Source organism: Alexandromys fortis, unplaced genomic scaffold, assembly GCF_014885135.2.
Source record: "Alexandromys fortis isolate MF-2015 unplaced genomic scaffold, M_Fortis_MF-2015_v1.1 scaffold_81, whole genome shotgun sequence".
NCBI classification, from domain to species: Eukaryota; Metazoa; Chordata; class Mammalia; order Rodentia; family Cricetidae; genus Alexandromys; species Alexandromys fortis.
Genome location: NW_026067960.1, coordinates 6,626,254 through 6,698,342, shown reverse-complemented (window position 1 = coordinate 6,698,342; position 72,089 = coordinate 6,626,254).

Genomic DNA, 72,089 nt, shown 5'->3' with positions numbered 1-72,089 from the left:
GTTCCCACCGATAAGCCAGGGTGGTTCTCCTGCCACCAGAGAAAAAGAACAAAAGCCGGGCACCTACTCTCCACTTCCAGTCTGATGAGCAAGACCTGCACTTACATCCAGGTGACAGGGGGCTCAGCATCTACAGATCTGCACAGTTCACTGTCGCCAGTGATTAGCTGGGAAGTTGCCCCATTGTGGGAACACTTCCTGTGCAACTGGACACAGGTCGGCAGCCCCCGACACAGCACACACAACCAGCAGTAATGAAGAAGCATGAGGTCGCCTCCCCACAAATGGCAGCGTTGATGCCTCCCTGCCCATCTGTCTTCCTTGCTCTATCCTCAGAGGTTATTGCTTATTATTATTATTTTTATAAATGCATTCCCAGTGAAGAGAAAATTAAATATGCATGAATTTTAAAATGAAGCGGCGTAGCGGAGCTCTAAACGCACTTCATGGAACCAGTCAGCCAGTCTTCCATTAGTATTTTAATTTGGGAGTAACCTAGGTCAGGAGAGGAATGGGACTTACATGCTGTGCAGGAGGGTGGAGGGGGCAAGTCTGGGTTGGAGATGGAGACTGTGTGTGAACATGTATTCTCTCATAGGACTGTGTGTGTGTGCGTGCACACATGTGGGTGCACACGCACATGTATTCACTCACATGAGTGTGTATGTGTACGCATGTATTCTCTCGCAGGATTACATGTGTGTATGCATGTGTATTCATGATTGTGTGTGTGCGCACATGTACACGTATATCCACTCACATATCTGGAACAGAAGGCTTGGGATCCCATCTGCAGGGCCTTCTCACTGCCTCACATACCCAGAGCTTGCGTGTCAATCAGGATTACAAATGAACTCAGATCATCTATTAGGTTTCTGCCTCATCTCTGGGACCACCGTAAGGGGAAAAGGATTTGCTCTGGCTCACAGTTTGAGAGGATGCAATCCCTCATGGTGGGGAGGGCATGCATTGTAGAGGGGCTGTGTCTGTGGCAGCAGGAACGCAAACCTGCTTGTTCACAGTCCTGCAGATCAGATGCAGAGACAGGAAGTGGAGACAGGCATTAGGTACCAAGCCCCACCCCTCAGTGATCCACCCATTTCCTCTAACTATAGATCCTAAGTGGTCTGTAACCCCCCATAACAGTGCCACCAGCCATGGACCAAGGGTCCGAAGACACAGGCCCTCTGGGGGCATTTTGTACCTAAGCCATAACAGTTCCCTTGGCGTTTGGGGAAGGTTGCCTTCTCTTTTAGGGTACCCCTTGCCTTAGCTTCTATCTCCTGCTGTGATAAAACACCCCAACAATGTCCACCTAAGAGAGAAGATGTTTAATTTAGCTTGCAGGTCATGGTGTATCATCCGTGACAACAGGAAGTCAGGCAGCAGTTGCAGGAACTGGAAGCTGCTGGCCACAAACTGTCCACAGTCAGAAGAGAACAAAGTTCACATACCAGGGCTAAACTCGCTTCCTCCTTTTGATCCAGTGCAGGATCCCTGCCTGGGAAATGGTCCGGCCCACAAATGAGATGGGTCCTCACACTTGGACTAACATAGTCCCCACAGCCCCTCACAGGGACACCCGGAGGCCTGACTCCCCGGCGACTCTAGGTTCTGTCAAGTTCATAACACCCTGAATCACTTCCTCTGGACACCAGCACTGGCCGGTGCTTCTAGGCTCTGGGATGGGTTAGAACCACTGGAGCTTTTAAGTGACACCAGCGCCTGGACCTCACCCTGGGGATTCTGGCTTTGCTGCACCTCGGCACTGAACAGGTACGATTTGGGCTGAGAGAATACCCAGATTAAGGATTCCTGTGGTAACAGAGACCCAGGAGGAAAAGGCAGGGATCCAGAGCCTACATAGGTGACAGTTTCTCTCCACAAAAGGAGACTTGGCAATGTGATTCCTCTGAATCACGTCCCCAGAGAGACAGGCGCCAACTCTTGCTGCGGCTGCATGATTTTTGGTGCTGACAAAGGAGATGTTAACTGTGGTCTCAACGTCATTCACCCAAAGACAAAGGACTTTGCTCCAGGTAGCATCCAGGCAACCAGAGCTCATCATGGGTACACTATCTCAAAGGCCCTCAGCACCCTGAGATTTCTCCTGAGTGGAGCCCAGGACCGCACCACTGCTGTTGAGAGTGGACTGTTACAGCTCGAACAGGAATGGTCCCCTGCAGGCCCCTGTATGTGAATGCCTGCTCTCCAGTTGTTGGCACTGCTTGGGGTTTGGGATCCTTATGAGAAACAGCTGGTTACAGGAGGGGGCTGCTGCTGTGCTTGCTGTTTGTGTGCTGGCTCCATGTCCCGCTCCATGTCTGCTTCCCGGTCACACTGTGAAGAGCAGACTAGAAACGCTTCCTTCCCCATCGTGTGAGAGCAAGCGGAAGCCCCACAGACCTGCAGTTCTCCCCATTGCTCCCCTGACAGAGACATCCCATTGCAGAGCTAGGCCATTGCCCATCTGTTCTCTAAACTCCTTCCATCTTTTCAGGAAGCAGTGTGTGAGCCTGGCTTGGTGTGTGGAATGTGGGGACATGTGGGGCGCCTCACAGCGGTGAGGCGGGTGAGTCTGTGCCCCTGGGCGGGCGTCAGCAGCTTCTTTCTCTGGTCAGCACTCAGAGACTGAAAGATTGGGGAGACTGTAAATAGCCCCAAGGACTTCGCAGAGCGGTGACGAATCCGGCACTTTCCCTCCGGATGTTTTTCCGGTTGCATGAGTTCTTATTTCCAACAAACCACATATCTATAATCGCTGTGAGTAACCGCTGTGAAACGAGACGTGAGCTCTTGACGGTTTGCTACAACTTGGCTTTTGTTCTGTACACATCAGTGAGAGACCGAGTATGAGATTTGGGGATCTCAGAACAAATTAAAATACTTCTCACTGAAATCAACTCACTAGCCCGTCCACTCAGTAATTGTTCTTTCTGCACTGGAGAGAGCTGAGTTAGAGACAGGAGGGTGGGTATATGCTGTTCTGCCCGGTAACAAAACCACCTGAAGACAGGGGACTGGACGGCGACCCATCTTTCCTCTTCACCGTTTCTGTGTTGAGAATTTGCTCGCTTGCCAAAATTGGTCGGAAACCAACATGGATTATTTCCAGTGCTGTTCCCAGGCAAGCAGACATGGGCAAAGACACTGAGGGCTGAATGTTCCTGCAGGGGCCTCACTCGTGGAGCCCTGGCTCCTGGATCTGGGGTGGGAACTTGAGGAGCAGAGCAGCGAGCTGCAAGCCTTGGAGCTAGGGGCACCACAGTCCTAACACAGTCACCAGGCAGCCTTAAGTGAACTATATTTTACAATCTATAAAACAAGTAAGATCCATCAGAATGGGTTATTTTATTTTAGGAATATATATATGGATACATAAATATCTATTACATGTATATTTTATTCAAAACACGTGTGTATTACATACAGATACATTCATGTACATATTGTATATATATTGTATTTATTTATGTACATATTTAAAATCCTATATCATAATATATTCCATCTATATATGGTCCCTTTTCAGTAATTGCTTCATATTCATAAATCCAGTATTCCCAGGGACTTTTGAACAGAAAGCTCTATGAATAATGGGGATCAATTTATATTCTTTTGGCTGTCAGTGTTTCTCAGAGAATAACCTATCACAGTCCTGCCATGAACACATAGCAGTCCCACGGTGCCATGCTCCAGCCAACCGTAAATAAAAACCTTCTTCCTGAAAGTTCCTAACACACAAAGCATGTTAAAGCTTTAAGAAGTTCTACACTCAGTGAATGCTTTACTTTGGTGCTAACTAAATATGTTTAAACATTTTCTGGACTTTTCCCCAGAGGCTAAAAGAGTACAGTCATATGTCTAATGTCTTCCTAAGAGGCGGTGTGTGTGTGTGTCTTGGTTTCAGGCCTCTGTGTTAGTAACCATGTGCACCTTGCCCTTGGGAGTCATGTGCATCCTTCAAGGCTCTTGCAAAGCTTCACTCTGCCCTTCTTCAGACAGATCGGTGGTAAAATTGGAGAGGTGCCCGTATGGAAAAACACAGGTGCCGTGCAATGGCTCCACCCTGGCCGGGTAGGGAAGCCAGGCTACATTTATTTAGGTGTTGTTCTTGGGGTATAGAGACCTGGGCTCTGCTGAGTGTCTTCTTCAGTTGCCAGACACTCAAGCAAGACAGGTCTGGACTGTCAAGGGGAAAATTGCCAACTCTGGATGATGTCTTTCTGAACCACGGATGCTGTGGTCCCCAAAGCCTGAGGATCTGAGCTACTTCTGTTGATGTTATTTACTAGCAAGGAGAACCACTTGAACCTATGGGATGCAGGGGCTTCTGAGGCTCAGTCATGTGTTGCAGTGACCCCAAAGAGGAATGGGTAAAAGGACCGAGAGAAGACTGCTTCCCAGAGTATCTGGGAGCCTCAAGATGCTAACCCAGCCGTGACAGGCTTGGACAGTGGAAGAGAAAGTGTGGTCGTTGTTACAAAATAATGTAGGAAAAAAGTATGTGAATGGGTGCTGTAAGGATGACACAGGACTCAGTAGGAATCAGTAAAGGAATGGAGTACACATCAAATCAAGAGAAGGGCCTGCCAAGATACAATACAGAGACCCCAAGGACTTCATGGGGGTTCCTTCACGCATCGTCCTCCAGGACATAAAATTGCCTTCCCGTGGCAATATTTGGAATATGTTCACATGTCACCTAGGCAATGGATATAAAATAAAGTGAAATTCTGCGAGACTAGGGACAGAGGAATCTGAGCATCTCCAATGCTGGTGACGTGAGGGTAGACCGAGCTCTTTCTGTCTCCACAGAACGTCACAGAATGCCGAGCTTCCGCCACCCATGAGACCTACTCTCACAGGGCAGAAAAGGCATCAGGAAATGGCTATGGAAGACTGCTTGGTCCTTCCGTGTCCACCTCCACCCTGAATCCCAACCCGTGGGCAAATCTGACTTGTGGAACACGCTCTCCTTCACCCAGGCAGGGCATGTTGAGGATAAGGAGTGAATTTCAGCGTTAAGCCCTGAAAACAACAGAGGCCAGATCCAGCCATCTACACCAGGAAATATATTGCAGTCTGGATCTACATGTGTGAGCAAGGGGAGCGAATATTTGAATTAAGACTTGCTGTGGAAAATTCCAAGGTGGCATGGGCATGTGGGCAATAAATATACATTCAGGAGGCTCAGAGAGTTAAAGAGTTTCCCACACAAACCTGAGGGCCGTAGTTTGATCCCCAGAACTGACATGAAGAACCACAAGCTGACTATCCTGGTGTATGCAGCAAGACAAACACAAGACTGCCTCACCAGGGTGGAAGGGGGATTAACTCCCCAGAACTGTCCTGTGAGCCCCACATGGATGCTGTGGCATGTGTATTCCCACACCTACACACACCAAACACATACTAATGATAATAAAATTAATCAATTAAAAAGTAGGGTAAGTGCATCCATTGAGTCACATCTGTGTGAGGTTGTGTTTCTTTTCCTTTGGATTTGCAAACTCCACTTCCTTTTGAGGACAAGAAGATAGAGGGAGAAGTTCTGAGGCTGTAGAAAGTCTGTAATCCCTCAGGTCTCATGTAGAAAAAGAGAGAGCATCTCCAGGTTTGGGGAGCATCCCTCTTGGGTTGAATGCTTTTCTATTCAGCAAAGCAGTCCGTCAACCTGCCTTCCCAGAAGAGCCCCAAAGCCGCCTGAGGTTTGCCTCTCCTTCAGGACGGGCCAAGGAGAGAAATGGAATCAACCCCAGAGGGCCCATGAGCTGTGCAGGAATTGATTTCTCAGGACTTCAATCAGAGGAAAGACTTTCTGTTTCCCCAGCCAGCTGCCTTCATGCAAGCAGGCATGGAGGGTCTCAGAGACAGCAAAGGGAATCTGAGGTCTTCTCCTACCTTACACTCACCCAGCCCATTTCTGCATCTGCAGCCTCTCCAGCTTCCAGTCGGAGTGGAGGGATGTCCTGGAGCTTTTCTTCCAGCCCACAACTTAGCAACTTTAGCTCTTAATCCCTTGAACCCTTACAATTTAGGGATGGATGGCCACTGTGCTTTGGGTCCGGCATCTCCAAGTGTAATGTGTTTTTAAGCAGGACAAAACAATGCCATTGCCAACTGGAAGAGCAGGCATTCAGGGCGTTCCGTGCTTCGTTTTGAGGAACATGATGGAGATCATTGTTGTAGATACAAACGGAAGTGCCCTCCATCATCGCGGGAGCTGAAGCACTGGGCCAGGGGCAAGCTGGGCCGGTGTCGACAGGTGAAACTGCCTGCTGCTTGTCCTCTAATTTGGAGTACTTTGTGTTTCTTTGCAAGGACAGTCATGGTCCTAATTAAATATTACAGGCATTCACAAGGAAGGGAACCCGGAGAGCTAAACCCACTCACTCTCTGTGCTTGCATCTGGGGCAGCCTGTGTGAGTCACATCAACTTTCCTTGGATATCAGGAGGCACAACTTCTCTCGGCTGCATTGTAAACTTGAGAAGGACAGTGATAAAGGATGCTGATACACCTGGCAATGTCCACCCACCCACCAGACACTTGTCTGTATACTGCCAGAGTCCCACATCAATGTGTGCGTCTTCTGCTAGTGAGAAAGAAGCTCTGTTCTTAACCCTTTGCCTGCTCTGGCTTCTCTGATGCACTACTGCACCCAGACCCACAGCCCGGTGTTGTTTGGCTGAATTCCAAAGCTGCTTGGGCTACTGAGATCCTCTCAGCTCTCCTCTGTGTGGAAATGAGAGACACTCCTTGGCTGGACATCTCCAAGCTCTGTTAGCTCTTCTAACAGCTTTTCCTTTGCTCTAGGAGTAGACTTTCCCTGAGGGCCTGGGAGAGAGAAGAGCTGAGCAAGCACTGACTCCAGGACAGTCACAGTAGAGATGCAGAATATGAAGCTTCCTATATGGAATGCGCACCAATGCATGCTGGTCTCGTTCAGTTAGAGTGCCAGGACTCACCTGGCATGCTCTGAGGAGCAAACTTAGACCAGACCTCAGAGGACAGAGGTCATACAGGGTCCATTGTAAAGTTCTGTGGAAAACTTTAACTCCACACTGGGACCAATTTCCCCACAGTCAAATTTGAATAAGGATGCTCAGCATAAGACCATCAGGAGGTCCAAAATGTGAACACAGATGAACAACGGCATGACACACAACACCTGGGCAGAACCCTAAAGGCTGTTTAAACAGAGAGGTTAAGTTCCTCATTTGATGATCCATCCTGCAAACAGGGATGGATGTGCTAGTCATGGTTCTCTGCAGGAGATGAAGCGAAGGAAGGAAAACTGCAAAGGGGATGATAGGTTTGCTTACACGATATGGTCTGCATAGTCCAGCAATGGCTGTCTGCACCCTGGGGAGGCTGAGAGAACCAAGTTGCTGCCCAACCCATGAGGCTGGGTCCCTTTTTAGTCACCATCCAGTACTGAAAGCCTAGAAGGTTATTGGAGAGCTGGTGGTCTTTAGTCTACCACTGTCAGTGGAGGGTGGCAACATTGGAGCGGCAATAGAGTAGATGCACTCACCAGTGGGGCACAAAGACAGGTAGGCAAAAACAGTAGCCCTCTTTGTGTTGGGGCTGTAGCTAACCTCATAGCCCATCCAAAGGTGCATGTTAGTACAGTGGTTCTCGAACTTTCTTATGCTGTGACCCTTTAATAGTTACTAATGTTATAGTGACCCCAACCATAAAGTTATTTTCATTGCTACCTCGTAACTATGATTTTGTGACTGTTATGAATCATTATGTAAATATCTACTGTGCAGATGGTCTTAGGTGACCCCTGTGAAAAGGTCCTTTGACCTCCAAGGCGGGCATGACCCATAGGTTGAGAACCACTGTCTTACTGGAAACCAGAGCCAATCAAGTTGATGACCAAGGTCAGCCACCACTGCAGCTGGACACTTCCTAGCAGTTTTCTGAGGCAGGTTTGGAAGAGGGTGACAGTCAGTTATGGACAGGCCAAGGCGAAGGAAGGCCGCGGTAATCCCAGGCAGTGGGATCTGCAAGAAGCAGCCTAGACAGCTACGGCTTCCTGTCTCCATGAATCCGTTTTTATAGCGGGCCACGTGTTATGGTCATTCATTTGCACACTGTCTGTGACTGACTTTATGTCTCCTCACAGGGTTGACTGGTTATGGCCTCACACTCCATAGCACATACCATTGGCTGGCCTCTGCTGGACACGAAGGGCTGGGGTCCCTGTGAGCTGCTGAGTCAGCCCCAAGCCACTGTAGACATAGTCAATGCGGGTTTATAAAAGTGGAAACCCAGATATCTCTGGCTGTAGCCTGAGCCTTGCTGCTGGACTGTTCCTCGGGTGCACAGGCTCCCGCAGTGCGCTTTAGGGAACTGATTCCAAGCAGTTCTGGAATGTTTTTAAGTATTTCTTGCTGTATCCCACAGCTGAGAAGGGCAGGGGACTGGGGGCATAACTGGGGGCATAACTAATTTTCTCCTTCCACGTGCCTCCCACTTCCCAAAGTGACTGTCACAAACACATACTTGCTTTCCAGTTCTAGGAGCACAGGTGGTGTGTGTGTGTGTGTCAGTGTGGGAAGACTCACCCCAGGGCTGTGCAGTAGGTCATGGAGATTCTATTTCAGGAAGGTTTCTCTACAGAAGTGACACTTGAGAAGAGGCGAAGCCAGCCCTGTGACAGGCAAAGTCTTTGCCATCCCCGAGTAAAAAGATTTGGGTAATGATAGCAAGCTGATTGAGGAAGGGCTGGGCCCACCTGTGCCTGGGTCCAGTGGGTACACGAGGAACAGTGGGTGACTTTGGGGCACTGTCACACCAAGTGATTTTGAACATTGAGTGGAATCCTTACACCTTTCTCGGGCTCTGGATATAAGACAGACACATACCCTGATATAGTTAAATAGACTACATTTATGTGGGATTTCCCTCTGTGTGCTGTGATTACCATTGATCAATAAAGGAACTGCTTTGAGCTATAGCAGAGCTATAAACAGAGCTAAATGGGGAAAACTAAGCTGAATGCTGGGAGAAAGGAGGCAGAGTCAGAGAGAAGCCATGCAGCCCTGCCGGAGACAGACACCAGAACCTTAGCCAGTAAGCCATAGCCACGTGGCAATACACAGATTAATAGAAATGGGTTAAATTAATATGTAAGAGTTAGCCAATAAGAAGCTATAGCTAAAGGGCCAAGCAGGGATTTAATTAATACAGTTTCTGTGTGATTACTTTGGGGCTAAGCGACTGGGAACTAACAAGTGGTCTCCTTCCACACTATATAACATGACCAGCTTTCACTTAGAGCGTGAAAAACTGAGAGGATTGGTCACAAGCCTGACCTAAGGAGAATCCCAGCATTCACAGCTGCCATCAGAGGACTCAGGCTGCAGGCCACAGGGCTCAGAACCCACTGGTCAGAAAGGCAAAGAGGGACAGCACATGCAGGGAGGAGAAAGGGGTCTGCAGCAGGGTACCTGTGGAGAGCCCGAGAACGGGATGGGCACAAGCAGATACAAGCGCTGTTTGCATCCGTCCACTGGAAGCCAAGGGCAGATGCTCTAAAGGTGTGACCAGAAACTTCCAAGGTACCCAGCACCCAGCCCAAAGCGAAACGACTCATTCTGGAAACATCTACAGCAGGCAGACTCCACTGTCAACTAGGCAGGATTTAGAATGACCTAGAAGACATACCTCTGCATGTTTGCAAGGATGGTTCTAGAGAGATCTAGCTGAGCAGGGAAGAGCCACTCTGAATGTAGGCCGTGCTCTCCCCTGGCTGGGGTTGCCTGTTGAATAAAGATGGAAGCACCAGCTCCCATCTCTCTCTGCCTCCTGACAGCTGACACCCCGTGCAGAGTGGCCTCATGCTCATGCAGTCACACCTTCCCATCCCTGATGTGCCAAAACAAAACCCTCGCCCCTAAAATGCTTCTATCGGTTATTTGGTCAAAACCTAATAATTTTCCTCAAGAAATTCACACAAACACTCAGAGAACTGATTATCGCTTCCTTGTAGTAAAAGGGCTTTGCTCAGTTGTTCTGCAGAACACAGGGGCAGGATTCGATACCTGCAGGAAGGAACCTTAGCTCCAAGATGGTCAGACTGTAGGGACACAGGGAGGACATTGATTCTCAGCGTTAGTCTCAAAGAGAACTGTCTGTCAGAAACAAAGATGACGGCAGTACACTGTGGCTCCCACACTGCCCAAGAGCAGCGTAAAGATGAAGGGACGTGTCTGACCCATAGACATCTGCGACTCCTCTCTGACATGTGCATGAAGTGCCATAAATTGTTACTGCTGTCAGGTCAAAGTGCAAGCCCCTGAATTTCAGGGACCACTGATGTCTGTGGTCTTATTCTAGACATTCGTCCGTCTCTTCTGGATTCAGTTTCACTCGTCCCTGCCTTCCGTGGGCAATGAAAATTTGTGTCTGGCTCAGGTCTTCAAAAACTCTGTTCCTTTATCTGGGAAAAGCTTTATTCCTCCTCATATACCTAGCTCCCCGTGATGTCTCCTGACTCAGATACATCTATTCCTCCTGAGGTCCCCCACTGTCCTTTCCCCTGAAGTCCCCCACTGTCCTTTCCCCTGAAGTCCCCCACTATCCTTTCCCCTGAAGTCCCCCACTGTCCTTTCCCCAGAGGACTCCACTGTCCTTTCCCCTGAAGTCTCCCCATCCCGGAGAGTCTGGAGTCACTCTTGCCCTTCCTTGTTTCTCACTCTCTTAGCATCAGCTCCCTGACGTGGTTGTGTATCTGCTTCGTTTCTGTTGCCCACCACTAGCAAGGAAGACCTGACGTGGCCAGAGTTAGCCATGTTCTTTTCACCTCTGTCCTTGGAGCCTAGCATGTGGAGACACCCTGTGTATGCCTGTCGACTTCCCGACTGATGAGCAGACACGGTCCTGGAGATGCTATATGTGAATGGGGACAGCCTTGACCTGGGCGACAGCGGAGATGTGGTGTTATGTCTGCAGGGAGAGAAGGAACCTGAGGATGAGATGTACACACTTAAAAGGTTTGGAAGGCACAAAGGATTGCTGAAATGAAAGATCGATTTCAGGCCAGTGGAGTCCTTAAGTAAACACAGAAACATGGAGTTAAAAGGCATGAGACAGCCTGAATTTCCACATCTGGAACTTGCATTCCATGAGGGAGAAAAGGATGCTTGTGCCATCAGGGAGTGAGCAGTGAGTTGTTTAGAAAGACTGACATTGGCTTTGAGGTGCTGGGAACCATCATGTCCTCTCTGGTGTCTTCTGTGGTGGGATGATGTCAGGAGTAAAGGCTGAGTCTTGCACGCAGCAAGTGCTGAGCAGAGAGCTCCCAGCAGCAATGGGGAAAGACGCTGAGTCAGTGGGTAAAGAGAAGTGGGCGAGGGGCATGGAGAGGCTGAGGTGGCATCCCACTTGTTCAAGCTGACTCACTAGATGCGGGTGGAGAAGAGGAGATGTGTCAAAGATGCTCCTCGAGGTGAGGCATCAGGAGAGAATTATGGGAGCAGAAGGAGGGAGACTCTTCCTATGTGAGGTCAGGTGGAGGGTTTCAGTGGGCAGCCAGAAGGGAGAACCACAGTTATTGAGTGTGGGAGCCTGTAAACATGGCAGCTTCCGAATCCAGCTGAGGGGATGAAGAGAGTCCTGCCCTCCCGTGTTTTTCTCTAAACTGAAAAATAATGGTTTCCCCCTTCTAGCTTGAGATTCTTCCACATGTCTTTCCTTGCTTTTCAAAAAGAAGAGTGCCACAAAGAAAAATGCAAATATGTCCAGATGTGATTAAGTATTTCCCAAAGAAAAATGCAAATATGTCCAGATGTGATTAAGTATTTCCCAAAGAAAGCCAAGTTGTTTCTATCGATAACTCTTGTCTGCAGGTTGCCATAGCTGCCTGTCTTTTAAATATCTCTCACACGGTGTCTAGTGCCTCTTCCTTCCCCTGGTGAGTGCTCGATAAACGCTGGGTGGTAATAATTGTGCACACCGATAGCTCAGCTCTGCCGGAAAACCAGCCGCTATTGAATCCCATAAAGTCAAAGTTGTAGAGTAAAAAAAAACAAAGGAACGTGTTCTTCTTTTGTTTTGTGGTTTATGAGAAGATTGGATCAGAATCACCGTTCCAAGCCAAATAATAAAACCAACTTCCTATGATGAGGGAAAAGGGGAGAATAGCATTTATCGAATACTTGCTGTACGCCTGGCATTGTGCTTGTGTAGATGAAAAGGTATATTAAAACCAGCATGAAGATACAGAAGCCATACTGTAGAATTAAGTGCGGGCATCTCACTGGTGGGATTGCAAGTGTTTATCTCTCTCATTCAAGGGAGAATTGCCATGAGATCAAGGCCAACCTGAGCTACAGAATAAGACCTTGTTTCCAAAAAAAAAAAAAAAAATTACAAGTTTGATTCCCAGCCCCCAGGTCATTAGGTTCAAAACCTCCTGTAATTCCAGCTCCAGGGAAATCTGATGCCTCTGGCCTCTGAGGGTGCTTGCACTTGTGTGAGGACATACACACACAAACACACATACACATTAATCTTTAAGACATATATCTTAAAATTTATCTAGCTTATCTGTTTATCATCTACGATCTAGCTACCTAACACTTATCCACTTATTTATCTACATATCTGTAATCTATCTGTATATTAACCATCTATCCACCCATCCATCCACCCAGCCATCCATCCATCCATCTATTATTCACCCACCTACCTGTCCACCCATCCATCCACCCACCCATCCATCATCTATCTTGTGGCATAAAGGACTTTAACTACTGTCTCTGTTGACACACCATGTCCTAGGAGCCCAGAGTATTGAGCATGCCCTCAGCTCCGCCACCTTGTAGTGTCTCTGATGCTCCTTTGCTCTCTTTCATTTACGGCTTTGTTTGGATGACACTGTTTGCCTGAAAGGGTCAGTATGAAACATAGATGGGAGTTGTTTTCCTCTCCTCTAACGTCTGTAACATTGCTCCTGTTATGGACATGGAAGGAAAAGAATGAAAACCCAGAAGTTTAATCAGAGCCACTGCAGTGATAGGTCCCCAAAGGAGCTCCAGGGACATGCCCCTTCAGAAAATGAAATGGAGCCATCTGCTTCCCATATGTCCTCTCACGTCCCCTATACTCCCCCCTCTCTACCCCAGAGAGCAGTTGGCTCTTGCAGCTTTGGTCATAGAGCCTGTCCTCCTTGGCTCTGTAGGGTCAGTACTTACATATGCAACTGTGCGTGCTGTGTTTTGCTTTTGTAAAGTGTGAGATAATGCCCTGCCTGTTTTGTGTTCTTCACGTCCAGCCTCTTTCTCTGGGTGCTATGTGTGAGAATCACCCCTCCCTTCATCTTTAGTTTGGATGTAAATGATAAGAACTGATGAGGAAGGAAACAGCAAAGGCATAATAGCTTCCTGGGCCGAGTCCTTTCCCCAGGGGGCGATTTTAGTCCGAGTCATGAGCATCAATGTGCTTGGGTCCCTTTTGGTGTGCTGGCTTCTAGCCCGACTACTGAGTACAGGAAGAGGGTGGCCCGTCTCTTGTTCCCTGGAGGCTGGAGGTGTTCCTGAGCCATTTCACTTGTTTCGTTCAAGGGTCTCCTCCAGGTTTCTGCCTGCCCTGCCCATCGGGTGTCTGTTTAATCACTAACTTGAGGGTGCTCCTTATGGCTCCAAGGAGGAGCCCTTCAGAGGTCCAATGAGTTACAAAGGCCTGCTTCTATCCAGTGGCTGTTCTTGGCTATTTGTGTCTTTTGAGGCAATGGAGTACTTAATTTCAGTGTCAGCAAATTTGGACATATTTTCCATCATGATTTGAACTTTGGAATATTCTGGATTTTTGAAAGTGTTTTCCTGGGTCTGCTGAGATCACGAGGGACGCTCTGTACCATGAGCAGTTCTGCCCTTGCTGTCCACATGTGATAGCCAGGGTTAACTGCTGACCTCACTGTGGGAACACACGTGTGCTATGTCAGGGGATTTAACTAAGGAGGGAAGAGCCATTCCGAATGTGCACAGCACCAGCTCATAGACTGCAGTGCTGATCTAAACAAAATGGGAAATGAGATAAGCAGGCAAGTTCATCTCTCCCTGCTTCTTGACTGCAGAAGCAATGCGATCGGCTGTCCCACACTTCTGCCACAACACCTTCTCTGCCACGAGGGAGTGCCCCTCAAACTATGAACTTTTCAGTAGCCTTTGCCTGGTATTTTGTGACAGCAGAGGAAAGCAACCAATGTGGTGCCACATGGAAGCCGTTCTTTCTTCTCTGTCCATATGAACGCACAATCATTCACCCATGGTTAATCTTAAGCCTTCTCTCTCTACTGCTTCCTGTGGTGAACCAGGTAATCAGCTGTGTGAGGGATTCTAAGGGCTCATGGCTATGCCTGCTGGGGTGTTTGTCTGTCTGTGTAGTGCCTAAAAAGCATCCTCTGTCATGACCGTTGCTGTCATCATTCTGCTTCCACTGTTGTGTGATGACAATGGCTTCATCAGCATCCTGATGTAGAAGCCCCATCTCACATGAGAGACTGTTTCCATGGCAGCCCTTTCTCCTGGATTGCCAACTCATTCTCCCCATTAGATGTCTGGTAATGCCTTATGACTGCTCAACACTTTAGATTATTAAAGCATAGGTGAGCTGCGTGGCTTCCTCGAAATCAGCAGAGACAGTGAGCAAGGAGGCCGCTGCCTCACTGGGAGTGAGGATCTGATTATTACCTGTTCCCAGGAGGGTTTCCTCTGCATGGAGGACAGTACCCATCACTCCTGAGTGGAGAGGTGGGGCGTGGGCCTGCACAGTAGATGGACCAGAAAGAGAGAACCAACGGGAGAAAATGCATGCGGGAGGAGAGTCGGAATGGCCCAGGCTCTGCACCGAAAGCATAGAAGGGGCCTGATGATCCTGGTGGATCTGTTGAGCAAAGTCAGGTTCATGGAGCCTTTGAAGGCAGAGCAAAGAAGGGCTCCAGATATCTGCCTAGGGGTGGCTTTGGGGATTTGGTTGAGACGAAAACACATACACACAAAATGAAATGCCGTAAGCGTGACCCAGAGTGTGTCCTCTGGAAAGACACGCTGCTACCATTATTATGGCCATTGCTGTCATTTCTTTCTGTTGTCTTTGAGACTGAATCTAGTGCCTGACACACCAGGTGACCTATCCATCACCGAGGGATGTCTCAGTGCTGGATCTCTCTTTCTGAGAGAATCTCTCTGCCCAGACTGGCCTTGAACTTACTCTTTAGCTCATTGTGGTCATCCTCCTGCTTCGGCGTGTGACTAAAGCCTGTGCCACCATACCTGGCTGAGAGGCATCATTCCAATAGCCCAATAGCTGCCATTATGGTAGTCTACATTGCAGTATGACTAGGTTTGGCCTTGTTGCGCACCGCACCCCCCCCCATCTGCGCTCCAGTTCATGAGCTTAGGGCAAGGGGCTGGAGGTTGAGGAAACACACACAGAGACAGACAGACACACGGACCTCCAATCACTGGTACAAAGCCCCTCTTTAATAGCACCATGGAGGCTTAAATACCCAGCAGTCAATGGCCAACAGGTGAAAATCCCATCCTCTGATCCTCTAGGCAAGGCACAGCTTTTAGCAACTTCAATTAGAAGGCTCTAGCAGGGAGGAGCAGCTGAAGGCCAGGACTCCGATTGGTCCCAACAGGCCTTATCTCTGCTGCCTTCCAGCTTCTCCCATGTTCTCTGTCCTGTGCCTTCACATGCCCCCTCCATCTTTGAGGGGCCTTAGTGTCCTCTCTAGATCTGACTGTGGTAATGGAGTCCCTCGGTCTGTATCTGCCTGAAAACTTCTTTCCTCACATGGCTGGAGACTAGCTGTGATGGACAGAATTCCGCTTTGGAAGCTGTTTCCTTTGCACCCCCTAATGTGTTTTTAATCTCTCTGCCTTCTGGGACGTAGCTCTTCCGCTGAGAAGAGACTTGTCAATTTCAGTTAACATCGCTCCTTTGAAGGCACTGGGACCCTTTCCGCTGGTGAATTTTGAGAATGTTTAATATTCCCTTTGCCTTCAGTTTGGGGAGGACTCGCCTGGCGTACCTGCATGTGTAATTGTTTATACACGGTACTTGGCTTGGTGAAGGTTCTGAGATCTGTGCTTTTGACTTTAGTGGCTTCGGGAAGCCCTCTGCCGATCTGACACCACTTCTGCCCACAGGAGCAACCCTTTCCTGACTGCTCATTGTCACATCCATGGTCATGTCTGCTCCCGTGCTGTCGTCCCAGAAGTTGAATCATTTTTCTCCTTGGCTTTGGATCATTTGCCTTCTGCACTGTTTTAAGGAGATTTGTTTGTAGTTAAATAAACATTCGTTGAGGCCACCTGTGTACCAGACACTATGCCACTTGCTGGAGAGGAAATGGTGAGCCACAGAGGAGAAAGGAAAAACCTTACCCGTATCTCATGGCTTCTCTTTAGTCTGATAGAGAGGGGCGAATCAGAAACAGCCTCGGCCCTGCACACCATGACTGCAGAGCTGCCCACCGGACACGGTGAGGAAGGTCCTTGAAGGATGTGTGGGCATCTGCATGCAGGGTCCTCTTCACATGCATGGGAGGGGTTTCCACAGAGTGTCCATGCATGCTTCTGCTTCCCTCCAACACTGCTGCAGGCGACCACGTTTACAGACCAACAGTGCAGAAGGAGAGAGAGGCAGATGTGGAGAAAGCTTAAGAGCCATTTAAAATTTAAACAGTGCTCATTGTCACAAAGGCTTCATGGCGCGAGCAGTCTGGCTGCCTTGGAAGTCTATTCCCACGTGTTTATGCAGGCGCTTCAAAGGCCTATTAGACCCAGCTCTTTGATGTACGACCAACCACTTCAGTGGTGACTCGCTGTTCAGTCAGACCTGAATCCGATGGGGAAAGGGACAAATTGGCTGTTTTATCTAACACTTTCAATATCAACTCACAATGAAGAGGGACGCTTTCCCCCACTTAAAAGCTACAAGATGAGTTTGCCATCAGAATAAATACCCAGAGCTGGATTAGAAAACAAAATCTGATCTATAGTAGCTGAAGTGAGTGGACCAAAGTCTTGGCAGGCTCGGTCTTCCCCCGAAGGGGCTGCAACCAGTATGCCAGATAAGACACCAACCCCTGAGGATTCGGAGCTCTGGGCAGAGAAATGGTGTCATAGTCCCATGTTGGGGAAGCTGCAGGTATGTGTCCCGGTAGGAGGCAGATGCCCTGCAACCAGAGAAGTGTTCTTTGAAATGCCCGAGTGGAGGTGATCACTGGACTGGGCATGCTTCGTGGTGATGGAGCTGGAGCCAGTGTAGTGAATGCCTCCACCCCATACAGACACACTCTGCGTTTCCTCTTGAAGAGGAGCCATGCTTGCTGCTTGTTGTACAAGCAACTTAGGTACTTGTGATCAGAGCTCCATGGAGGGGGTGCAGAGGCAGAAAGGGAAAAAGTTGCAACATGGAGAGGGTGCAGAGGCACACAGGGAGGAAGCTATATCTTGCCCAGAACTGAGATCATCTGTCCTAGTCTGTCTTTCCCAAATGCAGAACTCCCTGGAAGCAGAGCTCCATGGAGGACAATGGGGCATTCTGATGTTTCAAAGACTCCTTGGGAGGACTTTTCCTGCCTGTCCTTCTGCAGTTGCCTTAAGAAAGTTAGGATTTTAGCAACTGAAACTCCCTCTCAGGGGTCTGGATGTCAAGTTCCCGGAACCACCCATCAGCAGGCCAGGCTTCGGTGTGCCCTTGAGGAAGGACAACTCAGGCTGTTCTTGCTGGCTTGAGGATGGTACCCCCCCCCCCCAGACTCACATCATCCCTGTGCGCATGACTGGGTCCAAGCTTCTTCAAGGACTGCAGGCCTGTTTGACCAGAACCCACCTCAGGTTGACTCAATGACCTCTTCAAAGGTCAAGTCTTAAGACACCCTCCTAATCACCCAGCAGGAGTTAGAGCTGCAATGTAGGAATCTGGAAGCCAAAATTAAGACCAAAACACCTTTTGAAAGGCAATGCAAATCCCCAAAATAGCTGTATAAAAATCCAAACAAAGATGAAATTCAAAAATTCTGTAGGATTAAAATCACAATGAAAATTAAAAAGCAGAATGACAGATTGGGGAGGCAGGAGCTTCCTCTGTCACAACAGGTTACATGCGTCTGCACGTATAGACAGATACATACATATATACACTGACATGCATAATACACAAACACACATGCTTGCACATGCACACACACAATTATAAACCAGAAACTTGTTTTGAAATCACTTCTAAGAGATAGGTGGGCACGAATCACTCAGGGATTTCAGATAATGATGCCGCCTTGGTTCTTAGACAGCAGAACCAACAAGGCTCCACACCCAGTGCCCCTGACAGTGCTTCCGACTCACCAACCACTCTGCAAAGGCTTGCTGGTCCACACTGCCAGCCCCCTAGAATGGATTCATCTTTAAATGTCTACTGAGGGTGTAAATAGATACGAGTTATGTGTTGGACATTTTGTAAAACACAGCAAAATTACAATGTGTCAAACCTTTGACTTGGACATTTCACCCCTATCAGAGTCTGCTAAACAGACCCGCCTGTGTGACAGGCCCGTGGGGAAGGTCGTCTGAGGCATCTTGTGAACTGTAGCAAAATGTTCACACAGTCTGAACTGGAAGCATCCCTGCGGCTCTCGGAAACCTCCTGTTCATGCTGTTGAGAAAATGGGGCAGTTTTATATGCATGGATGAGAAATAATTATTCTGGTCCTCATTATTTGGAAAAAAACAAAGACATAGTGAGAGTTTGTGATGCTATCTGTTATAGTTGGGTCTAAAATGTACCCTAAAGACTTATGAGTTGAAGACTTGGTCCCCCAGGCTGCAATGCTCAGCTTTGGGTCTCCATGGCAGAGGTCAGATCATGAAGCTTCTCCCTCCATCAGTAGATTAAGAGTAGGAAGTGGCGGGGATGGGGTTTGGCTGCAGAAAGTGGGTTCTTATGGGCTGAAGGCAGGGGCTTCCTACTCCCAGCCATCCTGCACAGCCTCACCGGGTCCTAAAGCAACAGAGCCCAGTAACCCTGAACTGACTTCTCTGGAGCTGTGAGCCTGGAGAAATCGTCCTGTGTTTGAAGTTGCTTTCCTCAGGTATTTTGTTACAGCAGCATATTGTGACACTCGTTGTCATTCATTATAAAATGCACAGCCGATGGGCACGATGCTGTATTTCTAAGAATGCATCCCGACATCTGCTAATATGGGGAAGTGCAAGAGAATTAAGTTGGCGCCTGGGAGATGGAATGGCGGGAACACAGTACACCTTCCCACCTTGCACTCCACACCATGCAGATACTCCAGGCCCAGGCCAGCGTGACCCTGCTAACAGCTGCATCAGTTCTGAGCTTTCAATAAAGCTTATTTCAAATGCTTCACGATGAAAATGTTAAAATGAGCATCCACATGTCTTTTTCCCTACTAAATGTTCCAAATAAAAGATTCCCACACATTCATAGCTAAATTTGGTCCCATTTTTTTTTTTTACTGTGACATCAATTTTATTCAGCACTTTCTACATCTGAAAGGAAAAGCAACTCGACTCAAGCTAGCTCAGGAGTTCTCTGACTCCTGTTTCTGGAAGCTTCTGAGGTTGCCTTCAGTCCTGATTGGATCCAGCGGCCGTAAAAATGCTGTCTCCTCACTCCACACAGTTTGGAGCTGCTCTGCCTGCACCTGCTTCCTTCTCAGATGAGTGTCAGCCTGGGGTCAGCCCTGTGTGTATTTGCACCTTCTCTCTGTCCTCTGACAGGATTGCTAAGGAAAGCAACTAGAGGAGCTTATCCCAGCTCACAGTGCCGGGTGTACACACCGTGGTGAGGAAGGCACGGCAGTGGAAGGTGAGGCAGCTGGTCACATGGTATCCACAATCAGGAAACAGCTGGTCACATGACATCCAGTCAGGAAGCAGCTGGTCACATGGCATCCACGGTCAGGAAGCAGCTGGTCACATGGCATCCAGTCAGGAAGCAGCTGGCCACATGGCATCCATGGTCAGGAAGCAGACTGAGGCAGCACAGGCACACAGATTGCTTTCTTCTTCCCCTTTGACGGGATCCCGCCTCCATGGGATGGTGTTTCACTACTACCTGACGCACCCTGGGGTCTACTCCACGATGACTCTAAAGCAAGTTGAATTGATGATTGAAATTATCGACCACCACAGACAGATCTCACACAGACCGCCACACACACTGGGATGTCTGATGGTGAGCTACTTGCTGTAGCTAATCCTTCATCCTTCAGCTCCCTGTGCACCAGTATCGAACCGAAGAACTTCAGATTAAAAACTGTTCAGCAAGAGCGTGTCATAGGCGATGTTGTTCAGATCTTCCTGTTTCTCATCAGGAAGCATGGTGGTCCATCGGGGAGCATGGTGGTCCATTGGGGAGCATGATGGTCTATCAGGCAGCATGGTAGTCCATCGGGGAGTATGGTGGTCCATCGGGGAGCATGATGGTCTATCAGGCAGCATGGTGGTCCATCGGGAAGCATGGTGGTCCATCGGGAAGCATGGTGGTCCATTGGGGAGCATGATGGTCTATCAGGCAGCATGGTAGTCCATCAGGGAGCATGGTGGTCCATCGGGAAGCATGGTGGTCCATTGGGGAGCATGGTGGTCCATTGGGGAGCATGGTGGTCCATCAGGGAGCATGGTGGTCCATCGGGGAGCATGGTGGTCCTAAACATGTCACGCAGATCTCCCATGCATCATGTTTCCTCCTTGGCAATAGCAAGGAGACCCTGGGTGGGGGCTGAGGATGCCAGCCAGCCATCTCCAGAGTGAGGATGTGTGCCATTGCGGTTTTCCATGGAGGCAAATGAGTTTGGTTTCCTTACCTTGTCACAGTCCAGGCTCCACACCACCCAGTTCTGTGAAGGGGGAGGTGTGAGGTTATTAGAGATTAGCCCCTGAGAGGGAGGAAAGCTACATGAGGTTCACTGCCTGAGTGGAGTCCACACGGTAGGATCTCGGATGCAGGACCAGTCAGAATCCAATTGGTTTGAAAGGGTCACCAGGCCCTCCTGCTGCCGTAGGCAGGAGCTTGAGACCTGCCCCTGGTTCTAGCACTGAAGGGAAGTTCACCCCTGGTCTCTGCAGACTGTGATCCCTGTAGCAAGCTTGTGTTTTATGCCCAGTTTTGAGGGAGAGTGTGGCTAGCATCCTCACTGCTCACACACCCTCAGGGATCACTGCTTTCTGCTGAGTTTTGCTTTGTATTTTAGTAACACTGTGGGCTCTTGCTTTTCAAATACGAACATTCCTAGTAGCAAATACTGTGGTTTTTGTGAGAGGGGCTAATGAAGTAATTCCAAGCAGAGCCAATGAAACTGCCTTGGGCACACCTCCAAAGGCGGGAGTTCTAGTTCCCTTCCATGGGAAGATGCACTGAGATGGAAGATGGGTTTATTGTTGTTATTGTACTGAGAGGACAATTTCCACTAATCCCTCTCGGAAACCAGAGCTGCAGTTCAGAGTGCATGCGTGTGGGGGGGGGCGGGGGGAGGAAAATGTGTGCACATTTTATATAGTGACTATTGCTACCTTCAGTAGCAATATGTTTTCATCATAAGTTCTATTTTCTTATCTTTTGCAAGGTTGTATATGTATCTGTAGATATTTCTAATAGCACCAAACAGTGATTTGTTCTAGAAGACACATTAAATGGTGTCGAATTTACAGTATTCAATTTACCACCAGCCACAAGAGCTCGGGGGCGAATGCTGAGATTTCTCTATTGTTTCTTTTCATCCTCCTGGTGTAACCAAGGCTGCTTTCAAAGATTACTCGGTATAATTATAATATGTGATTTTGTTTCCACGCTGAAGTAAAATTAGGTTCATTTCTTTCAGTTGTTGGGGTCTTTTTTTGTGCCTCTTAATGCTGTTGAATATATAAAATGTATTGGGTTTCAGATACTCAGAATTCTGTTTTTGACCACCTCCTTTGAGACTTTGTTTTAGGAGCTTCTAAAGGCAGCATATTTTATACAGGGGTTTCTTATGGGTATGTCAGGCTTTCTCATGTCCCTGGTGAAGAGAAAATAGGAAAACATCACCCAAAGTGTGACTTTTGACATGTCACATTACTGAGAGGTACCCCCAAAATCCAGGTTTGAGAAATTGTCATAGGGAAACACCTGGATTAACCCAATGTGACAATGTCACAGTCGTCTGTGTGAAGAAGCACACTCCCTCTGCTTCGCAGTACATACCTCAGATGATCTAAGGAGGGGCAGCATGGCAGGCAGGTGACTTAGAACATGAGCGCAGGCAGGGCAAAGGCGTGTGTGCCCTGGGCTGAAGCGTGGTGTTCAGAGCTGTGTGTGTCACATGCGGGGCTCCTGTGTCGTCTGCTGCACGGAAAGAGGACGCATTTTCTTTCCTGAGGAACACGAGCCTTTGTGGATGTTGCTTGAAGATACCACATGCTCTTATTTTGCCTCATAAGTTTAGAAAGTGTATAGGTAAAATATACAGGGAAGAGACTAAATAAACATCTCAGATCTCTGAACAATATCAGCACGAATGTCCCAGTAAAGGCGCAATCAACTGTCTTCGAGTCTGTGATATTTACTATGAATTCTACTCAAATATAGAAAAGAAGAAGGAGAAAGATGGAGAGACACAGTTTGGAATACAGTTTAGTCCCCCAAAGCACATTCAAGGAAATGAAAAACACAGGCAGTGCATGGGTCTCTTCCGAGAGTTCTGAAGCCAGTGGGAAGAATGTCTTCCTCAGACAACACCAACAGGCATATGTAGTGTGGTTCTGCACAATTATTTTACTATTCAGAAGTAGTCAGTGCTTGACTCTTGGTGGAGGCCACTACAAAACGACATAAGTGTACAACCAAACACTTTCCACATGTAAATTTTGTTTCTTACTAATGTTTCATTTGATTCCTGTAGGAGGTATTGGTTGAGCCAAACCAAGAGACCAAACAGAATCAAGTGTGAGCTTGCTATTTTTGCTTTCTGTTGCTGTGATAAACACCATGATTGAAAGCCACTTGGAAAGAAATGAGTTTATTTTAGTTTATCCTGTTAGGTAATAGGCCCTCACTAAGGTAAGACATGGCAGGAACTCAAAGCAAGAACCTAGAGCAGAAACTGTGGAGGAACCTTGCTTTCTGGCTTGTTCTCTGACTCATTCCCTGGCTCATGCTCAGCTTGTGATGGTTTGAAAAGAAATGGACCCCAAAGGGAGTGTCACTATTAGGAAGTGTGACCTCGTTGGAAGAATGGTGTCACCATGGAGGTGGTCTTTGAGGTCTCTTTTGCTCAAGCTTCCCCCCAGTACGATAGTCAGTTGATTTCCTGCTGCCTGAAAAATATAGAACTCTCCACTATTCCTCCAGCACCACATCTGCCTGTACACCACCACTCCCTGCCATGATGATAATGGACCGAACCTCTTGAACTGTAAGCGAGCCCCCTCAATTAAATGTTTTCCTTAAAAGAGACGCCATAGTTGTGGTGTCTCTTCACTGCAATAAAAACCCTAACTAAGACACTTTCTTATGCAGCTGAGGCCCAGAAGTCTAGGGCTGGTACATCCACAATGGGCAAAGTCTTCCCACATCAACTGGAAATCAAGAAGATGCCACATAAACATACCCACAGGCCACTCTGATAGATGTACTTCTTCAGCTGAGGATCCTTCTTCCTGGGTAACTCTAGGCTCTGACAAGTTGACAAGACACCAGCAAACTAACCAGCAAAGAGATAGTAAAAAATAATAAATCACTGTTGGTTCTATTAGCTATATGCTAGTAGAAGGAAAACTAGGCATGAGGCATATAGGATGTACTATCTCTTTAATATATCTGTAAATACAATAGAATTCTAAAAATACTGTTTACTGAAATTAGTAACAGCAAAAATAGTGGAATAATTTTCCTCAATGAAAAGCCTAGACCCAAATACTGTAATGGTGAATTCCACCAAAAACCATAAATACAATGATATTAGTCACAGAACTATTATTTACCAGTTCTCCATAAAATGGAATGGGGGTGTCCTGATTAGTTAATATTGTCAACTTGGCATAATCAAGGGTCACCTGGAAAGCACAAATCACCATTAAGAGACTTCTCAGATCAGATTGGCCTGTGGCCATGTCTGTGGGGGTATCGTCTTGTTGTTGATTGATGCAGGAGGCCCAAACCACAGTGGATTATATACATTGGTCATGAGTTATATAAGAAAGTTGTCTGAGCACAAGCAAGAGAGCAAACAAACCAGCAAACAGCATCCTCCATGGTCTCTGCTTCAGGCCCTGTTTGATTTCTTGCTCTTACTTCCCTATATGATAGACTGAGACTTAACAGTATAAGCCTAAATAAATCCTTTCCTCCTTCAAGTTGCTTTTGATAATGATGTTTATCACAAAAAGGGAAAAAACTAGAAAAGAGGAAACATTTCTCAAATAAGTCTTCAACACTAATGTTTCTTTGATAATAAAACAAACAACCTCTGTACAAAAAAAAAAAAAAAAAAAAAAAAAAAAAAAAAAAAAAAAAAAAAAAAAAAAAAAAAAAAAAAAACCAAAAACCAAAAACCAAAAACCTACAGACCATTATCTCTTGCTGTATAGACATGGAAACCTTTAACAAAACACTCCTCAAATCCAGCAAAGTCTAAAGATCAATCATGTAAAGATAAACACGTGGCAATGTGCTCAAAATGCAAGGTTGGTTCAGCTTCCAAAGCAATTGACACTCCACACCACTTTAACAGAACGAAGGGGTGAGATGGAACACCAGCATGGCTGCTTTAACCGACACAAGTCAACTGATAAAGTTCTTGTCAAAAAACTGGCAACCAAGAAGTGGAAAGGAACTTGGTGTGCTAAAGGACATCCATAAAACAAAACAAAACAAAACAAAACAAAAAAACACCACAATTAGCTTCAAACCTAGTGGTAAATAGTAAATTATCTTCATTAGGTCATGAACCAACCAAACAGGCTTTTCCTCATCTGGGGTTGTAGAGAAGGTCTTCTGAGAGCAATTAGCAAGGAAGGAAGTAGAAAGAATACGGAGTGGAAGTGAAGAATAAAATAGTCTCCCTATGAAAACCGTGATGGATACACAGCAAAGAGCAGAGTCCAATCATCCACTGAAGTACTCTTAGATATTACAGCTAACTCCAGCAAGTTCCAGAGTATAAGATTAACATGTAAAATCCCATCATTATTGCTTTACATTAGCAATAAATAACTCCTATGTGAAATTATATATTACAAACAAAACAGCAATGGGATGCATAACAAAATATTGTGCTCTGGTTATGTTATGAGTATGTCCCTGAAGGGCTCACAGGTTTGGTCCCTGCTGTGCCAGACTTGAGTGACAGACCTTTAAGAAGAGGACATCTCATTTTGCTGTCCGCTTCTGCGATACACGCCATGACCAAAAGCAACTTAGGGAGGGGACCTACTCAGACCGAGACCGCTCAGTCTAGTCTTGGTCTTGGACTTTTAAACTCCAGACAATGAGCTAGCAAACATCATTCTTTATGAACATCCCAGCTTCAGGTGTTTTCTTAAAGCGATGGATATAAATTAACACATAAACTGGGTAAAAAAAATATTTTAAAAAGTTAGAAAGAATTTGAAAAGAACTAAAGCAAATTAAAAGATCTCTTATGGATAACCCGTTTTTCATGCCAATTGAAATGGTCAAATTCATATTAAAATACATAAAAAGATTTATTCAATGTGATCACATTGGGAAGAAGGACAAAAAAAATGCAGGGACCCACTCTAAATCCATCTCTAATTTCCTAAAATGAGGCCGAAGTTTAAATAGAGAGCCAAAGGGACCCACATTTATACAGTCCTGGTCAGTGTGTCGTTCTCCCCACCACTAACCCATCGTGCCTGGGCTTCAGTCTTGTCCTAAAAAGAGGTCTGACAAGTTGTTGGAACTTTGTGGAATCTCTTTCCAGGAGACATGTCTGCCTCCCTCTCAGCTGGGGCCTTCTCCTTCTCTCCACATAAAATTCTGAGAGAAATTCCCATGTCCTGGGGTCCACTGTGCCTAAGAGCCAGACTGAGAGACACTGGTGTCTCTTTCTGCTATCTCCCCACCAGGTCACTTTCACCACAGACAGCACTAATTTAAACTGGGTGAAAGACCTAAATATAAACCCTACAGACACCACGGTAATGGCTTTGACGGAAGCACGGGTGTGATCAGCATCTCGGAACTGAAAACAAAAAAGGGAAAAACAGGCAGACTGGACTTCCCGCTAAGTTTTTATGCTCCGAAGCCCAACAATATCAAGAAAGTAGAAACTCGCAGAATGGAGAAAATGCAGCTCGCATAACTGATGAGGGACGTGGACATGTATAAAGGACTCTTATGTAAAGAATAAAAAGTGCATTGTTTCAAAGTGAGTAGGCACGGAAACAAAACCCAAGTCTGAGCATCTCTCAGCACTGACCTCCGGGGGAGGGAGAGTCAGATTTCTCTGGCAGTGTGGGTCTGGGTAGATTGCTCATGCCCCGGTGGGTGGTGTCCTACACCCATGCAGATACTGCCAGCACTAATTGGATCCTCTCGGGATTATAAAGAAGGAGGGGGAGGAAAAGGTAAGAAGGGAATGAGCTTGCGAGGGGGCTGTGGGTGGGCCTGGAGAAGTCGAAGGGGAAAGCCGGGCTATAAATGATCTAAACACATTGCACTCATGTATGAAATTAACAATTAGCAAATAAAAGGCAGAAGAAAGATAGCAAGTGACCATGAAGAGTTGGGGGAAAGAGCCCCTTAGCACATCCTCTGAAAACCACGTCGGCAACAGTGACAGATCTTCGGAATTTCTTTACGGAAGCTTCATTCTGCGGGAAGCTTCTGCCCTAAGGTCCGCTGCTGTCATTTTGCACGATAGCTCCTCAGAAAAACACAACACAAATGTCTCCCAAGCAGCAAATGCTTAGAGAGAACGTGTCATTGTCCCATGCTGGAAAGCAACGTGGTGGCAAGAAGGACTGGACAATGATATGGGCTAAAATATACCTGAAAAACATGGTGTTCTATGAGGAAGCTGGTCACAGGGACTGTGTGCCGTGGGTCACATGACCTGTTCAGAACAGGTGATCCCTACAGGCAGAGCACAGATTGATGGTTGCCTAGGATGGAGGACATGTGGCAAGAGGCATTACCATGTTTCTTTTTGGGTGGTATCTATGACCAAAATGGCTGATGATTGGCAACCAACTCAGATCCACTAAAAGAAATGAACCATTGTGTTCTGTCTCAGTAAGTTCTTATAACAGATGAGGTTTCTGTGATTTGTAAAAATGACAGAGTGACATGAATATGGGTTATGTAGGGACGCTGTGCTATCTTCATGTTTGCTTTTGTAATTTATAATTCTTAGAATGAAATAATTTATGATTATAACATTCCTTTAGCTCTTGTATGTGCTACAGCTCCCTCTGCCACCCAACTCCGATTCCAAGGACAGTCCTGTCCACAGCAGAGGATGCTGGGCAGATGTGGAACCTGCCCTTCCTCCATTTCTCAAGCCACCTCCTTTCCCCACATCACTGCTCTGTATCCCAGTGACAGAAAAGTCATCAAATGTCACAGAGCAGACGGGTCTCTGAGCTGGAATGAACTGCCCTCCGGCATCAGTCAAATGAGTGCATCTCCCCATTAATTATGCATCAGTGTGAGGTGAACAGAGAGTGGACTGTGCAAAACACATGGTTTAAAGGATATTTATTTATACGTAATTTTCCAATTATGCATGTGTGTGGAATTACATACCCTGAAGAAGCATAAAAATATTTCTCTTGTTAATAACACAATGCATCATCTATGGAATGAAGCAAAACACAGTTCTATTGCATTTAAGCCATAAAAATAAAAATTAAGTACTAATGTGTATTTTCTCAACCTGAAATTTTAATTGAACTGCCCTCTACCAAGGGATCAAAGGGTATATAAATTGTGTCAGCAATCAACATTCAACCTACATTCTCCGTCAGCTTGCTGACCCTCGTCTCCATCCTGAGGCAGGGTAATTAAACAGGCTGAGGAAACACGAGCAGGCGTCGGGAAACACCATGGCGGAAATCCAGACGCAGCCATCAGGGTTGCGGATCTGACTGTAGCACTTGCTTTCCTCAGCACGGCGAATCGATGAGCCAGACTCCGAGATCGAAGAGGACTGTGATGGAATGCCACTGTATGAAGTAATTGGCCTCACGGATCTGCCCAAATGAGTCATGAAACTATTCATCAAGAGCCCTGGCTGTGACTATGAGCAGTTACACGGGGGGCTCAGGGGACAGTGATCAGAAAAGCTTACTGTACAATTCCTTTGGCAACACATTAATCATCTTCACCTTGAACTAGGAACGTCGGGGAAGAAACAAACACCACTGTCACCGTGGAGCCAGCTAACAAGGATCTGGCTCCTCACTGATACAGATAAATGCAAAGTCTAAATGGCTTGCGAGAGGGGGGAGAGGCTGACTGTTTTCCCCTTGGTAAAGATGTTCCCTTTGGCCTCCACGTATTGATGGGTGCAGAAGGCAGGCGCATGTTGGCCAAGGAGGTATCGGTGTCTTCCGTTCTGCTTGCAGTACTTTTCCGTGAGGTGCTGTCATGAAAGGCATTCTGTCTGAAAAGTTCTGAGTCACACAATCTACTTATGATCGCTTTGAGTAAAAAGGACTTAACTGGAGAGAATGCACAGTCATGGGACACTCCACTGGTTAGCGAATAGGCGTGTGTGTGTGTATGTGTGTGTGTATTTGGATTTGATTGAATTATTTTATGCAGTTGGAGGCATCTCACATCAAAAACCAAGGGTACAAGCTGGAAGTCCAATCTAACAGGCACATAGCCTAGGAAGACGAGATCCAGGGCATTTGGGGCAGGTCCCACAGGGTCAGAAGGTGAATCAACCAAATGATTTATGGGAAAATGAATATGAGATACGAGTAAGCTATGCAGAGCAGAGGGGACTCAGGTGAGAATTAAGCAGGGTAACATGGAAACCGAGGAGTAGTTAAGAATGTGCAGGCAAGGAGCCAGAGAGATGAATCGAGGGTTAAGAACCTTTGCTGCTCTTTCAGGGGAGCAGAGTTTGGTTCCAGAATGATGTTGGTGGTTCACAACTGCCTATAACTCTAGTTCCATACCTGCAATACAAGCACACACACATATACACACCCTCAAATACACATACATATACAAAATTAAAAGCCATCTACTTTAAAGAATTTTCAGATCAGAACCACAAAGGAAATACTCCTTGCTCTCCTGATCATCTGAGCATCAAAAACACTCCTGGGTTTTATGTGAGTTGTGGCTGGGATGATAGAGAGCACCTGGCAGAGACTGGTGAAGGGTGACAGGCCTCTGACCCACAGTGTTCCATAAATTTAACTCCTAGGTGAACAATTACATCATAGTGCTTGCTTCTAAACCTATGAGCCTGGTAATGGCAGTGAAGGACTGACAGGGGTGGGGGACAGAGACATGTGGGTGGGTGACAGCCAGACAGGAGGAACAACAGAGGTGTATGTGGTGGGCACCTATGGTCTTGGGGTCCTCGCTCATTACAGAGGTCTCCTGGAGAAGGCAGGTCCACATCTGAGTCCCAAACCCCTTACAGGCAGACTTATGTAGAGTTTGTCAGGACATGAGCTTGTGATCTCAGGGTTCTCTGGTCTCCTGACTTAGGCTATCGTACTTGGAGAGCTGGGTTACTAAGCGAAAGTCAACTCAAGCCAGTTTGGTGGCTGTCTTTTGAGGCTTTGACTCATGTGTGTCCCCCAGGAAAGTGTGGGTGGATGCTGAGGAGAAGGTCTGCTGCAGACCAGACCCCAGGGGTTTGTACTTTGACTCCCTTGTAGAGGGTACATTTGCTCTGTCCCTTTCTCTCTGTCCTAGAAGATCAATTTCACAAAATACAGTGGGAAGGTCAAACTGACTCACCTGAGTGCCTCCCCCTCCATCAAGGAAATGCTATGACCAAACAAGATGCTTATATAACCCTTTTCAAAGCTAAAGGAGGCTTGAGAATGCAGACCGACCTGCCCAAGGGAGTATGGCTAGACACTTCTCACTAGGACAGAAGGAGGAAGGGGCCGTAGGGTTAGATCTCTCTCCAGCCTCCCTATGGAGAAATGGCCAATGAAATGCCAGGCTCACATGAAGGTTTATTCTTGAGAAATTAAGAGAAAGCAAGGCTAGGGTTCACGGGCAGCATGTTGTTGCTCATCATCCCAAGTCTTCCTTCCACTCGCGCGGGAAAAATAACCATCTCCCCTGACTGCATCTGGGAGCAACGCATTCTGACAAAAGCTTTCGTGTTGGGTTGAAAAGGCAATCAGCCAGAAAGTGACTCCAGTTCCCATAGAACCCATCTATCACTCAGCACCTGGAGATTTCTGGGTACTTCTGGAAACTTCTGCTCCCAGTACGAGGCTCTATTCACAGCCCAGATTCCAGGAGCGAAGACCTTTCTGTGCCTCCACAGGTTTCCAATAACAACCTGCATCCATGAACCAAGATGGTCATGTGATTCAGACCCGACCCCCAGAGGTTTTGATTCATGGGAATCTCTCCAGGGGAGTGTGGGTGGATGGTGGGGAGACGGTCTGCCGCACACCAGACCCAGGGTTTTCATGTGGCGGAGTGTACATACAAACTTTATCTTTCCCTCCCTGATGTCCCAGGGGACCAATTTCACCAAGTACAGTGGGAAGGTCAAAACAGGGTCCCCCAGCCTGGAGCCATGGAATGGATCGTTATTAATTATGAAAACAGTAATTACAAACCCTCAGCGGCATGCGCAGTCCTGTGCCGCTCTGACAAAACGAGAGGCTCCTTCAACGCTTGCTCGAAACAGCAATATTTTTGCTACACATTCCTTGTTAAATACTTCCTCCCCCTTATCTTTAACCTCGACATTATTAAAACTGCACCAGGAATCTATTTAAAAATCTCACCCTGACATTTCAGCAGAAAAATGACCTTACCATTTTACAGGTGCCGCAATCATTCGACAAGATACAAGGATTCTTTTCCTCCCCCAGTAAGTCAACATTCTAGAAAATGCTTGTTTAAAACTCTTTATTCCATTGTCATTTGTGAGTGGGCTGGCGCTTCTGAGCATACACCACGGAGAGCGGTTAAATTGTGGGCAATTTCCATGTCCAGGCAGCAGGCAATCTGCCTTTCATCTTGATCCTGCTTCTCATTCTATCTCCAAGGTGAGCACAAGTCTTCCTCGGCTTAGAGCGGTGTCCAGGAGCCCAACCTACCACAGATCTCACGCACTAATGAGTATTGCTCAAGACTGGACCATGGGTTATGCGGGCATACTTACAACTTTTTCCTGGTGGCTTTTATTTTTATTTACACTGGTTCTTTCCATATATATTGCATCTCAAACAATAGATGTAGAGCTGGGTGAGGGGATTTGCCCATGTAGAATCCACCACAGGCTGTGATAAGGATGTCTCATTGATGCTGCCTTTGATAGGTATACACAGGATGGTAGTGATGTTGGCACAATGCCATTTTGAAAGGGGGTGGCAACCTTAGATGTGGATTCAAAAGTTATTATAATAACCACACACGTGGCTCTGGTCTCATAATTCCCTTTAATCCTTGGAATTCCTGTAGGCTTATCCTATCCTTCTTTCTTATCTAATAGACTCAGTGAGTAAACCCCACTTAGGGTTCATAGACCACAAGTGTCTCCTTCATCTAGAATGTTAGGCAAATCATTATACGTTAGTCTTCTGTTCAGAGAGTGGGGAGACACAGGCCACTCTGAAACATGGTTTGGCTATTTCTTATAACATTGAACACACCTCGACCACACAGCCAACCATCATACTCCAAGGCATTTTTTCCAGACAAAAGTGAGAACATGAGTTCGCACCATATCCTGTCTGTGAATGAGGAGAGCAGCTCCCTCTGCGGTCATCCACAAACGGGAGTTCAAACAAACCATGGCTGCTCTTTTACTACCGGATATTACTCAGCAACACAGACTTACAAGCTCTGGATACAACCTGCGTGAACATGGAGGGAACTACTCTGTGTGGAAAAACCACAACTCCTAAGGCCTGTGTGTGCACTTTCATTTGCAAAATGTCCTTAACATGGAAACTTCTAGAGAAAGAGGAGCAATTAGTGGCTGCTGGGGGTGGGGGAGGGAAGGAATGGTCACGTGATGGGTTCTGCTGAGAGTGGAGTAGAGATGTTACCAATATCAGCGTGTCACCCCAATGTGTGGTCGTACCATAGAGCATTCTCATGTAGACACACTGAATCATCATAGGCAGCCTGTCACAACACACGTCTGCATACAGGTGTTATGTAGCAGCTGCAAACTAAACATTTAACTGAAAACACATGGAAAAGTCTGGGGCTGGAGAGTTGGCTCAGAGGTTAAGAGCGCCGACTGCTCTTTCAGAGGCCCCTGCTTCTGTTCTTAACATCCAGGTTGTGGCTCAAAATTGTCTATAGATCCAGTTCCAGGAGATCCAATATCCTCCTCTGGCCCCACCAGGCAATGTACGCAAGTGATGCCCATATATACACAGGCAAACGCTCATACTAAAATAAGTAAGTATTGAAGCATAGTGCAGATCATATTACATTATTATTATTATTATTTTGAGGGTTTTTAGTATGGCTCTATGTGCACAATTATGTGTTTAGTCCTGTGTGCAGGGGCATGCATGTGCACATGTGGGTATATACACATATAACCACAATGATTGTCCTCAGGTACTATCTGCCTTGTTTTTGGACTGGACAGAGAGCAGCAAGGATCCGCCTGTTTCTGCCCCTCTGGCACCAGGACTGCACACATGGTCTACCACGCCTGTTTTAGTAACAGGTCCTTGAGGATTGGACTGCGATGCTCAGGCTGGCAACGCAAGACCTTTGGAAACTGGAGCATCGCTCTGTCACCCCAGTCACTGTCATTGGTTCCTTGAAACAGGTTCTTGCCGTGTAACCCAGGCTGGCCTTGAACTCACAACCCACCAGCCTCAGCCTCCCAAGCTCTAGAATTACAGGAACATATGTCCATGTTCAGCCTGACAGAACTTTTGAAATTAAGTTTCTTTGAGGACAACGTTGGAAGAGCTGGGTTGCAAGACTAAGTCAACAAACTGGAACCCCCAAACACGTGGCAATTATAATACCACTGATCTGTGCCCATAGCTCTGAAAGGTCACACTTACTGGGAGTCTCTGTGTGTTTACCCAGAGGAATGACACTGACTGATGACCATCCCTCACCTTTGATTCTGCTCCCAGCCAAGTAACCAACAGTGGATATTCTAACTAAGCAGTGATGCCTGCTCTAGTGACATCACCTTGCCCTAGGACTGTTTGCATTTCATTATGAAGTTCAAAGGAGCCCAACGGGGAGAGGTGGCTGCACCTACCGGGATTGGAAGGCCATGCATCCAGAGAGATGACTCTACCCTACCTGTCTCTAAGACCGGCCTTGCCTGTTTGAGAGTCAGAGTAGAAACTCCCCCCCGCCCCAGGCCCTCACTGAGACGTAGAGGGACTTGTCTGTGACTTTCGTCCAGCAGCTGCGTGCTGTGTCCTCCTGCGGCAACTTCTCTCTTCATTCTGCTCTCGTCGCCGGTGCTGAATTCTGAGGCTCAGCCTGGGACTCAGGGTTTTGATTGTCTTTGATATTTTCAAAGGAAGGAAAGGCTGTCATCTTTTCAAGTGGCACTCGGGTCTAGGTAAAGAATGTTTCTGATTTCTAGAGTGCCTATCAGAGGCAATTATGCCCTGATTGACCTGTTTGGCATTAAAATGTCTCCTAGCACGTGCCTCCATGTAGAGATGCAACTATCTTATTTCTGTTCTTCCGCACAGTCCTGTGGGTTTTGAGAGTTCGGCCGCCTTCTAAACTTCAGGGATGAAAAGCACCAGATGGTTGTTGTGTACTTTTCTTATGCACAGCTAACAATTTTTTTTTCAAATCAATATTTTAAGCTCACGAAGAACATAGAGTCTTGAATTCATCTCAACCCAGGTAGGATAAACAGCCTGCTTCTCCCAGGAACAGTGACAGATGCCAGGGATATAAAAGTAGAAACAGACAGGCGATCTAAAGGCCCAAGACGTCTTCATCTGGCCAATCCCTTCTACAGAGTCAGTTTAAGGTTGTTCTGGGCAAGTCACTGAAGTTCTGTTCTGGAACCAAAGCCACAAAACAGGCTGGGATATAGGTGAAAGGTGGACCTTGCTTGCCCTGGGGTGACACTCTGGGTCCAGTTTGACTCGGCTGTGTGCGTGTGTGGCCAGAAGAGGCATACAAAGATGAGCCAAGTGGCACTGTAGGACACAGCTCTGCTCTAGGTTCCTGCTCCGTCTGTCTTGACAAGAAAGAGGCGGTTGCAAAGATCACTCATATGAATCCAATCTGAGCTTGATGCTCACATTAGGCGTCCTCCTGCCCTGGCAGAGCTGCCAGGCTGTGCTTGTTGTCAGCATTTCTTCCTGTTGGTATACTTCCTTTTTGCTCAATTTTATCTTGTATTTTTAAGAACTCTGAACCAATTATAGAACAGCTTCACTGTACATAACAGAAGGTTTTTGTTTTGCTTTGCTTTTGAGTCACTCTCTTGAGTCTCAGGCTGGTCTCTAATTCCTTCTGTAGCCCAGGATGACCTCGAAGGATCTGATGTGGGATGTCCTTCTGTATGCTGTTATTATGTGTTGCTTTTATAGGTTGATGAACAAAGTTGCTTTGACCTATGACAGGGCTGAATATAGCTAAGCAGGAAATCCAAGCAGAGATACAGGTGAAGAAGGGTGGGGTCGACAGAGATGCCAGTGAGCTACAAGAGCAGCAAGATGTACTAGAGAACAGGTAATGCCACAAAGCCACGTGGTGATACACAGGTTATTAGAAATGGGTTAATTTAAATGTAAGAGCTAGCCAGTAATAAGCCTGAGCCATTGGTCAAGCAATTATAATCCATTAAACCTCTGAATGGTTATTTTATAAGCAGTTGTGGGGACCAGTGGGCAGAAGAGAAACTGGTCCAACAGGACCAGGCAGGACAGAGAAAACTCCAGCTACAGGGATCGCAAGTGTGGGTCACCATATTCAGTTTGCGTGGTGCTGCAGACAGAACCCTGGTCACTGTTCATGTCATGCACACACTCAACCAACTGAGCTACATGCCTGACCCATAAAACAGAGTTTAAATAAGGTGAGAGGGAAGGAGGGAAGTGATAAATACCACCAAATAGACCAGTAATGCTGCTTCCTTCTTCCCAATGCTTCCCTTCTCTCTTCCCTCCCTCCCCCTCTCTCCTCCCTCCCCCTTTTTCTTCCTTCCCTCCCCCTCTCTCTTCCCTCCCTCTCCCTCTCCCACTCTCCCCTCCCACTCTGCTCCCTCCTTCCCTCCCTCCCTTCTTCCCTTCATCCTTTTCCGCCTCCCATTCTCCTCTTCCACTCTGCCTCCCTCCCTCCTTCCCCCCCTCCCTCCCTCCCTCTCTTCATTCTGCCACCCCTCCTGCCTTCTCTCCCGCCCTTTCTACCTCCCTCCCTCCCTCCCTCCTTCCCCCCTCCCTCCCTCCCTCCTTATGTACCTCCTTGCCTTCTTTGCAGTGTGCACCAAGCCATAATTCTATGCTTTCTATTTAATTACATAGTAGATCACACCGCACGTCTCCTTTTCTTCTTTCTCACCACACTGAATGTTTTATGCTCTTAGATGCATCCCCACTACTGCATCTTAAGTGCTCTACAGCAGGGCTGGGACATGTTCTCCTCCAGGAACAGAGAGCAAGTGTTTCAGGCTTTGCAGGCCACAGGGAGGTTTCTAACCCTTACTCTCTAGAACTCCACTGTCTAACATATTTTAATTCATTTCATATTACTTTATTTTCTAAAAATCACTTTAAAATTTTCTGTTATAGAAATGATAGTCATCATATCTGACCACAGACTGCTTGTGTACATGGGCGACAGTTGCTAGGGAATATTCTAGAAATTACTCATATGTTAATATTTTATTAGCGTTCCTTCTTGTGACCTGAGGGGAAAAGTGGCCCAAACATTAAACTTCACATTAGCAGAAAAATAAGTCTTGTTGGGGCTGGGCGGAGGAGGGGCGGTGGCTAGGTTGGTAAAGTGCTCTGTGCATGCACCTGAGGACCTCAGTGTGATCCACAAACCCACACAAAAGGCCAAGATGGACGGAGTCTGGGAATAACCACCGAGGCTGTCCTGTGACTCTCCCCCTACACACACAAGCAGGTAGAGTACATGTCCCTCTGTACACAAGTACACTAGAATACACACAAATATTCATGTGTATGTACACACAACATACATGTTTGCACACTCACCAAATCTTGTTGGTTCTGCCCCCACTAGTGCATCAGGATAAGACAAGTTAAATTACTAAATTGTTACTTCATTAAGAATTCAGATTTGATTTCTTATCAAAGCAACATCTGGAATCTCCTAAAAAATTTCATGTTAGAAATCCATTTAATGATATATGCAAAAATCGGTTTCTTCATGTGGAAAGCTCCTTGGCCATGGCGCCTGTGGTACGGACAAACGCTGGTTACCCAAAACTTCCACGCGGCTTCTCTCGGGCTGCATGGAGACCAGACACATTCCTGACATGAACTGTTAGGTCTTCCTGGCTGGCTTTTCCTGTGGCTGCTGACGAGATGTCCCGAGTGCCTGTCGCCTCTGGCGGCTTGCACCTGGGAGGATGACCTGGGAGTTGGCATCATTTGTGTGGCCCGGGGTTCATTGTCACCTTGGATGTATGGAGCCTTGTCTCTCGCTTCCAGAGGCAAAACTTCCGGAGCATTAAACTCTAATTATGACGTCTGCCTTCTCTCTCAGCCACCGCCGAGGGCCCTCTCTGCCCTCCCTCTCTCAGAACTTCCGCATCTTCTTCTTCTTCATGTCTTTAAACCCTTGCACTTGACTCTCAGGAATATCTAATGTGGGTGGCTTACTATGAAGGTGGAAATTAAAGCCCCATAACGAGAGCATGAAGATCTGAGAGGGACCGAGAGAGTCACGGGACTCCGAGGTCTGTGTGCTCTTTGAAAAGAGAACATAAATATTTACTCTCTTCAGACTTTGATAGTTGAAATCTTAAATTTTTTAGGATTACCCAGAAAGGGAAGGGGGACAAAAAGGTAAAACTGCCAAGTTTGATAAAAGATTGAAATAAGGAATGGAGAAAAAGAAAAGATACTGAGTATAATATGCCAGGGAGGTAGGGATCATGAGCACATTAAGCTCATACAAAAAAAAAAAAATCTCAATGCAGAAAATTAAGTGAAAATAGATTGTTTGTTCTTTTTGGAAGTTGAAAAGATACAGATTTGATCTTTTTATGAGTCAACAATATACTAGCTATAAAGAAAAATCTGAAATGCGAGGTCCCGAAAGACTAAAAGTAGAATTATAGAAAATATATTGTGTGGCGACCGGAGAGATGGGTCAGCCCTTAAAGTGCTTGCTGCTCTTCCAGAGGACCTGAGTTCGGTTCCCAGCATTCACAATGGGTGGCTCACAACACCCCAAATCCCAGCTCCAGGCCATCTGCCGCCCTCCCGCCTCTGGCTTTGTGGGCACCTACACACAAACTCAAGTACATGAAACAATAAAAGCTGATCTATGAGTCAGCCAGGAAGGCGTTTAGGGTTCAGGGAGCTGTGGGGTACAGGGCAAACGCTACAGAAAAGAGGACAGCCTCGTGGTAAATGCAGCAGATACTGACGCTAAGCAGGGGCACACCGGCTGACAGAAGTAACCAGTGTCCCATGGGATGAAAAGCAGTACTGCCCACACACACAGCACAAGTGGGAGCCAAGCCTGGGATCTCGGGCCTGTATCCCAGCTGTAAGGATGGGAGAGATGGGACAATCCCAAGCCCAAAGTCAACACGGGCAACTTGGTGAGACCCTGTCTTGAAACAAAAGGCTGAGAAGGCTGAGGATGGAGTCCAGTGCTAGCAGGCGTGTGAGGCCCAGGGTTCAATGCTGTCTGGAAATGGGTCCTTTACAGGTGGGTGGGAACTGGAGATCCATGCATGAGCAGCCCCCGTCACACATCTGCCTTTCCACGCACATTCTGTGACGAACAGCATTTGGGCACAGCCTCGCTCCTCCTCCGCCCATCTCTTTGGGCTTCAGCTGGCAGTGGCTTTTGAGAGGACAGAAATGAGCCATCACAAGAACTGGAATGTTCTTAGCTGCCAGAAGTCCCTCCCTGAGAACCCAGCTTGCCACCTCTGTACGTGGAAACGAGAGTGTCGGAGAGAAGCACAAATGTCCCTCTGTCGATTTTACGGTTAAGTGTGAAGCTTGATTTTAAAGGCAGATGGGGAAAGCAAATCCTAGGAGATCCAATGAAGTAAACAAAAAAATCTGCATCGTTTTGGTGTTCGGGGTCTGAATAGGATAAACACTATTACTGCAAAATGATCAGCAGAGGTCTCGGACACACGGAGGTTGTTTCTGGCAGCTGAAAACCACGCAGCTTTCCTGTGTCTGTAAACCAAGTACTCATTTAGAAGAAAAATGAACTGTTTACTCTGAAGCCACATATCATTAGGCAGACAGTTCCGTCCATTTGAATCTGAAATATATTTGTGAAAATTCTGCACCCAGACTCCAAAGCACATGGCACAACAGCTCTCTTTTCCTTTGACATATTGGCTTAGTCTTTTCCTCGTTCCTTGAAATCGGGAGGGAAGATTTAAGAGATCGCAAGAATTTCCTGGTTTTTCCCGGAATGGCAGGGAGATAATTAAGCAGCAACATAGAGAATAATTGTGAGTTGCCTTCTGGAGGGCTTGATGCTGTGATGGCCTCCAGGGAAGTAAAGTCTTGTGGGGCGACAAGTGTGTCCACTCTGCCTCTGTCTATCAGACTTAAGAAGCAATGGCTTCAAAGAATTGGCCCAGGAGCTTCATGCTGTGGAAGGGAATGACTTCCAGAAGCTGGTGCAGCCAGAGGGGGAGTTTGCCTCCCTGGAAGAGAGTCACGGTTCCAGCAACATGTCAGACCATCTTTCTGGTAATAGTGGAGTCCAGATAATAATGGGTCAGTGGTGGGCTAAACACACCTTGGTCCGGACTGCTTGGTTACACACACTCCTTGCTTGTATCTAACCTAAATCAGCCAACACTGTTACCTGGCTGTGGAGGACATCATTTTCCCTCTGTGTGTCAGAATGGTCCAGGAGAGTTAATGGGATGGACAGACAGGAAGCACTCAGGGGAAAAGATAAAAGGACAGAGCCAGGTGATGGTGACACACAGGCGCCTTTAATCTCAGCACTCCAGAAGCAGAGGCAGGCAGATCTCCATGAGTTCAAGGCCAGTATGGTCTACAGAACAAGTTCTAGGATAGGCTCCAAAGCAACAGAGAAGCCCTGTCTTGTAAAACCCCTTTCTCCCCCACCAAAAAATATCGTGACGGAGACTGCTGCATACATCAGACATCAGACATCAGCCCTTGCAAACACAGTCACTGGTTATTTCCTGGCACTCACGGTATTTGAACCTTCAAATTACTTTCTTTTTAGGTAGAACACTTTTCCCCCCTTTCTTCTACCCTATTGAATGAAAAGGGCACAATTTAAATAACTCTGCGTCCTGTCTTGGTACCTTTTATTCTACCTTTATTTACCTGTGTTTGTTTTCCTTTATTCCTTACCCCCAATTCACCTATTGCCACTTTATAGCGATTGAAATCAGACTGAAGCGGCTTCCTTCTCCGCCCTGCCCACTGCTGCAATCAGGCCTCATGAATGGCTCCATCAGTCACAGAAAAGCCAGGGAGGCACGCACGCAGCGCAATCAAGCCGGTGGAGCTAAAGGAAGTCGCTTAATCACAGAAACCACGCTCGCGCCCTTTCTTCTCAGTAAACAAAATTGGAATGTGTATTTCAAACGGCAAACAGACAGGGAAAGGCTGGGGATAGATGACAGGCATCATCCCTCCGGGGGAGAATTCTTTACATGATCCCATCCAGACACATGGGACTCCGGGTACCAGCCGGCATCTGTCTCCTGTGCTTCGCGTGCCTCTCCCATAGACGGCAGAAGGTCTTCCCTGTTGGTGAACATGGCTTGAGATGTGCTCTGAGCATGCGGATCTGGGGATGCGGAATTCTTTCTCATATCATCCCGGGATGCTTCAGAGTTAACAGCTCTTTATTCCAATGGCGAAAACAGGCAACGCAGGGGACACAGTTTGGCAGGTGAGAACAGAGCCACGGCCTTTAGATTCCCACTCAGAACCAGCCCTTCAGTATGTGAAGTGGTCCTTCTCACTGTGGACTTAGAACGTACCCACATGACCCAAGCCTTGATGGAAATAAAGGACCACAGTGATTTTCATCTCACAAAGCCTCTTGGGTTTCCTGGCATGGTCTTCCACCAAATTCCAAGGGATTGCAATAGGGTTTCTTAGACTGAGAATTGGTTGGGTTCTGATTTCTCCCAAGATGTTACTTTTGGGGACTGCTTGGGCGCATCTTTATCATTCAGTTAAGAACTGAACTGTGTCCTCAGGGGTCACGCTTGTGAAGGAAGTCCTCAATAACCCTCTAACTGTGACACCAGCAGACACCGACATTTGCACCCACATGCCAGCACAGACACTCAGTACAGACATGGCCTTGTTGTTTAGCACATGTATGACACTGGAGTAGTCAGGAACATTTCGTTCCTGCTTTTTCCTAGAAATTCAAACCACCGGAGCCTTGGTTGTCCTGGACAAGCACTCACAGCCAAGACAGACCCCAGATCTCCTTTTATATTTGTTTGTTTATTTGCTTGGTGTGTGCGTGTGTGCATGTATGTTTGAGAGTCACTTCTCTCCTTCCACCACAGGGGATCCAGGAGTCTGACCCAACTCTTCAGTGTTGGCAACAAAGCCTTTACCCACCGATGGTGGCTTCTAGCCCTCCTCTAATGCCTTCTGTCTAAGATAGGGTCACATTAAGCTGCCCGGGTTTGCCCTGAACTTATGCAAGAACTTGAACTTGCAATTGGCCTGCATTGGCCTCTCATAAACCAAGATAAGCCAATGCCTCTGGGCTGAGGAGAGATGTTTCCACAGGTGTCACACAGAGCCACTGAGGATCCTGTGGGGGATGAAAATGACTCACATGATAAAGCGCTAGCTGTGTAGGCATGGGGACATGGGTTCAGTTCTCAGAACTCAAGAAAAACACAGAGCATGGTTGTACCTGTGCAAATCCCAGCCCTGGAAAAGCAGAGGCGGGAGGGTTTCGGGGTTACCAGCCAGTCTACCTCAATTAGTAAGCTGCAAGTTCAGTGGTAAACCCTGTCTCAAAATAAGGTGAAGAGGTAGTTCAGCAGCTAAGAGCACTGGTTGCTCTTCCAGAGGACCCGGGTTCAAGTCCTAGTACCCACATAACGGTGTTGCACAGACAAAGCACCCACACACACATGAACTGAATTTTTTATTAAAGAAATAAGGATGGAGAGTGATTGAGGAAGGTATCTGACATCTGGCCTCACATGAGCTCACACATGCACATATGCAGGCACACATGTACCCATGCCCACATATACAAATGACAAACACAGAAAACATCCATAATAATCTCCAAAGAGAACATAGATTATGCCGCCAGTCACTGCTGCCCTGTTTTCCTTGCCTACACCTCTGCAGAGCGGTGAGTCTATTTTAAGAAAAAAAAAAAAAACAAAAAACAAAAGAACTCTTTGCTTTCCAATCAGTGTTTGGAGACCTCGGCATTGCTAATTGCCCACTATATCCACCATTGCTGCATCTTATTCCGGAGGACTGTGAAGCCTTCCACACAGGGTAATTAGGGTGATTGCAGAAACAGGGCTGCTTCAAGTCACCCCGTGATTGCTTGAGCTAGGAATTCACCACTTGTGGAGAAGAGCTCTTTTGGCTTTTTTCTATTGGTGGCCAGATAACATGCCCGATTTTCACAACTGTGGTGGCGCTAAAAGGCTGAAGAATTACACTTCAAGTGTGAAATAGAGGCGGTAGTGTTTAACACCATCTGTGGAAAAGCTACATAAATGCGTTAGGGCAGGCAATTTGGGGCATGCTTCTATGAATCCCCCCAAAGTAGGGGATGCTGTGGAGGAGCGGGAATGCAGCAGGGATTCCAGACATGTTAGCTTGTGACTCCTGAGACATGAGTGTGTTTATCTCCACATACAGCTGGGTTTCACACCAGACTGACATTCTGTCCTCTGTGCACAGAAACTTCAGATTGATGACGTCCTGAGCACCTGGGCAATGACCATGGTGATGGTGGCGTGTGCGTGGCTCTGGGCTGGATACCCCGTGTTCAGTGTCACCCCAAAACAGGTTTACATGCCATCGCTTTCATCCTTAATCATTTTATACTAAATTTCTCTTTCATGGAAAAGCGTGATGGCTCTGAAGCAGCCTTGGCAGCCCCCAAGAGGGTTGCAGAAGACCATCTTACTCGACAGGTGTTCCTCCCAGGCCATCCCAGGCATACCCTCATCCTGGAAGACTTCCCGATGGAACCAGATGTGGAAGAGAGAACAGTATCTGCAACTGGTTGTTAAAGGACATTGTGAACACCTGGGCTATCCAGCTGACTTCCAGAGGACACTTGACAATGCGCTACCCATTGGAGGACACTGCAGACACCTTGGCTCTGCAGCTGACTGTTGGCAGACACTGGACATCTTGGCTGTGTAGCTGACTGTTGGAAGACCCGGGGACACCTCTTTTCTTCTGGTGTGTTTTCCTAACCTGACAACTGAGTCCTATGGTTTCCAAAACCAACAAATACACCAACAGTCCTATGTGGGCCATCTGCTCTGCAGTGAGTGCCCACCTGAACATGTCCTGTGCCCTGGAATCATATCAGGGCACCATTGGCTCATACAGCTATCACAAAGGCCTGCCCCATTGGATAGGGAGCAGCAATTGCTCAGTGCATAATTACTGTCTATGTTTACATAAATTATCTTTACATTTATGACCCAGTCAATGGCTGTGACATCATGACTTTAAATTCTTCCTAATTTATCACAAGACGGTGGCAGCTTACGGTGTGACAGTGGCGACACTCAGACGCTCCCTCCTTTCTGCCTTTGTTACTGCACTGAGAGTCTGGACTGTCAGGGCCGGGATGACGTCAGTAAGAGCTTACCCACAAGCATCTCCTTGAGGCTGGCAGGCCAACACATTTGGTCTAATCCACAAGTTCTAGGTCATCAAGAGTTCCTACCTCAAAACACAAAGGAGGAATGCCACCTGAGACTGACCTCTGGCCACCACAGGCACACTCACACCTGTGGGTGTGGGTGAGTTTCATGTGCTCAAGAGTTCAAGTAGCAAGGAGACTTTTTTAATGGGAGGAATGTACACATCTGCCTATCAGCCTTGACACACTCTGCCCGCTAGATGCCAGAAACAGCTGTCACCCAAGGAAAAAGTAGAATTAGGACAACCAAATAATACCTATAAAATCTGTCAAGTGTCCCCAGGGCGGTCAGTCTTCTCTGGATTGAGAAGCTGTGCCTCCCACACCATCATCAAGCTCTTGAGAGAATGAGAGCTGAGCACTACGGCTGATTTTGTTGGCTTTGCTTTTTAATTAAGCATTTTTTTTGTACTAATAAAGAGAAACTATCCAAACTGACATTACTTTTTTCAGGGCTGAGGTCAAAGCTGTGCTCGCCTGTGAGGAATGCAGGCACTCTGTCAACTATGCTAATCCCAAGTCCCTGGAATGACTTCTTAATACATCTTATTGTCTTCCCATGCATCCCACTTGCACTGCGCCACGTGGTGCCTGTCATCTCAGGACACTGCTTTAGAAGGATGGGGTAATTAATTAGTGTTCTCAAGTCCCCAGTGAGCCAGGAGGGATGCCTTTGCTTGGAGGGTGGTGTTAAGCAGGGCTGTCTCTTCCCGGGCAGACAGACGATGCTCCTGATTAAATTTGAAGAAGACAGGAAACAGGTAATTTGATTATCTGCACCAAGTGGGCGTAGCATTGCTGAACCTATTCGCTGAGAAGGACGAATCTCTATCATAGATCATAAGAACAGTTGTTCATCCACAGAGCCAGCGGCTGCACAGTGAGGGAAGTGGGGGGCAGGGTCTGGGGGGTGCTGACTTTATCTTTTCTTTGTCTAGGTACTTTCTTGGGGATGTGTTCCTGGTAGCCAGCATTACCATAGCTACGGAGCCCTTCATCCCTCTGCCCCCAAATATGAATTTTATACAGTTGTTGAAAAGAAAATTCATGCTCCATACTGCCCCCCGAAACTTCATGGTATCCACAGTGTACTTGTTAGGTCATAAAGACTAAACCCCAGATGTGTCCTACATCAACTTCAGTTGCAGAAGACCCAGGGCTGCTGTAAGAGGCCCAGAAAGGCTGCTGGACAGGGAAATGCCCACTCTTTCACGGACGCCTGTGTGTGTCCCTTGTCTCCTTTCACTGACCTCCTGGGTTCGCCGTTGTTGTGTGACACTGTCCTTGGGGTGATGAGAACGAATGTCTTCTGACCCCAGATAGAGAGCCCACAACAGAGCGAGTGAAAATACCAGCAAGGTCCAACTTGATGGTTTTATTGGGGGATATTTACATCAGTGTGGATAACTCGAAGGTCACAGTGTGGAAAGTCACTGCAGCCTGGGTCATCGCTCAGAACTGCAAACCCTGGAGCTGTGCACTCAGCAGGCAGGCAGCTCTAAAGATCGAAGACTTTCTTCAGGGTCCTGCTGTATCTCCTTCTTCCCTCGTTGTTTGTGTGACTTGAGGCAAGAGAGGTCTTGGGAATTTGTGAATTTGGTTTTTTTCAGGACTTCCTGAACCTGCTGAAATTCTAACTTTCCGAGTCTTAGGGGGCTTCAGTGGCCATTGGTCTCTGTCATCTTCCTGTGGTTTCATCCAGACTCCAGGGAAGACAAGCTGGTCTCCAGCCCCAAAGAGAAAGCAGGCGGTGGGTATTAGCAGCCTTGGTCTGTCTAACCTGGATGAGAGAAGCTGTGCTCTTAAAAAGGAACAGCTTCACAGGTCAGCCACACCCACACATGCTACTGTTTACTTTGTGTTTGGCACAGACACAAAGCCCATGTAGGGTATGAATGAATTGGCAAGTGGATAAAATTAGGGCACTGTGTGCTGGTCAAATTTTCCCATTAAGGAGTAGCAGTGACAATCACAAAAACTTCATCCAGGCTCAGCTTCTCTCTAAGTCTCAGCCTGTGGCCTGTGACTCCTTTGAGGTAACCACATCAGATATTTGCATCGCAATTCATAACCATAGCAAAACTGTAGTTATGAAGTAACAACAAGATAATTTTATGAATGAGGCTCACTGCAACATGAGGGACTGTATTAAAACATCACAGGTTGAGGAAGGTTGTATTAAAACATCACAGGTTGAGGAAAGTTGTATTAAAACATCACAGGTTGAGGAAGATTGAGAACCACTGCTCTAGGAGCTTTAAACACAGTAACTGGTTTGATCCTGCTTGAAGATGAGGAAACTGAGACACAGAGCAGTTAGCTGACTTTTCCAGGCCACAGAGCCATGAGTGAGAGGCTGGGTTGGAATTATATGGAGTCAGACAGTGACTGTTTATCTTGGTTTCTTGCTTTTTTTTAAGTTTTTGTTTCTTTTTCAGTGACTGAGTCTCAAGTTCACTAGGTGACCAAGAATAACCTTGAACTTTGTCCTCTTGTCCCTTCCTCCCAAGCTGAGATTACAGGTGTGTCTGTGTGTGCCACCAGGTCTGGTTTATTCGGTGCCAGGCTAGTACTCTGCTCTAAGGACTGAGCTACACACTGTCCCTGCTCATATTGAAGACCACATGATCTAATTTGTTACTGAACTGGATGTAGGTTTTAGTGAACACTGGTGTCATGAGTCGTGGCCTCTCCCTTTGGTTGTGTTTTACCCAACTAGAAATTCTCTGAGGTCAGCAACAAGATCCTTGAGTAGGAACGGACTCTGAATTCAAAGTCCATTGGGACGCTTGTGCTGGGTCTGAGGAAGGCCAGTTTGTGAGCATAGAGTAATGTCTACATGAATTATGAGCATGCATCTGGTATGGACACTTCCTGGGGCCACATACAAGGGTCACCTGGAGAAGGAAGATGCTACCTTCTGCAGCTCCCACCTAGGCTTACTGTTCTTCCATGGCAGCCACCATAGCAATGCCTTGGTGAGAGCTTCTCCCAAACACAGCACAGGAAGTACTAAGCATAATCTTTGTTACAACTTTGGGCCTTTGAAATCAATCTCTAAGCAATTGGAGCCAGCAGCCATCCCCATGCTAGTGGATCTGTGGTTCTAAAAGTCATTATATTAATGCTTTTCCATGAATTCAGAATGAAGAATAGGGGTCTCCTTTATTTAGCTCTTTCTACTTAAATAATGCAGCAATGGGGGGTGACCTCTGGTAATGTATAATTTAACCTAATTGAGGAAGGGAGACAGAATGTCTCTTTCACTCACTATTCAATGACTCCATCCCTAAGATAGCTGAGGACATTATATCACAGAGAAGAGGTATCCCAGAGAGCCTGGGTGGGAGGAAAGACATCAGGGGCTTCTTGGAAACAAAGGCAGGAATGGAAGCAGTGGCAGAGTTAAGCCAGCAGTTGCCATCACTGTCACCCTAGCAGGCCATTCAGGGATTGAAGAAAAGTCAAGAAACAATGCTGGACTGGAAGTGCAGTCATAGTGCGGAGAGAGAAAGATTCCTTGCTTTAGATCAGAGCCATCTCTGTCCCTCCCTGTGGCAGCTTCTCATCTCTGTCTAACAACAGCCCCACAAGCTGTTAGACAGTTCAGAACTATGCACATATGTGTCTGTGCAGGGTCTCTCCCAGTTTTCATGTCCCATAGGCCCTGCCAGGCCCACACTGGGCGTTGACTCTGCGTATCTCCCTGGGCACGCAGTCAGAGAGCTATGGGTTGTGCTCTCCCTGGAGCCAGGAGGTTTTTTTTTTTTTTTTTTTTTTTTTTCCTGTGAAACTCACTCAGGTGCTTGGATTGCTCAACTCCTTGAGGTGTCAAGAGTGAAGTGTTCAGGCCCTAGGATCTACCACTCTGAGGGAAGTTCACAGCAAAGCAGTTCCTGGCTTTGAGGTCAGTGGAAAATGTGTCTCTGAGGTCAGTGAAGGCTAAGATCCTCCTCAGAGGGAATCACCATCACTTGACCAGGTCAAAACCACCCTGGACGCCCTTGGCTTAATTAAACCAAATTGGACCTAAATCAGCGGAAACACCTGAGGGGAGTGTGTGCGAGGGTGTGAGTCACAGCGGGAACCATAGGCTGTGTCCTCCATGCCTCCACTCCTGCCTTGTCCTTCTAACAGGCCTTCGTTTGGGCCGCCATCCAGCCCCCAAATCATGATGTGGAGACTTAATTTTAGTTGTGAATGCTAGGCCTTATCTTATGCTTGCCCCACTAGCTCTTATAACTTAATTTGGCTTGTTTCTCTTCATCTGTTTTGCCTTGGGACTTTTTACTTTTCTCTCATTCTGTATGTCCTACTTTCTCCATCTTCTTTGTGTGTCTGGCTGGCAGCTGCCTGACTGTGTAGCCCTGGGCAGCCCCCTCTCTTTTTCTTCCATTCTCTTCTCTCTCTCCAGCCTAGATTCCTCTTCCTACTTATTCTCTCTGCCCACCAGCCCTGCCCATCCCTCTACTGCCTCGCTATTGGCTATGTAGCTTTTTATTAGACCAATCAGGTGCCTTAGGCAGGCAAGGTGAAACAGCAGCAGATCGTTACATAGTTAAACAAATGCAACACATCATTACATAGTTAAAGTACATTTCACAACAGTGCCTGACAGGAGGGTCTACCTCTCTACCACACATACCCCTCCTCATTTCTTCACAACCGACTGAAGCCTGCCTACCACAGCCAGCCCATTCCAGCTCTGGGGACTGACACCTGGCCCCAGGGAACAGAGTTCTCAGCCTGTGTTAGAATGGGAACATCCTCTTGGCACCAAAACATCCCTGATTTCAATGACTCTTATCCACCTTGAACTGACCCAAGAAAAGGACAATACACTGATGGGGTAATTGGTCATTGTGATTCAGAAGTGTAGCTGCCATCCAGTACAGCTGAATCCAGTGCACTATCTAGACAAATAAACAGGAAGAAAGCTGTCTGTCTGCCATGGTCCTGAGGTCAGCTTGCTGAGCACACCTCATTCCAAGGCCTTGCTGGCCGAGCCACAGAGCTATGGAGGCCTCGCTAGCATGTGCCCGTGGATTCTCACCCCCAGACAGAGCCACAACAATGAGACCCTTGTGTCACAGACACCGTGCACCCCATGGCAACCCACTCCACCCCCTTTCTTTAGCAAAGACCTCATCTTGCATAAACTTACCCTCTTCAATTGCACCGAGGACAAGGTTAGGTCTATTGTGGGTTGTCTATTGCTGTGGTAAAACATCATGACTGTAAACAACTTGAGGAGGGGAGAGTGCTTTCTGGCTTACAGCTCTCAGTTCACACTGTTAAGAAAAGTCAGGCCAGAAGTGCGGATAGAGCAAAAACCTGGAGGCAGGAACTGAAGCAGAGTCCATGGAGAGAAGCTGCTTACGGGCTCCCTCTGCACGCTCATTCTGTTTTCTTATAGCAAGCAGGACCACCAGCCCAGGGGTGGCACTACCAAGGTGTCCAGCCCTCCCACATCCACCGTCTCTCAGGAGAATGCACCACAACCTCTCAGCGGTGTTTTCTCCACTGGGGTTCCCTCTTCCACAATGACCCCAGCTTGCTTCAAGTTGACAGGAACTACCCAACACAGGGACAGAAAGCCAATGTACCATATTAGATTCATACTTGAAAACGATGCTTCAGGCACAGCTGGGCCAGAAGCAACACAAGGTTTTAGGATTCTCTTCGCTGTAACCCTCTATATGCAATCCTTCCCTCACTTTTGACTTGGGGTTCTCCCGTGTGTCCGAGAAAGTGATAGCAAAGGAAAGAGTCAGGGCTGCAACCAGCAGATGTGATGAACTCCCTCAACATAAAGAGGAAGACATGTAAACAGAAACTGTGCATTCATTTCCCAGCCACCCAGACCTGAATAATCACACAGAAACTATATTAATTACAACACTGTTGGCCAATGGTTCAGGCATATTCCTAGTTAGCTCTTACATCTTAAATTAATTACCATGTATCACCACAAGGTTGTGGCTTACTGGTAAGGTTCTGGTGACTTTCTCCTTCCGCATATACATGGAGCCTGCCTGACTCCATCTTCTTTCTCTCTGCATTCTGTTTAGTTTTCCCACCTACCTATATTCTGCCCTCTCGTAGGCCAGAGCAGCTTCTTTATTAACCAATGGGAATAAAGCATATTCATTGCATGTGGAGGGGAATCCCACACCAAAGGCCCTCTAGGCTTGCACAGCACTGTCACCTATGTCTGCTCACCTGATGACCTCACTTCTTTATCAACATAGCATAAGCCGGCAGCGCCTCAATTCCAGCCAGAAGTCTGTTCTCACATCTACTAGCACAAAAGTCAGCTCCAGCTGAGGCAGGAATGCCTAACCATGTCACAGAGAACTATGATGAACCAGACCTGGATCACGTGTCCATTCCCGTTGCCATATCTGATCTATGAGTTCTGTTGTTTGTTTTTTCTTTTTCTTTCTTCCTTTTTTTTTTTTTTTTTTTTTTGGTTTTTCGAGACAGGGTTTCTCAGTAGCTTTGGAGGCTGTCCTGGAACTAACTCTTTAGACCAGGCTGGCCTCGAACTCCCAGAGATCCTCCTGCCTCTGCCTCCCAAGTGCTGGAATTAAAGGTGTGCACCCCCACCACCCAGCTGATCTTTGGTTTCTGAAGAACCAACTGGACTTGGGAGGGACAGCGCAAGCCTGGTAGATAAGATAAGAGCAACCACAGCCTTGGCACAGTCCCACTAGCATATGTTGTCATGTGTGTTTGTGGTTCTCCTGGGGGTTCTTCCTAGACCTGGGAGCAATGTGTCCTGCCTCTCACATCGCTGAGTGAGAGCCTGCCTGCAGTTGCTGCTCAGAAAACCCTCTCAAGCAACACATTTTTTTTTTTCATCTGACTTGCTGATGGAGCAGCTTCTTCTCCAGGATGAGGGTCTGAGGCCCATGTTGGGAGGTAAGTCCACGCTGGAGACAGGCAGGTAGATGAAGAAGGTGTGTGAGGTTTTTTGTGAAGATCCTCACTTTGGGCCGAGACATCTCAGCCACTCTCTGGAAGCCACGGGCTCTCATCAAAGCTTCCCTGATTCAGCAACCATATACCTAAGTTAGGCTGGGTAGCAATTCCAGGTTTCACACTCCAGTTGTGGGAATGAGGAGCTCCTGGCCCATTCACCCTGGATACATCTGCAGTTCCCAGCCAATGGGGAAGTTCCCAATAGGGTGCTCAGGGCAAAAGGCCTCTGAGCTTCATGTTTCTGACATCTAAGAAAAAGAGCCGAGATCCTGGGGAGGAAGCATCCTTGCCTGGAGCTTTTTGGTCAAAGGTGGGGAGAGCTTAAAGGTGGGAACTTGGGTCTGAGAAATATAAGATGGAATTGACCTACAATTGGTTGTGGTTCGTAGACAAAGGCAGGGCTGTTTCTAAGTTAGAAAAGCATCTTCAGAGGAAAGTGAGCACTGTCCTTGCCTGACGCCAGAGGGCCGCCAGTAACCCAGCCACATGCAGAGCCTGTTACTCAGATGCTAGAGGCCTGGGAAGCCTTGCTGTTCTGATGACTCGTGGCCAGCGGGCACAGGATGCAGACTCCTCAGCATCCGCCTCGGCCAGCAGAGGCAGGGTTAAGTGCACAGCCTCCCACTGAGGGACTCATTACAGGAGGCAGCCAGCTCAGAGCAGGGCAGTCTGCAGTTAGTGCAGACAGCTTCACAATCGACCGAACATCGCAAGTTGGGGTCCCCGAGAGAGAGCAGAGGAGGAAGGATGACGTGGTGCTGTCTGGCCATCAATATCTCAGACTTTGATCCATCTTCAGATTCAGCTCAGCACACGCTTGCTCGACAGGCAGTGTAAAGTTGAGCAAAGTTTTCATTTGCTTTGAGTTTCTCACTTTTTTTTTTACACACAGTAGGACTCCTTCTTTTTGAAGATGGGCTTTGGATGTGGGCCCCCTTGTTGCTGGGTAGTGTGTGTGTGTGTGTGTGGTATGATGTAGTGGTATGTATATGTGTTGTGTGTATGTGTGTGAGAAAGTGAGAGTGGTATGTGTGTGGGGTGAGGTGTGGGGAGTTTATATGTGTGTTTGAGGGAGTGTGTGTTTCTGTTGTCTGTGGTGTGGTGCATATGTGTGGTGTGTTTGTGTGTGAGTGTGTATATGTGTGTGAGTGTGTATGGTGTGCGTTGTGTGTCTGTGGGTGCAGTGTGTGTCTCTATGTGTGCATGTGTACAGTGTGTGGGATGAGAGTGTGATGTATGTGTGGTATATGTGCAAGGTGTGTGTAGTATGTGCATATGTGGGTATGTATGTGGTGTGTGTGTGGCATGGGTGATATATATGTTTGGGAGTGTGGTGTCTATGTGTATATGGTATGCTGCGTGGGTTGTGTGTGTGCTGTATGTTGTTTGTATAAATGTGTGGTGTGTGTGTGTGTGTGTAGACTGCAGAGGTCAGCAGGTGTCTTGTTGGGTTACTCCCCATCTTGTTTTCCAAGGCATGTGTCTCCTTTATCTGGCACTCACCAGTTAGGCTGAATTCAGTGAGCCCCTCCCTCTCACATGACCCACCCATCCCTGCCTTTCAAGGCTATGATGTTGCCTAGGGTCTAATTTAGCAGGTTCTGACAGCCTGTGTAGTGTTTCACAGAAGGCTCATTCTCCCCTTGTCTGGATCCAGGGTCTCTGTTCTTTAGATATCCTGGAGGCCCTCTCTCCTAGGGAGTCCTCCTGAGAAGACTCACCCCACCTGTGCCTGCAGTGAGTTCCCGAGAGTGTGCTCAGCACTGATGCTCAATGCGCCTGCTGTCCTGACAAGTCTCTCTCTCTCTCTCTCTCTCTCTCTCTCTCTCTCTCTCTCTCTCTCTCTCTCTCTCTCTCTCTCCNTCTCTCTCTCTCTCTCTCTCTCTCTCTCTCTCTCTCTCTCTCTCTCTCTCTCTCTCTCTCTCTCACACACACACACACACACACACACACACTTCATAGGTAACATATGAAGCCCTCCCTGTGTAATCCTGGTTCATTTCCAGGGAAGCATAGGGTGTGTTTCTGTGTTCTGGATGTCTCCAACAGAGAACTCAAGTGAGAGCATGCATGAAGGGATGCAGCCGGTGCAGGTCAACGGAAGGCAGAGAGGCTCCACTAGCTAACAGGAGGCTGAGTTTGCTGAGTCTGGGGCAGGCCGGGAGAGATCCATATTTTATCCAGGCCCCTTCTTTCATCCATAATGTAGAAAGTGCACACTGGCTGTTCCTGCCCTGAGGGACTGAGGAGAACCGGTTGCCCCAGGCAGCATCAGCCCCCAGGGGTCTTCCGGAAACTCGGACTCCGGGTTCATTCTCCTCCTGGCTCTCTTTCTTCTTCTTCCGTGATGTGTTTGTTCTTAGTGATTCCTTTCCCGCTTCCATAATGAAAAAGCAATGCCAGCAGTGGGCTGTCTGTAACACAAGCTTGTTTTATTTTCAGTCTTTTTATTATTTAACCTGCCCCTGTGGGGAGGTAAACTGGTACCCTATCGGGGAAGAGGCAGGCGGACCTAGGGAGTTGAGGAAATTGGGGGTCAGGATTTGCTTGGGCTGGACGATTTAATTTGCCTGACTGCTGAGCCTGTCAGGGATTTCTGCAGCAACCGCTGGGGCCCTCGCGAAGCCAAACAGCAAGGGAAGAAAATGAATTCCTGGATCAATTCCTCTGCGTGGAGACTTTAACTTGTGTTCAGTTGAACAAAGAGTAGAAAAGACGAAAAGAAAGGAAGAAGCCGAGAGACTGAAACCGTCACGGAAGACTAGCCCAGAAAGCTGTGGTCTGTGTTTGTATTCTCCATCTGGAAGCCAGCCGCCCCTGCCATGGAGCCTGAGAGAGAACCCCAGAACAGCTCTCTTCCTCCTTCACCACCAGCTCCATTCCCCATTCCAAAGGTACAAGATGGAGAAACTACCTGCAGCAGAGGGAGATGCTGGGGTTCGAGGGTGCTTTCCTCTAGAGGTCCTCAGTCTAGGGCTAAGATGCGCTGCACCATTAGGAGGTAGGGTCTGGCACTCGGGTCTCTGGGAGCGCCACACCAGGGAGAATACATTTCCTTGGCTCTTGTAAGGATAGGTTGGCATAAAAGCCCCTTCCTGCTTTCTGGTCTCTTGTTTTGTCTTCCCTGAAATGCTCTGGGGCCCTGCCCTTGTCTGTGACAGGCCACTGTTACATGGTGGCAATGTGTGCTTGCCAGAGTGGAGCACTCAACTGGAACCTCCAAACCTGTGGGCTAAATGACCCTCCTGTTTGATGCACCACACAGGCTCTAATACGTTGTTATCAAGATGGACAACCGGCTAACAATACGCCAGGTCATTGTGTCTAGGGCGGGGATCCCAGAAGTCTGGAGATCTGCCTTGCTTTCCCAGAGGACTGGAGTCAGCATGTGCCTCAGATGGGAGGAGCCTGAGCTGCCTTTACCACCCATCCTGGTCATTCCTCACAGCTGTTTCCCTAAAGCCTCCTGCTGAGTCCTGCTGCATGGCTCCCCACAGCCTCTTCCGCAGTGGTGTCCTCACGAAAAATGCATCCAGGAATTGCAAAGAAAGAGCTGGGGTGGAACAAGTTGAAGGGAAGGCAGGAGTGTGCCTTGGAAGAGGAAATTGAAGGACAAAGCCAAGGCATTTTGAGAGAGAAGATATAGGACAAGCAGATAGGCTATATCCTGGGTGCTGAAGGTATCTTCAAGTTACAGAGGAAGAAAAGGGTTTTGGTGCCCTTTCGTTTTCGGCGTTCCATGCGAGGTTTAAGAAGAAATCAGACAGCACCCTTCAAATAGCTGAGTGAGAAAGATGGGAAAATGGGGGTTTTCTAGTGAACCCCCTGACCTAGCATGTTAGCCCAAGACTGAAGCTTCATCAGATGGGCTTTGTGACAGCCAACTCATCTTGACCTTTGTTTGGAATCTCGATGCAAACACACCTCTGGGTGTGACTGAAGGCAGATGCACCCTGATATTGAGTGGTGCCATCCTATTGGTGGGGTCCTGACTGAGCGAAAAGGAGAACTGAATGTTCTCCTGGGACGCCTTGGGCGTGAGTTGGTGGTGCCCAGTGGTCATCTCTTTCTGCTTCCTGACTGTGGAAGTCATGTGACCAGCTGCCACCCTTGTCACCGTGATAGATCATACCTTTGCATGTAAATCCCACGAGGGCTTCCTTAAGTACCTCCTGCAAGGCGTTTGATCACAGGAATTGGAAAAGTCCCACTGTGAAAACTGTCGCAGTCTAGAGGAGGGAGGGCACTGAAGGCCAGTCTCAGACCAGAAGGGACAGAGCACCGGGTGATCCCAGATGGTGTGCACCCCAGTAGATCCCTGGAAAATCCGAGGACAACTTCAGATATCTGCATAGCACAAATTCTGAGTTCACAAATGTTCAATGGCTGTTTAAGATGGTGGCATAATGGAAGGGCTGTGTTCTCTCAGGGTCATTTCTGCAAAATTTCTTTGGGCCCAAAGTTCTCCTTCAAAGGCCTTAACTTTTGTCCGTGACTGTGCAGCTCTGGACGCGCCTGGTGTCACAAAATCTTAGCTCTTGAAAAAAGTGACATTGCTTAGAGGTGACCCTCCCTCACGCTCTGGGACTGGCAGTGAAGGACACCCTCAGCTCCTGACCTTCCTCTTTGATTCCATATTCACATTTGAATCAAGCGAGTTAAAGTCATCAGTGTGCCCTAAAGGCCCTGACACCGGGCACAGCTGAAATCTCATAAATAAATTAAGAGACCCGTGCAATGGGAGAACCCTTCCCTCTCCCAGGGGTGTTGGCCCCTGCATCTCATTCTCTGTTAAATATTGTCCTGTGTCCTTGGTCAAGGTGGGGTCTCCATGGAAAGGCAGAGAGAAGGCTCTTGCAGGTCACTGCTGCGGTCTTCAGAAGGCGGGAGACGTGGACAGGTGTGGCGACAGTTTTGGTCTGACTTCAGAGATCAGAAGTCCAGTGTAGTAACTCAGCTGCCTGTTGTGTGGATGCAGCAACTCAGTCTTAAAGGTGATGTCCAGCCATGTAATTTATGAAAAGAATTGTAAACATTTGGGAGCATTTTCATGGACAGAGTAGCTGTCTACTGCCATGCCAGGGGCTTTGTTGTGGAGATGGTTGCATGCTACATTGTTCTGTTGGCAGAACACCAACAAACAGCAACAAAAAATACCAGAAAACCACTGACTTCTTGAATTGCGAAGAAAGTAGTATATTGGCCAACTGTTGCTGCACTGATGCTGAGTAACAAACCGCCCTTTAACTGAATGGTTTATTGCCTCAATCTGTCATTTTTCACTCATGCGCGGCAGGTCAGCTACAGTCAACCCGCTCTGGACTGGGGTCAGTTCAGATGTGATGTGTAATTCGGGTCATTCTTTTGTGACAACGCAACATTACAGAGAAGAAGCGACAGTTTCGGTTATTGATGATTGCCCTTCCTTTAGCTATTCGATGTGTACATGACCATCTGTGTGTGCATGCACATTCATGTGTGTGATGCACATTTGTGCACTGGTGTGCATGCATGTATTTGAGCTATGTTTGCAGGGCAGAACTCAGCCTCAGCTTTTGTTTGTCAGGTGGGATGCACCTTGTTTTTTGAGGCAGGTCTTTCACTGACCTTGAACTCACCATTTAGACTGGTCTGGCAAGAAAGCCAGCCCCGGGTAGGGATACCTATCTTCCTGTCTCTGCCTCACCAGAGCTGGGATTTTAAGGATGTGTCACCATGCCTGGATTTTTACATGGGTGCTGGGAAACCACGCAGCACCCATCTCTTGTACAGTAGACACTTTAATGACTGAACCATCTCCATTCCCTCTTGTCTGTCTTTTTACAGCAAATTTTCCTTGCTTTTAGGTTGAGGAAGTTCTCTCAGTGGACTTTGTCAACCACTAATCTCTTTCAGAAAAATGAAGCAGCCTCCTAAGCAATGCATGTTTAAAAACATTGAGTGGGATGTCATTATGTCCTAAACAACTCACTTGGTTAAGGTGAACGATTGAAAGGAATTCAGTAGTTTCACAGAGTTGGATAAATTTCATCACAGTGCAAGTTGAGATCATGGAAGCAATGACTGTGGAGTTGTTTGAGCCCTCAAGTGGGAAGCAATGATGCCATCAGCCACCTTCTGGACTCCCAGCCCACGGTCCAAAGTACTGCACACACATGAACATGCACACAGATGCACCCCTTCACCCCCACAAAGACAGAAAAATCAAGGACCAATACAATCATGGCTCATTAAGGGGCAAGGAGAGAGGGTAGGATTGATGTCAACAGAGGGCTCAGTCACCATCGACAGCTTTGAAGAGGGATGGTGAAGCCAGCACTCACAGAACGTGTTCACTTTCGTCTAGAGTTAGGCACACTGCCGTGAAGCCCAGGGAGTGTCAGCCCTACTGTCCCTGTCCCCAACTTAACCCAGTAAGACCCAATCTTCAGTGTGCCTCTGGCCTAGCTTCTCTGCGTACCTAAAGACTCGACACTCCTCTTCTTGCAGAAGGAGGTACATTTGTGTCTGTTCTCCACTGTAGGTTTGGGGAAACCCTTTGACACTGGCCTAGTGAGGAATTAAAATCTGATGCTATCATGCACAGATCGCAGTGACCCCCAAAAGACCTCCACAGAGACCCAATCCCATATGTAAAAGCAAATTTATTCAAGTTCAAACTTGGACTCCCGTGTGTCCAACACACTGACTGACAAGATCAGAGACTCAGCTCAGCTGGGGTGGGGTTTTTTATCATAGCAGAGGTCGAGTGTTGGGTTTCTAAGGTTCAGGACCCTGATTGGCTGACAGTTGTCGAGGGGTGTCTTGGTGAAAGGGGATGGGTATGTGCTGGGCAAAGGGACATCTATCTACAATGGTTGGAACATCAGGTATTTCTTTTGGAACCTTAGGTACTTTCTCCTTAGATGTGATTGGTCTGTTCCTGGTTGGTGCCTGGGTGGTTCCAGTTTGTGGTCTTTCCTGGAGTCATGTGTTGCCCTAGGGTATACTGGAACTCAGGCCTGCTTTCTGGTTGGTCTCTCTGGAGTCTGTCATGGCAGCAGTGTTGCCAACTGGCTGGTGTGTACCAAGCTGCCCTGGACCCTACAAGGCCTGTGACCCAAATGAGAACAGGACCTTGCCCTGACTGTGTAGGTGAGCCTGGCTGCTGTCCCCAGCAGAGTGGGGGAGCTGGGTGGTGTTTGTAGAAACACAGAGAAATGGCCTATGACCCTGAATGCACTGCTCTTACAACCTCACTCTGGACTTAGAAGAGCTAGGAGGAGGGGTGAGAACAGCTCTGTGCCCTCAGGGCTTCCTGGTGCCTGATCTTTTAGATTAGGAGCTCTTGAAATGAGAAAGTCCCAATTATAGAGGCATACCCCTTGGGGTCTAAGACTGTGGAAGTCTATGCCAGGTCAGGACAAAGGAGAGAGAGAGAGAGAGAGAGAGAGAGAGAGAGAGAGAGAGATATTACCTGATTTATTCTCCATGTAACTTGTAACTGATGGAAGACTCACTGAGCACTGAGGTCTGAAAATATATAGACAGACAGAGAGATACTTGTCTGCGTATAATATACAAGTAAATTAATAACATTTCAGACACTATGGTGTACCTGATTGTGAGTCAGGTTTGGCATTTCATCTGTGCACTGTGAACTTTTCCTGGAAAGACATGACCAGCATTTATTCCCCCACCAGCCCTAGGTAGGGCATCAGATCAAAGTAAGAATGATTGTAGCAACTTCTGTGTCAGTGAGCCAGTGAGCTTACTGACCTGCAGGAGCACTGGTGGGGCTTGCCTATCAGAGCACAGATGACCACTCCAAACAAGCACAGCACCGAGGGATCTCACCCCAACGCGTTGGATGGATGTCCCCACCGCTACATAGATGGAGTCTCCTCTTCCTTAACCTCTCACCTCCTCTGGCTCCTCCCAAGTCAGCTATGGAGGAGCGGGAGGGAGTGGTTGGAATCCCCGCTGAGGGTCTGATGGCCCTCCCCACCCCTCCCCACCTCATTCTGAACCTTGTGGGCTGTTCAAGCTTGCTCTGATTAGCAAGCTTGATCCCTCCCTCTCAGAGGAGGGACACACTCTCAAACAACCTGCTCCACCTGAGGACCTGAGAACGCAATCGCCATTTTCCCTCTTGCAAATGAAGGTTCAGATTCCAGAGACCCTGAGTGATGGAGCTGGTTGGTGTCTCCAAGCCACTGTGATGAGTTGGGCCCACCATGCCTGATAGCTGTACCGCTCCGCTCCCTGCATATCTGAGGGAGAAGGGCTCATTGGAAGACCCCTGGGTCTTGCGCCTCCTTCAGCCACGCTGTATTTTGGTGGTCGTGGCAGGTTTCAGCTTGAGTCTTGCTCCGTCTGCAGAGCTCATTAGAGGTGAGAAACTGCTTTTAAACCAGCCAGTGACAAATTCCCTGTGCAGAGCCGGAGGAGCGGGTCAGCATGGGTCACTACTGTTTAGAGCGATCACAGAGCGCACGCACCACGTGCTGACCTGCCGCTTGTCGGCAGCAGCCCCACCAGGAGTTATTTAATCATGGAACTAGCACCCACCTTCCCACTCCATGAAAACATAACTATCTGGTTCTGCAACAAATATCTGAAGACTTTAGCTGCCAACGGCTATTGATCCATTCCTGAGCTCCTTCTCCAAATCGATACGGTTTGTGCCGACAAGACTGCAGCTCAGGGAATAGGCAACTATGGAAGTCAGAGACTCTGACTGAGGTGTGAGCCCGCTCCAGCGCCTGCAGGCACAGAGTCAGGGGTACCAAGAGGCACCGCACCTATGGAGGGATGCAAACTTCACCTAAGCAATTTTAAGTCGACTATGTTTAATGAGAACCACACCATTTATACAGACTTCAAGCTGTGACCCAGCAAGAAAACACCAATTTAGCCTTACTAAATGTACCTTCCGATTTTTTTAAAAGTGCTTCATGCCACATAAATTAGACTTCCATTGAGATAATTGGATCCTTGTGGCTCTTAATTTTTCACAGATACATTATTTTGAAAATAAATCATAAACCATCATCTCTGAATTGGAAACTTAGTTTACATTGGCTATGTTTCTGCAGTTTGAGGTCCATGCATATGTCTTTAACATGATCGAGGGAGAGGCTGCCTTCTCCCTCAGCTCCGCAGCTCACAGACACCCCCAACCAGCCCGAGCAGCTGCACGGGCCTTTGACTTTCTGTCAGTCATCTTTTGAGAAATGGATATGTCCAAATATTCGACAGGTCCATAATGGATTGAAATTGTTGCTCCAAAAATCATTCTCTTCCTGGCTGGAGCGGGATTGCATTTTACATTTGCACTGAGCTAAGCGAATGTTGAATAGATGGAGTATCTCAATGGCCATTCTACACAAATGAATAGACTCCTGTGATGTGTAAAGAAGCTGGTGGCATGTTTCAATAAAAAAATAAAAGTGTGCTTTTCCTTTTCAAGCAGATTTTTTTTTTTGGCTTGGAGGTAGCATAAACATCCACATAAAACAAATAGCCAAACACGCTTCTGTGTAGAATTCAGCTTTAAAATGCTGAGGTATGCTCTCTTCTAAGGGGACACCAGACTCCAGTCTATTCCAAAGGACCAGCTCACCAAGCAGATGCCTTGATAGAATAAAACAATGCACTGAGCACCACATGAAACATACCACTCCAAATCCATCTCCTCTGCATGGCACAATTTTACCCACCACCTTGGTATTTCAGCGAATAGGCGGCACAGAAGGAGGCGTGCTGGTTATATGAAGTGTAAATACGCTTTGTATCGCACAGTGTTAAGTAAGATACGACTTACGGCAAGAAGAGACCTGGGAGCCTGGGAAGACAGTCACGGAAGAGCGGGCTTGAGCCAGTTGAGGCTCTGGTAGATCACCCCGCTGTCTTCTCCTTGGAAAGTAAACTATCCAGGGATACTCGTTGGTTTCATTGCAGTTAACAGAGGGGGAAAATAAAGGATGTATTCTAAAGAGGGTCTCAAAAATGCTGGCTGAGGACACTGCTTTGCCTCTGGTCTTTAAGCACAGTCTCTAGCAGCTGGGGAGGCCACTCTTTGATTAGCAGTGCCACAGCTGAGCTAGATGCCATGTGGGGTCCCTGTAGCCACCACCACCCTGCACAATGCCAGCCTTCTTATGTCTAAGGGCACCCAGCGAGGCACATGGCTTTGAGCAGGGCTGAGTGTGGCCAGGGCTCCTGCATCCCTTACCAACTCCTTGTGATCCAAGGCTGCTGGCTCTAGATCACCCTCCCAGCAGCAAGCTCTGGAGCGCAGCCTGTTTCAAAGTCTTTAGGAAAATAGTGTCTTGAGGGATGTGTTTTCCCTGGGAACATAAGTTTGCATCTGTGGACAAGCCACACACCCTGTGGGGCCTTCAGTGGAAACCTGGCATCAAGATATGGTACTACTTCGAGGATGTCTTTTTTAGGGAAACCAAAGCCGCCACTCACAGTTGCATGTTTTTTTTTTTTTCTTTCTGCTATTTCTCTCACATAGGATCTTATTCTGTATCCGAAGCGAGGCTCGAGCTGGCACTCCCCATGCCCCTCACTTCCCAGCTGTGGCAACAGCAGGCAGATGCGGGTGTGCCAGCTGCTTACCTTGTTACTGGGACAAAACCCAACAAAGGAAAAGTTCATCTGGGCTCACTGCTCCAGGGGGAAGCCCAGCCCAGAAGGGTGGGCAGAGCTGCAGGAGCTTGCTTCAGTCATCTGGTCAACCTTCAGTCATCTGGTCACACTGCCTCAACTGTCAGGAAACAGAGAGAGATGAACTTGGGGCTCAGGAGCCTTCTTCCACTTTTTGCAGTCTCAATATATGGGATGATGCACCCCACATGCAGGGCGGGTCCTCCCATCTCAACCAACCTGATCTAGGTAATGCCTCATGCTCAGAGGTCTCCCTCAGCAAGGTGATTCCTCAACTTATCTAGGAGACAGTCGACAGTAACTGTCACAGCGCCCCTTCCTTGCTGATTCTAAAGCCATTTCCAAGGCTGTCCTCCAGGTGCTTATGTTCATCTAGATGTCCTTGCCACACGCCTAGTGTGAGGAGACACATGCTCAGCCTGTAGCCATGCCTTGAGAGCAGTTGTTAGTGACACCCTGTTAAGACTGTGGCAATGGCAAGCTTTGTTCTCATGTGACATTACCAGAGCTTTGTCATAACGTGACTGCCTTCCCGGACCACTGCTGTCATCCTTCCCCCATTCACTACTTCTATCTGAGGTGTTTCTTTTCTTGTATTTCATTGCCACTGACTCGGGAAGATAAGCATGTATGTTACAAATGTGCGTGTTACAAATGTGCGTGTTACAAACGTGCGTGTTACAAATGTGTATACAAATGTGCATGTTACAAATGTGCATGTTACAAATGTGCATGTTACAAATGTGCATGTTACAAATGTGTATGTTACAAATGGTGTCAACAAAGGATAGAAAAGATCAGAACACATCAGGAAAGGGTAGGGAAGCAATCACCTTCATCACCCTGCCCTGGGCAGAGGCCACCCACAGGGCGAGGTAAAGTGGGGCTGACTGAATTCCACAGCACATTTAATTGGTTGCCATCAACTACCCACTCTCTTCCCTTGCTCACCTCTTTCTCCAGCCTCGCTGAACCATTGTTGAGATCGGCATGGGTGCATGACCCCGATCACCCACTAGGGAGAGGAAAGCCGGCTCTGCCAACATGGCTGCTCTTTGGTTTGCCATGTGAAGAATTCAGCGTCAAAATCAAAATAATTCTTCCCTTTGTGACCTGAGGGTGTCTCTCCTTCAAGATCACCCCACGCCTGACCTTCCCCGGACCTTTAGTTAAAAGCAGGACTTGTTCTCGATGCTGCTCGGTGCTGGCTTCTCCTGCTGCCAGGTGCGCTTTGCGGGCCCTGGAGCTGGCCGTGCTTGTGTGTTGCCCCCTTGCTTGCGTTGCTTGGGGTGTACACTGCAGCCAGCTGCATCACCTTTGACTGCGGTGTCATCAAAGGGCGGAGCATGCCGCATAGGATTCTTCTGTTGTAGCCTGCCGCATAGGGTCAATCTGTGGCCACTGGTGGGAGTGGAGATGAAAGGCAGGAAAGGCCCTGACCTACTTGTTCTCGCTTCCCCAGAGCTCACTGAGCTTCTCAGCAGCTCAGCACTCGGGCCGATATGGTTCTCATTTGGGGCATGGGCTAAAGTGACATGACAGCATCCGAGCTTTGTTGTCATAAGGAGGCGCCTACAGACCCTGGAGGCCAGTTCGCCGTGCCGGGGACACTGCATTTCATTAGTCTGAATGGTGACCTTCTCTGACGCTCTCACGGAAAAGGCCAGAGAGGCTGTGAATGAGGTAGAAGGATGAGGTAGGAGGGGGCTTCCTCCAGTGCTCCTCATCATGTTCTCCTACCCCCAGAGTCAGCACTAAGAACACAGACCTGTTTGACTGGTGAAGGCTAATGCTGAGTGACTCAGGAATGGTGATGGTGGGCTATGCACAGGGAAAGGCCTGCAGACTGGTGGACTAGGATCAACCCTGGACAAATAACCTTATAAACAGGTGACCCACACAACCCTGGGTCCCCCTCTCTGCTCTGAGGCCATTTGGTTTATTCTTAATGAATATGTACTGGGAGAAGAAGGAAGTGATCCCACCACCATTGCTGTGATTTTGTCAACCTTCCAGAGGGCACTGAACTCCTGTGTCATTGCAGACAGAGATGGAAGGCTGCATGAGTCTGGCCCACACTGTAGTTGATCACACATGGGAAAACCTACACATTCAAGACCGATAGCCACACCACGGTTGGTCACATGTGGGAAAGACTGCATGTTCAAATCTGAGAGCCGCATCAGGCTGCCTTCATTGCAGGCTATCATTTGCCTTTCTCCTCTTTCTTTCACCAAAGTACTCTGCAGAGGAATGACTGCCTCTGCCTTGGGGTCTCTGTCATGTCACTGGTATACTCCATGCCTTGTGTCAGGCACCCCAAAAAGGTATCTTTAGCTCCACTTAGCAAGCAGGGATACTGAGACATTGAAAATCAGATAATTTTACAATCCAGATGATGTGGGATTTCCCTCTGTAACCTTTGAAAACCATTGATTAATAAAGAAAACTGTCTTGGGCCTAAGCAGGGAATAGAGGTAGGCAGGGAAGACTAAACTGAATGCTGGGAGAAAGGAGGTGGAGTCAGGGATAGGCCATATAGCTCTACCGGAGCTGGACAGAACTTTAGTCAGTAAGCCTCAGCCACATGGTGATACACAGATTAATAGAAATGGGTTAAATTAATATATAAGAGTTAGCCAACAAGAAGCTAGAGCTAGGGCTGGAGAGATGGCTCAGTGGTTAAGAGCACCACCTGCTCATCTAAAGGTCCTGAGTTCAATTCCCAGCAACCACATGGTGGCTTATAATCATCTGTAATGAGATCTGGTGCCCTCTTCTGACCTGCAGCATGCATGTAGGCAGAATAGTGTATACACAATAAATAAATAAATCTTTAAAAAAAGAAGCTAGAGCTAATGGGCGAAGCAGTGATTTAATTAATACAGCTTCTGCATGATTATTTTGGAGTTGAGAGGTAGAAACAACCAAGTAACCTTCATACAACATCCAGATCAGAAAGCCAGGAAATCCAAGGTACATTTGGGCTCTATGTACTGAACCCTTTGCTGGTACTTCCTGGGCTCTTTTAAAATGTGGGCTGATTAGGGGGGTATTGGGGGAAGCTTCTTGTTCTACCTGGCTGCCTGGCCAGTTTAGATCTGAAATAATCACACAGAAACCATATCATTGAAATCACTGCTTGGCCCATCAGCTCCAGCTTCTTATTTGCTAACTCTTACATATTAATTTAACCCATCTCCATTAATCTGTGTATCGCCACATGGCTGTGGCTCACCGGGTAAAGTTTCAGCCTGTCTGTCTCCATCGGAGGCTACATGGCTTCTCTCTCACCCTGCCTCCTTTCTCCATGCATTCACTTTAGTTTTCCCCGCCTAGCTTTGTTCTTTTACCCTATCACAGGCCAAGACAGTTTCTTTATTCATTAACCAATAAAAGCAACACCCAGACAGAAGGACCTCCCACCCCACAAGGGAACACAGGTGGAAGACTGGTTCTTGGGAAGAGGGGCTCTAAAAGAAAAGAATGGAAACCTCTCCCAAGTGATGTTTAACCCTATCCCCAATGAGGTATTGACGCTGTCATCAGAGTAAGACTCGCCACAGCTGTAGAGATGATTATGAGGTCTCCAATCCTTCTAAATCTGAGGAAAGAGGAGACTTCAGTGCATGTGCTTCACCCAGGGCACAGACGGAGGCTTTTGGATCTGACTTGGTTTATGCTGACGCGTCTCCAGATGGACCCAGAGGAGCCTCCAATCTCAGGTTCCCCATGGGAAACCAGCTCTGGATCACTGCTACTGTTTAGAAAAGGAGGTCAAGTCCCAGGCTGAGAGAATGAAAATATTAGAGATGCTGAAGGATTTTCCTGTCAAGCGACTACTGACTCACATGCTCTTCTAATGAGCTTCCAGGAGGGAGGCAGAGCTGAAGCCATCTCCAACCCCCATGCACAGGCACCAGGTGACCACATAGGGAGAGCATTGGTCACACTGAAATCCGTTAGCAAACATTTCATGCAGTCTGTACGACTTCACTTCCTCAGCCTCCTCCTTGGAGGGTCTGTCCAGCCTTCTCCAGCACACCTTCCTAATTGCCACAAGGTCTTGCTGTCGAGAACAGCAAGTACACAGTGGGCACTCAATACATGCATGCCAAATGAATTGTGCTTATTGCGTTGTTCAGAGGGGTCTGTTATTGATTGTTCATCCTCAAGAAGTGAGGATGAGCAGCTTTATTAAGAGCTCCACAATATCTGAAGAAATTCCTGTCTCCCTTTAGGGTTGAATTTCACCACAAGTAATAAAGCTGTTTAAACCAGCAGCTGAATTGAAGAATGGTTTTCCCAGCTGGGTAGAAGCCAATACTGGGTATGCTCTCTGCATGGGCTCTCTGGTTGCTGGGAAGTTCTGGGAAAACAGCATTGTTCTAGTTTGTTCTGCTGTTGTGATGAACACAACGACAAAAACAACTGAGGAAAGGAAAAGGTTCATTTCATCTTACACTTCCAGGTCATAGTTCATCACTGAGGGGAATTGGGGCAGGAGCTCAAGACAGAACTTGAGGCAGAAACTATGGAGGAAGGCTGCTTGCTGGTTTACTCACAAACTCAGGCTTAGCTAGATTTTTCTAACAGCCCAGGGCCCAGGGAATGATGCCACCCGCAGAAAGCTGAGCCCAGTTAACAAGCAAGATGATTCCCTACAGACTGACTTGCCCACAGGGTGATAGGATCTAAGCAATCCCTTCCTTTAAACACCTTTCTCAGGTGACTGCAGGTTGTGTCAATTAGATAGTTAAAGCCAACCGGGACGAATATGAAGAGGAAGAGGTGGTCCTACCTTGATGGGGCTCTCCCCTGTTCCTCTCTCAGAACCCTCTTCTGTGCTCCAAACTGACTCTTGCTTCCTCCGCCCAGATTGTGTTCTAGAACACTGCATCTGTCCCATTCTTGGGGACACATGTGTTTTTGTGCTTGTGTAAGGCCTAAGGTCTGTGGTGATATCCATGGCTCAATCCCAACCTGCAGAATAATTTCCTATGATCTAAGAGCTAAGGATGCTTTGACAGCTTTGTTGGACCCCATATTGTAGTTTTAGATGTATAGAGTAATTGAACAGGTAGTTTACAAAAACCTCCATAAACAGCCTCATTTCCCACATGGGCCATACCCATGTTTTTCTCTATTAATATATTTGTGCATGAAAACAAATCAACCAATAACTATTACTACCTTTTGACTAAACAGCATCCACAGTTGACATAAATGTTGGTTCCCTGCAGTGCAATCTACAGGATTTGACAAATGGATACTGGCAGAGTCCACAATTGTAACCCACACAACAGTACCATCATTTGAATACTGTGATTCATTTACTTAAAACCAGGAGCAAAAAAAAATGCTGAAGGTCTGTGAAAATTCCACGAATTAGAATCTCAAGAGCTGTGATTTTACTGGATCCCCTGTTTATGCACTGTCTTAGTTGAGGCTTCTATTGCTGTGATAAAACACCATAACCAAAAAGGAAGCTGAAGAAAAAAGGATTTATTTGGCTTACACTTCAACATTGCTTATGATCACTTAAGGAAATCAGGAGAGGACTCAAACCTTAGAGGTAGGAACTGATGCAGAGGTCATGGAGGGGTGTTGATTTTTCTGGTTTGCTCAGCCTGTTTTCTTATATAACCAAGATCCACCTGTCCAGGAATGGAACTACCCACAATGGGCTGGATCCTTCCCCATCAATAATGAAGAATGGGCCTTACATCCAGATCTTTTGAGATCTCAGTTAAGTTTCCCTCTGTTCAGATAACGCCAATTTGTGTGTCACGTTGACATAAGACGAGCCAGACATAAGACATGCCCTGAGCTTGACTGTTTGCTCACAACAGCCTGAATAGCTATGGCTGTCGACCTGCAAGACCAACCAGGTCCTTTACTCTCTTGGCTGATACAGAAAAATTGTCTAGCCCTTCATTGGTTCTGGAATCAAGATAGTCCCTCTGGTACTCAGTGGTGAAACATGGTCATAGTCAGTTGTCTCTATGTCCTGAAATATTTAACATGCAATGTAGCTACTGGAAGTGCTGGCAATTGTTTGGCTGTCAACTTTAGCCAAGATCCTACAGCCCCTTCCACCACTGTTTCCTCTGACTATTAGTTATTATCTATGTCTTGATGCTTTTCAGTTAGCAACCTTCTGGTAGGAGATTAACATGGAGTCTTCCCCTAGGTCAGGAGGTCATCCCTGAACCTTTGGAGCATCCTGCCTGAGGAATACAATGTTTTGTTGACCTTGGGACCATGGGCCATACAATATCAGCCCAACCTCTGGAGATGCTGGAGATGAAGGTCAGCCCTGCCTATGAGATGGATCCCTGGTCAGTAGCCTAGACATCAAGGCTCAGGAGCTTCTCTAGTTGGTAACATGTGTGTTGTCACACATGACTGCTGGAGAAATGAGGAGTGGAGTTGTCATAGCTCACTAGAAGAGAACCATTGACCCCTGGACCTGGCGCCTTCCCCTGCCTGACTTTCCTGTGCCTTCTGCTGTGAGGAGCCCCAGGCAGGAGAGCAGCTGTGGCTCATCAAACAAAGAACCAGCCCCCCAGATGTCACTGTGCATAAATACATTTACAACAAAGTTTTCAAGATGTCTAGGTTTGGGGTACAGTCTCTGGAGGGTGGATAAGAAACTTAGAATACCCCTTTGTTTTCAGGATCTTCACAAACTGTGTGTTGCTGCCTCTGCTTAGGAGTTTGCCAATCAAGTGTGAACTCAATCCAATGTTGGCAGCCATTCTTTGGGTGAGTAAGAGGAATTCTCAAACACATGGACCCTTCTCGACCACGGATGTCAAGGACATGTGCCCTCCCCTACATGAGCTCCCTCTTCTCCCACCAGCTACTTCTGCCAGCTGTGTTGAGTGGTAGGCTTTCTTCCTACCCTTACGTTGTTTTATTTCTGCCTCTGCTTTCCTGCAGGAGACATTCCCATCTCTTTTAAAACTGAAGAAACGAGGCCAAGCAAAGTTGAGCGTCCATCCTAATTTCCAAGGTCAACCCCGTTTGCACCGGAGAAATCGAGAGCGGAGCCGATGCAGCCAGGCAGGGCTTGTTTGCTTGTTTTATTACTTTTTTTTTCCTTTTTCAACTGTAGATTAAGTCCCGCCATTTCTAGCTGTCTCTTGAATAAGAAACAAACTTCAGTCTTTTTTAGCAAAGGTTTATTTTGAACAAGTGTGACAGAGAAAAGAAGTTTCAAATGAGGTTTCCAGGTTCGCATTTGAAGAGGTTTGGAAAAGCAAGATAAAAATACAAGGTTTTCAGTTCCAATTAGAACTGGATGTTAGCATGGATCGGTATCAGGTCACCGTGACCCATAAAACTCGGCTCCTCCCTTCTCGGGGAGCCTTTCTGTGCGTGTTGCCTGTGCTGACAAGGATGCTTTCTTCTTTTTAAAGCCAGAAAAATGCAAAGGAGCCCAAATCTCATTTGGGGTCATTTCCCCCACTTTGTGCATGAGGAATGGCAATGTGTGATAGAGTGTTTTTACTACACACTCTCTGTCCCAGCCTCAGAAAAGAGTGGGACTGCCGGGTAGAGTCCCAGGCTCCTAGACTCCACCGAATGCAGCTTAGGGCTTGAGGTGTGGGACACCTACTCAAGGCATTTTTCAAAACTCCCAACAAAGAACAATTAGTTTCTGGATTTGGTCCCCCAAGAGCAGCAGGAAAGGGCTAGTGAAGCACTCTGCAAGTGAAGAAGCCAGCTGACGACCTGGCCTTGATCCCTAGGCTCCAGATGGTGAAAGGACAGAACTCATTTCTGAAAACTGACAGGCACAAGTGTGCTGTCACACACACACACACACACTCACAGTCACAGAGACATTTTACATGCATACACACACAGACACAGTGAAACATTGACATGCATACACACACATAATATGCACATACATATTCACACACATAAACACATTCACACACACAGAGACACACACACTCACACATACATATTTTCACATACACATTCACACGCATGCACACACACCCAGGCAAACACAAATGCACATAGATGCACATGCACATTCACATACACACACAACATGGCAGAAGAACAAGCTAAGATCAATAATCTGGGTTTGTTCATAGATAGCCTTGTTGGGAGCAGTGAGACCCCAGATCCTGAATTTCTTGTAATCCCCTGATCTGAGTGCCTACAGCTGCTCTGAGCACGAGACCTTCGGGAGTTCCTGATGGCAGGAGAGTGGTTTCTGGTGGGTCTGGCTGGGGCGTGGCTATCTCTATATAATCTGCCCCTGAACGTAATAAAGGGGGCATTCTTGGGGAATTCAAGGATGACCCGTGTCGCTGTCTCTCTGTCTGTGTGTGTCTGTGTATGTTAACCTCCAGCCCCCTTGCCCGAAGCTAAGAACTGGGTGCCAGCGCACAGAGCCAGACAAGGGCGCACGGTGTCCATGGCATTTGGAGGTCCCAGCCGAGATATCGGAAACTAGTGAACGCTGAGAGGTCGCCCTCAGAAGGTGAGGGTGGATGTTCTGCCTGGACTGAAAGTTCTGCCATCTTAAACCAAAACAAACCTTCATAAGCTGACTATCTCAGTTCATAGGTTCTGTAGATATTCACCAGTAGCTTCTATAATCCGGGCACTTTGTTAGGCAAATCTATGATCTCTCCGGGAAGACTGGCGATAAGTTACATTAAAAGTCTTAAGTATGCCCAAAAGTTCTGAGTACTCAGAGTGCAGAAAGGATTGGCACCCTGCTGAGCAGCTGTCGCTGTACCAGTAGACACCTGACTTAGGCTCTTTCTGCCAGATTCCAGAGAGGAAACCAGGATCCCGGATGGCCCAAATGGAACCACCTTGCCTCCCTCCTTCTCCCCATCCTTTCCTCTTTCTTCCCTTCTTTTGCGCTTCCCTCCCTCTCTCTTTGTCTTTGCAATGGAATCAACACACCTGGCCTGATCAGGTCTCCAACACAGGCCAGAGGAACTGGTTGAGAGAAACTGGATCCTCTGACCAATGACATCACGGCGAGGCCCTGAAGACCAATTGTCCCCTCAGAGTCACTCCTTTCTATAGAAAGGGATTTCGCCTGCTGGACGTGTTCTTGCCGGCACAGTCGTCTGCCTCAGCACCAGAGCCAGCAGCCTGTGCTAAGCCAAACCCATCCTGGGTGGCAAGGAGAGTGAGGATATAGACAGACATGTTGGATGCATCATCTCTGCCCTGGGCGTCTTCGGGACTCCAGTCTCACCTTCAGCAGACGAGAGATGGAAAACTGCAACGTGACCCAGCAACCTCCAGGTCCTGCCGCCCGCCATCAGATGCCCTTCCACACAGAAACAATCTGTCGGGACAGGAGAGCATCCCACCAGCTGCATGAGGAGGATTAATTCTCCGCGATAGAGGAATGATTCACGCTACAATAAAGCCAAACAAAACCTAATTGGGTGGGGTGAGACCCCCAGAAATTATGTTCACAGTGAAATACAGATGAGAACTAATTACCCCGGGGCAGTGTTCCATTTAGGTAGAATTCTACAGTCAATTAGTATTCCATTTAATTGTACAATTAATGAACACATAAATTAAATTCATAGTTTATTTCTACCACTAAATTACTTATTTGAAATGCTTCTTTGGAAAAAATAACCAACTCAAAGTGCACATTATTAAAATGACTTAGCAATATGCATTCTGGGCTGGTTTTAATTGTAAAACAATCCATCTGCCACTGGCTGGATGCTGCCTGTCTTATGGGGAATTGGATAATTTAATTTCATCTTATCTAGTGAGCAGGTAAGCATCACACTGGCTAGCACACAATCCTCCAGGCAGTCTTCAGGACTGCAGCAGGCAGGTTGTACATCAGCCCTCACCCAGGGAGACAATGCTCAGAGAAGAGGTTTTGATAGAGTCCACTGGGAGACACAGCCACAGTGAATACACATAGCTCACTTCTGGATCCCCAACTTTCCTGGACCTCCTCATCTGCACAGGAGTTGAAAATAACAGCAAACCAATCTCTGGGACTGTAGCACCCACAGCTCCCTTGGAGTTCCCACCATGGAAACATCTAGAAGCAGGCAGATAGTGGCCCTCATCTATGTCCATAGACAAGACCCTTTTAGTGAGCTCTGATGTTACTGCTTGTGGCCTCCTGGGAACCTCCAGGAGACATATCAGAGCAGAGTTGGCTCTCACCCAGTTGCTAAGGCACAAAAACCCTTGATGTTTAAGAGTTAGGGATGTCCTGTGTCTAGGAGTCAGGGTGTTTCTGTCCCCTGGGTGTTGCTCAGCAGAGGAGGCTAAGGTCATGCAGAATCAGTGAGGTGGCCGAGTTCATCAGACCTGATATTAGTTTGCACAACGTATTATTTCTCCATTCCTTGACCACGGATGGAAAGGCAGTATGGGAATTGGGGCCATGGAGCCCAGTGGGTTTCCTGGGAGTAAAGAATAAGGCTATGATGAGGGCTAGAATTGTTTTGGTCTTTGTAAGGAAGTTTGACTATGTCTGAATGGTGTCAGAAAGCAAACGTGCCAGCAACCCAAATGATGACGGTGACTACGCAGGCCAGGTCTCCAAGGGCTTGTTGGAGCAATGTGGGTGTAACATGACTGCAGAGCCCCTCTACACCAGTGCTTCTGATTTGCAAGGTGGAGGTTTGTTCCCTTTGGTCTGCTTTTTAGCTGTGAGCAGGAGGAGCCAACCAAGTAAACAGAAACCACTGGGTACTCTAGCCTTGGAGCAAAAGTCTTAGGATATCCCTGAGTGCTTAAACAAAGTATAACCCCAGACAGGCTGTACTTAAGGTGGTGTTCACAGGAGGGAGAGATGGTGCTCAGTCTACAGAAGCAAAAGGCAGGGCGCTAAGAAGCAGGGGACCTAATGGAGGAGACTGGGGGACATCAGAGGAAGCAAGGGCTGACTAGAGGGGTGTGCCCTGGCACTGAGTGACTCTGAAGCACACCAGGGCTTTCCTCTGTGACCTGTGGTGACTCAGGGCACTTGTCAGTGTGAAGCCCTGTGCCTGCGATGCTCCTCAGTGGCCTAGTGCTCCTGTGTGGGCGTGGGTCCATCCCCATCCCTACAGAGATGCAGACACTGGGAGAAGGCACGCTGTCTCCTTTCTCTCTAACCTTCTGCAGAGGCTTCTCCATGTGGAC